A 70684-nucleotide genomic window follows, 5' to 3' on the forward strand; every position below is an offset into this window, starting at 1 on the left:
TTCATGATGTGTGGGCAGATGCAGCTGGCTAGAGCAACTTGTCTAGCTTGAGCACGTTCATCCACACCCCCTGCCCCTTCCCTGCTCTCCCTCTCCCTAGAGTACCTTGGACATGGGTATGGAGTTTAGTGATGGCATGGAGGTGCTTGTAGAAGCTGGTAAAGCAGGTGATTAATTCAGTTCAGATCTTATGATGACGTGAGCCATGCATGCATGACCGTGCCTACTGGTCCTGCTGTGAGCTCATGCTAGACTGGTAGTTCAGAGGCCGTGACTGGGCAAGAGAGAGAGATCAGTGCCGCCAAAAAGGTGATTCATCCCATTTATCTTACACATCGGCTTTGCGATAGGTTAATTTCTTCTCTGAGTGAGCTGCTGCCTCTTCACTGAGTGTGTGTGGGGTGGGGCCTGGAGAGTTAGACTTGGAACAAAAAAGGCTCTGTTGGCTGCTAACTCCAGGGCAGTGAGTTTGCTGAAGGAGCTTCTACACAGGGATGTCTTTGGAGTCTGAGTCTGAACCCCATAGGAATGGAATGAAATTTACCCTGAAGGGGTAAATAACCCATTTCATTTTCAAATTCTTCATTTCTTAGCCTACTAAGACCAAAATGCAAAGCATGACACAGAAGAGAAAATAAAATCCCGCTTCCTCAAGGTCTCATTCGAATCCTCCTGCTTAGCAGCTCCCTGGCTAAGAAAACAAGCTTTCTGATTAGCTGTCTGTGAACGACTGACCCAAACTGTGCTCTGGGAGGCTGTCCAGCCCAGGAGCATCTCAGGGGTACACTGAGTTAAGGAGAGTTGGGCATCACTGGGACATCTGGCAGAGTGCTCAAGGAAGCGGTGCGGAGACACAGAGGACAAGCTGATCATCATTTTAATGGCTCCCCAAAGGGGTTGTTAGCATGGTTTTATAGGCAGGGCACACTGGTTTCATGAATTGTCCCACTTCGCCTTGTAAGAGACAAAGAACAGAGAGGCAAGCTTAGAACAGCGAGCAGAAGATGGGAACTGATGGACTCAGGATGTATGGAGAGAAGAAGATCATATCATCCTGGAGGCACACGATCTTCTCTTCCATTAATTTCACCAGCTTTCTCCCCATCTCCCCAAGGCTGAGAGGAACTGAGAGAGCAGGAGAGGATGTGAAGCTGATCCACAAATGGAGAGGGTCCAACTGAAAGAGAAAAGGCAGAGACCTCGCTGGGTCAGAATCAAATGGTACCTTTATGCCTAGGCTTCACTGCTGGAAATCAGAGTTATCTCCATGGTCCTGTTCTCATCCTGAACCATCTTGGCAATCTGGAGCCACAGTGACTGCTGGCTTCATTCTCACTGTGTCACAGAAGTGAAGTCCACAAAGCTGAGTCCAGTCCCTCACTGCCTCACCAACATAGTACCACCCTCAGCAGTCTGCAGGGTGTCTGTACACCCACTCCTTCTCTCACCCACAAACCCAGACATGCACACATATACTCACATACACAATGATTGCCTCAACACGCTCCCACAGCCCACACATTCAGCAAGTAGGAGTGCTAGTGACCTGAGGCCAAACTGTGCTGAAACATTTCTAACATCTGAGTAGTCCAGATGATCATATCCATCACCCTGAATTAGTGCTGGCTAATTAGCTAAGAAAAAGGGTTGCACCAGTCTTCGTTTTGCCATTTAGAGGTGAAGTCACACCAGTATTTGTGCTGTCAGGCCAGAACATATGCTTGGACACCTTGCTCTCGTGCACAGAATGACCCAGGGATATTACAGTGACAGGACAGAGACAAGGATGGGGGCAGTGGACTGGGGTGGAAAGACCTCCAAGAGCTACTCAGGCTTCATCTAGTTGCAGAAGGACCGGAGGCCCCAGTAGCTCAAAGCAATACCTTCCACTCTCGGGACCAAGTCAAGGCAGCTCAGGAGTCAGGGAGAAATTCCAGCAGGGCAGGGCTGTCACAGCCTGTGTCAGGATGATGCACACACGTGCACTTGGGTGGAAGATGACCCCATGAGAAGAGCTCTGAGAGTGGAGGAGGAAGTTCCCTGGGGCCAGGACTCACTTGTCCCAAGTTTTTAGTGCCCTGCCTGTATGGGGACAGGTGTGGGTGCCAGGGGCAAGAGGGCTGAGAGAGTCACAGGCCCCTGGGCCTGGCAACGCTGGCCTTGTTCCAGGTAAGAGCGATTGAGGGAAGGAGCCCAGGGCTCAGCTCCAGGATACCCAAACTCTTCCTTGTGCCCGCAGCTCAAGGGACACCTTGGGGGAGCGACTGCACAGGGCAGCATGGCCACTGGGAGCTCTACACTGGCACTGCTGCAGCCTTGCCCCCGGCCTGGCACACAAACACACCAAGCTTGGGTGTGGGCTTGTGATCCCCAACTTCGAGGCGAGGGAGCACCGCTCTGTCCCAGCAGTTCTGTCCTGCCCAGCCCCACACCACCATTGCCTGCAGAGCTGTTATAAAATATTCCTGCACTGCCCTATGTGCAGCTGCTACCTTCTCCCTCCCCACTGTGTAAAAATACATTCCATGCTGTGCGATCAGGTAAAGAACAGGCTCCTCTGGGAAACATTTCCAGACTTAGCTGATACTTCTTCTTCTTCTTCTTCTTCTTCTTCTTCTTCTTCTTCTTCTTCTTCTTTTAACTTACCTTAACTGGTCTTTTTTTTTTTTTTTTTTCGCTTCATGATCAGACAAAATATCTAGTTTTTCTTCTTTGTTAGTTTTTACAGCATTTTTGTAAATACTTGCTATCTGTTTCTCTAATTTACAGCCTTTTTCTTCTTTGTAACTGTACCTTAAGGGTCTCTCTCTTTCTCCCAATCTTGGCAGCCATAATCATGACTTTACCAACAGCTCTGATTTCTTCTAAAGCCAGTTATACTTCTTCCTTTTTATTGGTTCCCCCTCAATAAGCCCACCCACTGGCATTTCTTTTTCTTCCTGAATTTGTCAATGACAGTTGTCACTGCATTCCATCGACTGAAATGATGTCAAAGTTTTTACATTGAGTGGATGGATGTGCTAGCATCCAGCAGAATCCAGAGTTCTTTATTTCCAGTTCTACTTTTAAATGGAGTAAAATTACAAACAGGCATTTATTAAAAAAAAAAGCAATATTTTTAAATACATGAGTACTTAACTTTAAAAGATTCCTGCCTTTCCCTTTTGTCTGCCGTCCCCACCCCGATAGCACTACTTCCAGGGCAGCCAGGGGTCCCCGTGGCCAAGCAAGGGTTGCCGCAGGCAGATGTCGCTCCTGAGGCGACCTCACGCGTGTCTGCGTTCAGACCCCGCGGCTGAGAGGCGGCTCCTGCTCGCAGCCGCTGCTCTGGGGACGCTCCTGGGGTTTCACGGGAGACTCGGCCAGCGGCAGCAACTCCACGGGCAGCAGAAACCCGCGGGCACCTGGGGGGGAAAGTTGGTATTCTTCTGGGGTGTGCTGTCCCCGTGCAGCAACACATTAACCGTTCCTGCCGCCGGGATTCAGGACCTCTGGGTCGCTCCGCAACCGCGGCTCGCCCCGCTCCGCGGCAGCAGGGCTGGTCCCCGCCGCGATGCCCAGCCGCTGCCGCTCCCCTCCCGCCCGGCCCCTGTCGCGGACACCGGAGCGCTGTGCGCAGCGCGGAGCCGACGCCCGGCCCCGCCGCCTCCCTGTGCCGCACGGAGCCGAGCGCCCCGCTCCCGCCGCTCTCGCCTCCCCGCCACGGCCCGGGCCCGGGCGCGGACGCGGACGAAAAGCGGGGCCGGCGCCGGGCCGGGGCAGGGCGCAGCCCCGGGGCGGAGCTGACGCCGGCGGTGGCGGCCGAGAGCAGGCGCCGGCGCCGCAGCAGAGAGTCGGTGCTGGCGGGGGGCACCGAGGCGCGGGCGGCCGAGCGCAGCGGAGCAGAGCGCAGCGGCGCGGTGGGATGCGGCGGTGCCGGGGCGCAGGGCTGGCGGCGCTGGCCACGGTGCTCCTGGGTGCGCGCGGCTGGCAGCGGCGGTGGGGTTGGGGCTGTGCCCGGGTTCAGACCGCCCGCCTCTAGCTCTCCAGCTCCTTCACAAACTTCCTTCATCTGTCCGTCCTGCCGTACTTAACCCAACCCCCTATCTGCTGCTTTGCTCTTTATCGTCCGCAGATCCAACCCTGAATTCTCCTGCCTTGCCACTCTGCATCGCTTCATCCATACTTTAGCCCACGCTTCTTTCTAGCCACTAAAGCACCACCAGCAAACTGCCCCTCCAACCAAATCCTAGGCCACATCTTCCCTCCACACAGGCCGTTTCTATTTCCACTTCTGTACCCGTGTTTGAGCTCTTCTGCAGACTTTATGCAGGAAAATGGAAGTCGGAGAAGGAAACTGATTTTCGGCGTTTTCTCCTTCTTCCTCGGCAGTGGCTATGGACAGAGCCCAGGTGCAGCAGGAGCCGTCGGCAGAGGCCACCGAGGGCACTGGCATCAACATCGCCTGCTCACACCCCAACATGCAGGAGAACATGTATGTTTACTGGTAGCAGTACATCCCTGGCCGAGGCCTCGCATTCATCATATTCAGTCACAAAGGGAGCAGAACCATGCAGGTACCGCTGGGGACCCTGCTCGTGGCCGCAGACCGCCGCTCCAGCGCCCTGCAGCTCGCCCGGCCCCGGCGGCGGGACGCCGCGGTGTATTACTGCGCCGTGGGAGACCCGGCAGGAGAGGCCGGGGCTGTGGCCGGGCACGAGCCGCCGCGGGGGGTGCGGGGCAGGGCGCGATGTGCGGGGCTGGGGCTGGGGCTGGGGCCGGGAGCTCACCCCGGCCGGGCCCGCCGGGGGGCGCTGCCGCTCCGCCCGTAGGAGCCGCCTCGCCCCGCGCGGCTCCCACCCAGCCCGCGGCAGTTTCCCCCCGCCCGCCCGGGCTCAGGCCCGTCGAGGCCACCGCATCCCCCGGCACCTGGCAGCCCTGCGCCTCGGCAGCGAAAGGCTTCCCCGAAATGGCTCCCAAGCCACCGACCAGGCAAACCCTCAAACTGGGATGGCAGCAGTGGGGAAGGAAAGAGTGACCTGAGCAGTGGTGGTGCTTGTCAGCCAACAGCCCCGCTGGCCTCAGCCAGGATCTGGAGCTGGCTCCACGATGCCTTGGTCTCTCCCTTTGCTAGTACCTGGGTTTATGCGCCCCTGAGGTCCACAGCCTCAGAAGTGTTGATGGTACTCAGATCTATACACACACATACACACACACACACACACTGTGCGTACTATGAGTCCCTCTGGTAATTGGGACACTCAGGTCTATTCAATAGCTGGCCCCTGGATAGTCTGGGCTCCCAGTTGCCTCAGGCACAGACAAACACACAGACACACAGAGGAAAACACAGATGCAAACTGGTCTCTCTAGTAGCTGGTTGCAGACTTGTGGCCCTACTACTAGCCAATGCCAGAGCCCATGGTTTCTCCAAGAGCTGGCTTGGCCCTCCTGGTTCCTCCAGTGGTTGTCTCTCAGCGCCTTTGGTCTCTGCAGTATCTGACCCAGACTTACCACCTCTCCTTCCATACCTGGCTCACAAGCCTCTGTCCCACTCTCCAGCTGGTCCGGCTTGCTGTTTGCTAGTGATTATACACCAATACCCACTCCCACACAATCTGCACACACTACAGTCTCTCCAGGTGCTGGCACCACAGACACGGTGTTGCTGGCACTGACACCCCCACACAAACATGCACACAAACTAGACAGCCCCCTCACCCAGGAAGAGTGTTAGAAATGGAGTTTAATTAGAAGGCAGGACAGGCTGTGCTGCTCAGGTGCAGGATGTGGCCAGGAAAGCATACTGACTAGTCACCTGTTCACATGCAGCTGGCCCCTTTTATCCCTTTCTCTTTTTCCCACTCTTCCTTCTTGCCAAACTTCCTTGATCCCTCCCTTTCCCAGTCTTTGGACATTCCTCAAAGCATCCCATAAGAAGTCTTGTGCAATCCTGAAATGGTCCTCCACTGCATCCCATACTGACTCCCATACCTCTGTAGGCAGTAACACGCCTACGTTCACACGATGTTCGAGGGAGAGCCATTCCCATTGACTCATCTTGCTGGTGTTACCTCAGGAGAAGGGGACTGCAGGTGCCAATCGCAGAGATAGTTCCCTTGATGAGCCTTCTCTGTGGCTGTGGGGGAACGGACAGAAAACTCCCTTGGGATGGAAATCAGACACATGGGTGCAGGTGCCTTTGTCTGTGTCTGTGTCTGGCCCTACCTCTGTTCAAACAGTACCTAGGGAGAAGGGGGACACGAGCAGGTGCAGAGGGGCCCTTCCTGATCCTGTGCTGGGGTGGGCACAAGCCTCTGTCTCGGGCTGGGCTCTGGATGGCAGGGGAAGTTCACCATGGACACTTCTTCCTTGCTGGGGGATGGCTGGGCTGCTTCTGATCTCCAGGAGGGGCAAAAAGCAGGAAGACACCCAGCAGCCTCCTTGTGCCTGACAGCAGGCTGCACAGTCTTCGGCTCCTACGTGATATTTTAGGTGCCCAGGGCCCCTTTGCCAATGTGGCACAGAGTTCAAAGGCAGCAGTGCTACAGCTGGGTATGTCTGAGTGAGAGGCTATGCAAGCACCTTTGGAGCTATTGGGTTGTGAAAGAGCTCGGATGTGGCCTGAGTGCACATGGGAACCTCCCAGTGCTGAAGAAGCCTCCCCTTGGCCCTTGGGAACATGGAGCACAGAGACGGGCGCAACTTGATTGCTTCCTTAGGCTGAGCATTTTAACAACTGCAGCTCCTTTCTCCAGAGAGCCTCCCTGGGGCAGAGGTGTAAGGTCCCAAGGAGATCTGTGTGGAGCAGCAGTGAGAGAGTTTTGCTCCACCCTCTGGGCTGAGGTCTGGAGGGTGCTTTGAGCTTGCAGAGGGAGGGGAAGGCAGGACCTGGTATCTTCAGCACCCTCTTTCTCGGAGATAGCGGACACCTGGTGGAGTGGAGATCGTGACATGGCCCTGATTTTTCTGGCAGCCTTCGTGGGACTGGCAGACTTTGGTGAGACACGACTTTCAGGCTGGGGAGGATCAGAACAAGGGAGTGTCCCGTCAGTGCTGGAGGGGTGGCATGCGAATTCTGACTTTGCGGGGACCTGGCAGTCTTCCTGCAGGGAGAGCAGGGGGCTGCGTTTGGAGCACAGCAAGTACTCTGAGGGATGTCAGGAGTGATGGGCATAAAAGGGGGAATAAGGCTCTGCACATATTTTGCTCAGATAGCAAGAGCCTTTATGTGCACTGTTTATCCATATGTTGTTAGAGAGAGAGAGAAAGAGGGAGAGAGAGCGAGCTGCCAGGGGAGGCACCAGTGCTAGATATGGGAAATTCTCTCCTGGGTGCCTTTGAAAAAAGTGTTGCCAATCTGTGCTGGAATGACAAAATGCTTGAAAGGCATTCAGAGAAGGCTAAGTCCATGCTGGGAGAGGTGGAAAGCTTTAAAAAGCCATGGCATGGACAGACACGGTGGTATGAATGTTACAGTGAGAAGTAGGAACAGAGCTAGGAGAGGCAGAAGGAGAGAGGAGCAGTTAATACAGCTGCTTCTGATCTCCAGGAGGGGCAAAAAGCCAGTGACACATACAGAAACACCTGATGGCCTCACAGCCCAAAGAGCTACTGCTGAAAATCAGGATGAGCTCACAGCCTGGCCTATGAGGAGTACCAAGAACTTGCAGAAAGAAGAGTGGACAGACAAACCCCTTAGTCTTTCCTAGGCTGTGAAAAGTGAAAAATGGAGATGGGGGATAGTGAGAGAGCTGATGAAGTGATAGATAGGTGGATACAGAGACAAGCAGCGCTGAAATGCCTTTCTGGCTTTACAGGTCATGCACAAAAGGACTTTGTGCTCCAGTTCCCACCAGAAGCCACCATCCAGGTGCAACACAACACAACGCTGCACTGTAATTTCTCCACCACCAGTTATTCCAATCGCTACATCTTCTGGTACCAGCAGCTCTCAACGCAGCCCCCTAAGCTGTTGCTGCAAGTGGCAAAATGGAAACCTCGGGAGGAGTCAGGAAGGTTCTCCTCTGTGCTGTCTGTGGAGAACTCGCAGGTGCTTCTCCATGTGCAGAATGCTGAGCTCCAAGACAGTGCTGTCTATCTCTGTGCACTGAGCCCACACTGGTGCCCTCAGCGTGCAGCCTTGCACAGAAAGGCGTGTGTGGGTGCTCTGAGGAGTGTTTCTCTCCTTGCTTCTGTTTGCATGTAGCTTTGAGCTCCGCCTGCCCAGCAACGGCACCTGGGGGCTGCGGTGAGGCTGGACTGTTGCCTCCCCTGCCCGTGCAGGAGTAAGAAGTGTCCTTAAGCAGATGTCAGTGGGACTCGAATAGATGTGCCTAGATCCAGGGTCCTGGGAAATGATCAAAATGGTATAGCAAAACTGACACGGTTTCAAGGGGAGCCTGCCCTGGGAGGAGAGCTACTGCAGAGCTATTAGTACATAAGCCACACCAGACTCAGGAACACCCCGGAGCTGCAGAAACTAACTGGATCACAGGGGCGCATATGCAGGAGCAGTATCCTACTTGCTTGTCCAGCTCTTGTTCTTTCCTCAGCCACCACTGATGGCCGCTGTTGGAGAAGAGGGCCCTTCATGGGAGACACGACTGTCCTTATGGTTTTATACCACCTAGCGTAGGTAGCCCGAGGAGGGAAAAATCCCTTCCTAGCCCTGCATCTGGGGATGAGGCAAACTCTCAGCATTCGAGCAGGTCGCCTCTGCCAGACAATGGAGAAGATTCTCTGCTCCATCCCCTCAAGATGTCCCACTCCTTTTCATGTGTCTCCTGCAGCTGTGGGGAATCACCAGTGCTTGTCTGGAGGGAGTCCCTATGTCCCTGAGTGAGTGTGGGTTTCTCTGCCAAAGAGAAATCACCCGGTCCCCCTATTTCTGGGATCCAGTTTGTTGTTCTGTGTGCAGTGCTGTTGTGGTGCTAAGCTCTGTTTGGTGGAGCAAAGAGCTGGCCCTGGAGAGCAGCTGTGGTGGAAGGTGACAGAAACAGCCAGGGTGCCTGGAAGGAGACACTGTGTGGGTTTTCCTCCCTGGGGGAGTAAATGTGCAGATGTTTGCAGTGAGGCCTCCTGAGGTGACACACAGAGCTCAGTCTTTGTGCCAAGGAGGGGGTGGGGAATGCGTGCGAAGGACAGACAGCACAGAGAGAATGAGAAGGAGGGAAGGAGAATGAGGCACCTGGAGAAAAGAGGTGGCCTGTGCCTGTGGGGGACAGGAAGGTGGATGAGTAGCCGCGCTCCCACTTGGACGGGAAAGAAAGCAGTGGTTTGGATGCCAGCTGGAGGATGATTTCAGTTGTGTCCTCTTGCTCTTGAAGCACCCAAAGATGTGTGATGGAAGATTCAGGATTTTGTGAGAAAAGTGGGACGTGTGGGAGACCAAATAACAAACATGTTTGAATATGGGGGCACTACTAACTCATTCCAAAATGACAGTTGAAATGACCTGCGTGCTTTTTTCTCAGCATGTTACATTGATCCTGATTGCCCATGGCACTAATCTTTCCCTGTTCTTTTATGGTCACAGCTTCGCCAGATGTCCTGAAAAGTGAATGCCATGACTTAGCATTGCTGAGGATGCTGTTGGGGGACCCTTCACAGACTGAGTAGTCACTGCGAAGTGCAGGCAGAGGGCATGAGTTAGTCTGCTGAGTTAGTCCGCTCACATCTGCTGTGTTTTCCTGGCCATATTTGGAGATGGAGAGCTGGACGCACAGTGTGTCTGGCGAGAGCTCAGAGGACGATTCTTCCATGCAGCTGTCTGCAGTATTTCTAACACTAGGAAGGGAGGCACTGCTTCCCAGGGCATTTTCCCCCAAAGGCTTGACTCAAGAGACAACATTTCCCCTGGGGGAAGGCCCCTTTCAGCTTCTTGAGGCACTGACATGCAGGCGTGAGTTTGGCAGAGGCATGCATGAGTATATGTATGTAACTGCATATATACGTGTTTTCGTGCATGTTTGCCAATGTCTGTGCATCTGTGTATGCATTTCTGCATGATTTGGGCATCTGTCACTGTTCTGGGATTTCCCCATATGAATTAGATCTTGGGGATGGGGAGAGGGAGGGAGGGGGGGAGGGGTTATGGACCCTGGTGTGTGGCCTGGTGTGGTTGATTTCAGTATCAATGTGCCAGTCACTTGAGTCTAACACCTGTGTGCCACAGCTGGGCTGCACAAAATGCTTTATGGGGTGTGCAGCTCTCTCATTTAGGTTTTCATTTGTTGCCCTGACACTTGCACTCTCTTGCTACGCTCTGTCAGGCTATGAAGGTTCAATAGTAACAAGTGAGACAGTAAAGTAGTAAAAAATATGTTTATTGCTTCACGCAAGCTGTAGCCTGTGTTTAAAGCAATTACCTTAGTAAAGATTATGCGTAATATTAAAGCTTTCAAGCAGGCAAAAGCAATGCATATAATAACTATCATGACTGCAATTATTATGACAGTTTGTAAGCTCGAGGCGAGCCAGGCTGATAGGGACAGTCCGAAATTTTGGAACAATTCTTGCAACCAATTAAACCCATTATCATTATGCTGTTTAATGTCCAAGGCTAGGCGTTTAAAGTTTGTGATCTTCCCTTCGATCAGGGTTGAATGGTCGCTCAGGTTGAAGCAGCATATGCCTTCGAATTCTTCACATCTGTGGTTGTGTCGTAAAAGAAGATAGTCAACTACCGCTCTATTTTCTAACACACCGGCACGCATGGCTTGCACATCTCTAAGTATTGCTGATAGGGCAGCAGAAGTGGTATTGATAGTCTTAGCTAAAGAACATGCGATCTTGATAGTTTGTAGCAACTCCCACCCCAGGCGTAAGGAATGCTGCGGCTGAGATTTGTGATGTTGAGAATAAGATTACTTCTGAATTGCATTCATGGTCAAGGGATGAGGCCTCCCTCCTTTTCCGTGTTTGATTCCCAGCTATTTCCTCTCTCTCTTGTTTGCTTGGCATATAGATGCTCAAATGACAGAGGGTACAGGGGCCACCAGTAGCATTGGCTGGAATGTAGGAGTAAGCTTTTACTCCACATAGCCAAAACATTCCTGTGGGGAGCACAATATGTGCATAATTAAAGGTTACGTTGGTTGTTTTATTACATTTAAGAGGAGGCCCATCTTCCGTAAAGTTGTGGCATGTTTGGGTTTTGCCGGTACAATTTACCATCATAGCACGCTCGACCGCAGGAAACATTCCTTTCACCTTAATTTCTATCATTGTTTTGTTATACTGTGTTGTGATGGGACCCCATCGAGACACCTGACTAAACATGTTAGTTACATTGAAATTTGCTGGTACTGACTTGTTTTGCACCGTTTCCAGGGGTATAGGGAACCCAATAGTGCAAGTGGCGTAAATTTGGACCACCGAAGTTCCTCCTTCTAGACAAAAGTGAGCAGTATTTAGTATTTCCCTAGCTAACTTTTCCCAAATATTGACATTGCTGCCCCATGGGTTTGAGATCAATGTTGTCACCAGGGCCGTGTGGAGCAGGAACACGAGCCTCCACATGGTATCCTATAAGAGAACACATTTAGGTTTTCCTCGAGGCGGGGTGCCTCGGGATAAATTGTTAATAATCAGGAATTTTCCACCGAGAACTGATTCGATGTTTTTTTCCCCTGGCATCAAGCACTTCCTGTGCAAGGGGCCCTCGGGGTTTAGACAATGTCAGGGACTACTCCAGTTTGTGGTAATTTTTCCATCACAGTCTGTCCTGGTTTACCACGTGCAGGATCGATTGCCCTTAACGATGCCCGTATCGTTAGGGCAAAAGGCCTGGGTTCTGGGACTACCAACTGTTCCCCATCAATTATTAAGTAGATGCACAGCATGGTTAATGCGTAGATCCCAATTCGCTTTTTCTGCTTGAGCATGTCTTTTACGTAAGCCATTGGCCCTTTCCACCATCCTGTTTGCCTGGGGATAGTAGAGGGTGTGGAATGTCCAACTAATCCCTTCTTGTGTCGCCCAGTCCTGTACTACATGGTCTGTAAAGTGAGTTCGTTCTCACTTTGTATTTCCTTTGGTACCGCTAACACACTGAACCATTCTGGAAATACCTTAATGGTAGCTTCTCCATTCGCATTCAGACAGCTGTCGCTCAGAGGAGATGGGAGACCACCTCAGCTCCCACTAGTATGTATTTTCTCCCACTCGATGGCTTAAGAGTCCTATATAATCAATCTGCCAAGATTGCCACAATAGTTTTTTATTACTGACATGTAGTGGGGCTTGCTGTTCTGGATGATCCCTTTTTAATCTTAGTTGGCATTGAGGACAGGCTGTTATGATTCGTCGAACAGTTGTTATATCTATGCGCCATCCTCGAGCTATACTTTCTGTTACTAAATCCTTTTCCCCCGAATGTCCTCACTGTATATGTAGTCATTGTCCTATTCAGTTCCACTCTACTTCGTTTACTGTCACTGCTCTTACCCTCGACAACTTGTCAGCTGTCCTGTTCCATTTAGCTGTCAGACTTCCGTCTGAGTTGTGGGCTTTCACCCACCCTATCGCAATAGACCGTTTCCTTCCTTTTTCCAACAACTCTTCCCAGTCTGCTTGCTGCCATACTGGACACCTATTTATTTGCCATTTATTACATTCCCCAAATCCTGTCCAGTCTGTGGCCCCCTTGAATACTGCATGTGAATTGGTATACACTGTTGTTGCTCCGTTTTTTATTGCCGCCTCGTGGCTGTTCTATGTGAAGAGGCATCGGTGAACCACACCCCATTTAAGTCAGACTTTTCAGTGAGTGGTTCAGCTACTGCAATGGGAGATTTTGGGTAGCCCGGTATTGTTTCTGGTACGAGGTTAGTTAGGGGTAATTGGTATTTGGTTATCTTTAAGGGGTATTGTTTAACATTAGTTATCTTACTAGACAGCAGCACAGGGGAAGTTTGCAAAAGTTTGATATTAGCTGTTTCAAAGCTCCACCAGATCCCGTTTGGGAGTATGCAATTTCTTTAGCCAGGTGGGGTGGACAGCACATTCCCCTTTTTCACTTGTTGCAATTTGCTCACTATCTGTTCTATGTCCTCTGTTTTCTGATTATGTAGCACGGATCGTGGGACACCTAACACCAGGGCATGTCGCCACAATCTATTTTGTTTCTCCCTGTCTTCCTGTTTAGTCCCTGTTTCCATCCTGTGTCGCCTGGGAGGGGAATGTCCTCTCCTCGGGGCAGACAAGGCAGTAGCCTGTCTAATGCGCTTTTCCCATGGTTTGGTATCCATCCCCATCTCTTGCGCTGTTCGATGTACTTCCAACAAGGTATCTGCCCACATTGGTATTGGCGTGGGGGGGGGGAGGGGGCACTGAGGTTATAATGACTGTGTGCCTCTGCAGCTACAGTGCAATCTCATATTGCTTGTAGCTTCAGCTTTAATGCTGTAGGCAATCCCCATATTAACGGCGTTAGGCAGTTTGGGCTTACCAGGGCTTGCATGGGGACGTTACAGGCTCCCCTCTCATATACCTGCTGTATACAAGCCACCTTTTGTACGGCTTCTGTAAGCCCACTGTGGGTATTTATATCTCTTCTCAAAGGTTCTCCTCTGTTCCTTGAGTCTTGTCCCCCTGCCCAATAGCAGGGGGCAGCAGTGCTGCAGGCTGGGGACCTGTCCTGCTGTCTGCCAGTCAATTCCTCTATCCTACACACGACAGAGGCTTCATCTTCCCAATTATCATTTGCCCAGTCAGCTCCAGGGCTTGAGGGTCCGCATCCGTGTCTCCTCAATAACTCACGCAGCGACATAGTTCAAAACGTTTCTATCCGGTTACCCTAGCTTATGTATCTACTGAGTCTTTGTCCTATTCTACCGACTACACCAAAAGTTACTGTCACGCTATGAAGGTTCAATAGTAACGACTGAGACAGTAAGGTAATACAAATATATATTTATTTCCTCACACAAGCTCTCGGATTAGTAACACCCATTAAAATGATGTGATTGCTAATTTAGAAAGGATAACCCCAAACCGTCAGCTACTGCACTGTTAATCAGAAACACTGCTTATCCCAATGCGAAAGCTATCTTGTTCACTCTCTAAGCGAGAGGACTCTCAGCCTCAAGGAGTTACCTTAACCCAGCATCCCAGGAAAAGGGGAGGGGGGGAAAATACTCACAGTCCAGCTGGAGAGGATGATCAGGTCACGTTCCTGTCCCCTGCTCAAACTCTCTTAGCTTCCAAGTCTCTTTTTATAGGGCTGGGGCTCTGGGCAAACACTGCTTTTGCTGACCTCTGCGAGTCGCACAATCACAGGACTGTTTCTTCTTTTTCTGCTTGGAAAGTCTGTGCTAGCGAGGGAAGACCACAATACCTCCGCATTGCTTCCTCCCTGCCTGAAGTCCGTGCAGTTTCTATCCCACGGCCTTGCACATATCAGCTGGCAAACTTCTTTAGTCCTGTTAACTCTTTACTTGCTCGTCACACTCGCACTTAAAAAATTGCCCCAGTTGGCATGGCAAAGCACCTTGTGCCGGTCAACAGAATGCATCTGAGAGAGATCCCACCTCTGACACAAATAAAATGCCACGATTTGTTGTGATCTCTCGATTTTACAGGACAACGTTCTGTGTGAATCAACCTTTATTTCATAAACTCATTCCTTAAAAAGCAAACGAGGGCTCAATCCCTTTTCAACAGACTGGCCTAAATTGTTAATGTTCTGATTTGTTACTTCATCAATTCACTAATTCACATACTTATGAGCAAAATAGTTACCTAGCTGATGGTGAGAGTGCTCATCCTTCCTCCTCTGGTGCGATGCGGGCGTCCCCTGAATTACACCAGGAAGCACAAGAGCCTCAGCAGTCCAGCTGCTGGTGGATCCACTTCAAAGGCTGTCTGGGTAAGCTGATGTATTTAGACCTTCCAGCTAGGAAGTTTGGGCTATAGCATTCTCATTGGTTGTTTCAGTTACAGGGAAAGAGCTTGCTTAATTCGGAAAAGTATCCTTTCGCTCAGGTGTTAAGAAGTAGTTACTTATAAAACTGCAAGGATAGCAGACCTTGTTCTTTCTGCCCTTGAGTAAGTGGCACATGCGTAGCTCTCACTTTAGCCTAATGGTGCTGTTCCCAACACACACCAGGACTTAGCATGAGCTCTGTGTTAGTCCCAAAGCCTGAACAGGAATTGAGTGACCAGCCACAGGGGCATGAGTGGAGCATAGGGGCTCTACACTTGCTACCCCTGCCCTTGGGTGTAGACCATACCCCCTCATTCTGGCGACAGACAGAAGGATGAGGAGGAGAAGGTCCTGAGTTATCGCCAAGGCTACTTCTACCACCGTCTCCACTCCTACCATCCTCTGAGACCATCTTCTGTCTGAGCCTCTTTCCCAGCTGCATCCAGAGCAAGAGGAAATCCCTTCCCCAACAGCTTGTGGGACTGCTCACTTCACAGGGTCTCCTGTAAGCCTGGGCTCTTCACTAGAGGATGGCAGTGGTTGGGGTCCCACTCTGCAGGACGTACTCCAAGGCCAGGGGAATGTTTCTGGGCCGATGTTCAGCAAGGCAACGACTGATGGCCACTGCCTGCGGAGTAGCTGGGGGTATCTACCTCAGCTCCAAGGGACAGTGCCTGAAAGGGGCCCATTGCAGTGTGTCCATTCCTCCTGTTCCTCCGGGAATGGTGAAGGGCCTCCTTGTGCCCCAACCTTATTTCCCTGCAGAGCAACACGTTTCTCCCTGGGCAGCTAGGCAGAGCATCTGGAAAGGGAAAGAACACACAGAGGACCAGGCTGGAATGCACTTTAATGAATATCTGCTGGAAAGACAACACAGCTAGGCACAAACAGTCCTGGAGGTTCCTGCAGAGCATTGGTGACAACTTCTTGACACAGGTGGTGGAGGAGCCAACAAGGAGAGGTGTGCTGCTGGACCTCGTACTAACAAACAAAGAAGGACTGGTGGAAGATGTGAAGGTTGGGGGCTGCCTTGGCTGCAGTGACCATGAGATGGTGGAGTTCAGGATCCTGCGAGGAGGCAGCAGGGCACCAAGTAGGATCGCAACCCTGGACTTCAGGAGAGCAAACTTTGGCCTCTTCAGGGACCTACTTGGAGGAATCCCATGGGTGAGGGCCCTAGAAGGAAGGAGTGTTCAAGAGAGCTGGTTAATATTCAAACATCACTTCCTCCAGGCTCAAGAGCGGTGCATCCCTATGAGTAGGAAGTCAAGCAAAGGAGGCAGGAGACCTGCATGGATGAGCAAGGAGCTCCTGGCAAAACTCAACCAGAAGAAGGAAGTATACAGAAAGTGGAAAGGGGGACAGGCCACTTGGGAGGAATATAGGAATGTTGTCAGAGTATGCAGGGATGCAACGAGGAAGGCTAAGGCCCGTTTGGAATTAAATCTGGCTAGAGATGTCAAGGACAGCAAGAAGGGCTTCTTCAAATACATCATCAGTAAGAGGAAGACTAGGGAAAATGTGGGCCCTTTGCTGAATGGGGTGGGTTCCCTGGTGACGAAGGATGCAGAGAAGGCAGAGTTACTGAATGCCGCCTTTGCTTCAGTCTTTCCTGCTCAGGCCAGCCCTCAGGAACCCCAGACCCTGGAGGCAAGAGAGAAAGTCTGGAGAGAGGAAGACTTTCCCTTGGTGGAGGAGTGGGTTAGAGATCATTTAAGCAAACTTGACACCCACAAATCCATGGGCCCTGATGGGATGCACCCATGAGTGCTGAGGGAGCTGGCGGACATTATTGCTAAGCCACTCTCCATCATCTTTGAAAGGTCATGGAGAACAGGAGAGGTGCCCGAGGACTGGAAGAAAGCCAATGTCACCCCAGTCTTCCAAAAGGGCAAGAAGGAGGACCCAGGGAACTACAGGCCAGTCAGCCTCACCTCCATCCCTGGAAAGGTGATGGAGCAGCTCATCCTGGAAGCCATCTCCACGCATGTGGAGGAAAAGAAGGTGCTCAGGAGTAGTCAGCATGGCTTCACCAAGGGGAAATCATGCCTAACCAATCTGATAGCCTTCTCTGATGGAATGACTGCCTGGGTAGATGAGGGGAGAGCAGTGGATGTTGTCTACCTAGACTTCAGCAAGGCTTTTGACACTGTCTCCCATAGCATCCTCATAGACAAGCTCAGGAAGTGTAGGTTAGATGAGTGGACAGTGAGGTGGATTGAGAACTGGCTGAATGGCAGAGCTCAGAGAGTTGTGATCAGTGGCACAGAGTCTAGTTGGAGGCCTGTAGCTAGCGGTGTCCCCCAGGGGTCAGTACTGGGTCCAGTCTTGTTCAACTTCTTCATCAATGACCTGGATGAAGGGACAGAGTGCACCCTCAGCAAGTTTGCTGATGATACAAAACTGGGAGGAGTGGCGGATACACCAGAGGGCTGTGCTGCCATTCAAAGAGACTTGGACAGGCTGGAGAGGTGGGCAGAGAGGAACCTCATGAAGTTCAACAAAGGCAAGTGCAGGGTCCTGCACCTGGGGAGGCATAACCCCATGCACCAGTACAGGTTGGGGGTTGACCTGCTGGAAAGCAGCTCTGTGGAGAAGGACCTGGGAGTGCTGGTGGACACCAAGTTAAGCATGAGGCAGCAATGTGCCCTTGTGGCCAAGAAGGCCAATGGTATGCTGGGGTGCATCAGGAAGAGTGTTGCCAGCAGGTCGAGGGAGGTGATTCTCCCCCTCTACTCAGCCCTGCTGAGGCCACATCTGGAGTACTGCGTCCAGTTCTGGGCTCCCCAGTACAAGAGGGATGTGGCACTACTGGAGCAAGTCCAGCGAAGGGCCACAAAGATGATTAGGGGACTGGAGCATCTCTCTTATGAGGAAAGGCTGAGAGAGCTGGGCCTGTTTAGCTTGGAGAAGAGAAGGCTGAGAGGAGATCTTATCAACGTGTACAAGTATCTGAAGGGAGGGTGTCGAGAGGATGGGACCAGACTCTTTTCAGTGGTGCCGAGCGACAGGACGCGAGGCAACGGGCACAAACTGAAACACAGACACTTCCATCTTAACATGAGGAAAAACTTTTTCACTGTGAGGGTGACAGAGCACTGGAACAGGTTGCCCCGAGAGGTGGTGGAGTCTCCTTCTCTGGAGATATTCAAAACGCGCCTGGATGCAATCCTGTGCAATGTGCTCTAGGTGACCCTGCTTGAGCAGGGGGGGTTGGACTAGATGATCTCCAGAGGTCCCTTCCAACCTCAGCAATTCTGTGATTCTGCGATTCTGTGACTCTCAAGAGGGAAACAAGGTCACTCAGAGCGGAGGCCCTCGTGCAGGGAGCACCAGGAGCAGTCAAGAATCTGTGCCGCATAGCCATGGCAGAATTTCCACAGGGCATCTGTCTGCCTGCCCTGCAGAGGGAGAGGGGGCAACAGATCTTCCCTAGGCCAGCTTGTGTGTGTGTGTGTGTGGGGGGGGGGCTTTGCAGCCCAGAGGAGCAGAAAACAACAGAGAAAATTGGAAGGAAAGGGAAGAGTAGAAGACAGGAAGTGTTTCAGAGACCCCCCCCCCCTTTATGACCTCCATTGTATGGGGAGCCCTGAATGCTCAGTCTCCCTGAAACCCATGGCCAGGAGCTTTCTCCTCAGTTTAGCACCATCTTCTGGGTTCCTGAAGGTCCTTGTCTGGGCTGCCATCAGTGGCATTAGCAGGGGGGGCACCTTCTGCTGCGGTAGTGGCTGGAAATGCTGGAGAGGTCACAGCACTCAGAGGTGCTGGGGACTCCCTCACAGCTGAGGATGCTGCCAACAGCAGCGGAGGTGGAGGATCCCACAAGAGTGTTCTGTGGGAAGGAGCTGAGGATGGTGCCGGGCAGGGTCATCACCACAGGACAGGGCTGAATGACAACGATGGAGGCCTGGCACTGCCTGACACAGGGCTCGTTGCAGCTGTTGGCCAGCGGGGTGGGGCCGCAGGGCCGGCATGGCTGGCACTGGTCATAGCAGGACATGTCTGGGGGCTGGAGGTGCACCTGCGAGGGAGGGCAGGGAGCAAGCAGAGCACAGGGTCATATGAGGAGCAGCCTGTGACCCTGCCATGAGGGAGCCCAGGCACCTGCTGGGCCGGGAGATGGAGGCTGTGTGAGTAGGCCCAAGGGCTTCTTGCCCTGACTCTGCCAAGGTCCTGCAAAGAGCTGCCAGGCCCAGGATGGCTTCTGCCTAGCCTATAGCTGAAGAGCCACCTCAGCAAAGTCCCAGCCTCTCTCCTTGCCAGACCTTCTACTCCCTTCCCCCACCCATGACAAGGATCTCAAAGCACCAGCATAAGACAGAGGAGAAGATTTCAGCTGAGATAGTCACTGAAGCAAGACCTCATCCGGAAGGAGGAGGTGGAAGAGAAGAGCCTTCAGACTCACCTGGTTCCCAATGAGAAGGCAGCGAGGGAAGCGGATGAAAGAACGAGGAGTTGGGCTGCCTGTTATACTGGGCCTGCACTGCCCCAGACACAGTGTCATCCTTTGCACAAGTGACAAATTTCTAAGATGCTCACAATGAATGGAAAACATCCCAGCTAATGAGATAGGCTGTGTTGTTGTTTCCCTCTAGGCTTCCTTTTCGTTTCCTGCTTTATGCCATGCCCAATATCTCCCCGAGGCTCCTTTGAGTGCTCTGATGAGAGGTCCAAGGATTTCTGGGGCACAAATGTGTCAGTGCAGGCAGAAGACATGGTGCAGTGGCCAGAGGGGTTCTGTGCAGGCAGATGTCATCACACTGAGATGCTTTGGTAGGGTTCTTTGTGGCCCCATTCTCAGGAAGGGGCACAATCTCAGCCCTGAAATCCTTGTCTCAATGTCCGAGGGCTTGCAGGTATGAGGATGCGCAGCATCCTTCTCTTTCTCTCCCTCCCATCTTTCTGCCACAGTCACTGGTGTTCATCTCCCCCAGCCGGTCATCTGTGCTACCGGGATTCAACGCCTTCCACTTAACACTGCACCCAGGAGAGACTGGCTGACCTGTTTGTCCTCCTCCTCTCTCTGGACAGTCCTTGAGAGTCCTCAAAGAGCACTGTCAGCTTGTCTGGGGCTTTGTCCCGCACAGGGTGCTCCAGCCCTGCTCTGCAGGGGAGGCCCTCAGCATCTCACTGAGGTCGCCTTGGTATCCCCCCCCTACCCTGGTGTGTGTTTGTGGGCACTACTGGGTGTGCGAGTGTGTTTGTGTACCAGCCTGTGAGACTGAGCATGGGGGCACATGCATGAGCTCATGTTTCTGTGCATACGTGTGTTTGCATGTGCATGCGTAAGTGTATTTATGTTAACTTCATGTGCATGTGTGCTCATGAACTCATGCTTGTGCCTATGCATCTGCGTATGTATTTGAACACATTTGTGCATCCTGGGTTACTCTGTGTGCACAGAATTGTGCAGGATTCCATGGATGTGCCCAGCCAGTTCCAAGGTTCATAGTGACATCCCGCTGTGGAAGTGCCAGACTGAGGGACAGGGAGCAGGCCAGAGAGCTCAGGTCTTCCTGAGAAGGAGGCAGAGCATAGGCCAAATCTTTCCCTGCTGTCTCCAGGCACCCCTTAGGGGGCTGGACTGTTTTCTTGAGGCGTCCCCGGTTCCTGACCTAGGTAAGAGTGGCATTCCTCTGGGACTCATCTGCCTCCTCAGGGATGGCCACAGTGGACTCTTGGCCAGAGCCAGAAGCCACAGGGAGAGGAGCGAGTTCCCAGGGAGACCAGGAGAAGGCAGGTGGCGACACTGGGGCTAGGGCCAGAGGCACCAAAACCCAGCACCAACACTGGAAAGGGTCAGGGCCCTCCCTTGCTGGTAGCACCATCTGAATCTAGTCCTGGTATACTCACCCTCATACAAAACCTCACCTGAAGGACCACCTGGGAGCAGCCCATTCCCACAGTTCGGCACTGGCTGAGATGCAGGAGGACTGGCTTCAGGGCTCCCGTAGCCTGGGGGAATTCAGCTGGCATCACCCCACAGGGAAAACCACCCACTCAGTTTGCATTGAAAAACCTTTTCCTTAAAATATGTCCTGACCAAATGTTTTGGCATTTCCCAGATGAAATCTTTCATTCAGAGATCTTGCAGCCACATGCTCTGAGTTTTCCAGCATGAACCTCTGCCAAGTCTGGTTGGATATTGTGAGGGTTTCCTGTCTGCTCCAACTCCCTGCCCCCTCCCCCCCCCCCACACTCCCCTTTCCCAGGGGATTTCCTGCTCCTGAAACACAATTGCCCACCTTTGACTGTCTTCCCTCCCTGGGCCTGTGTCCCTGTGGGAGGAGATGCCTCCCTGCGGGGTTTGCCCATTGGTATCAGGGCCACCACGGGCTCACCCTCCCCAATAGACACACATCCCATTCCCGGGTCATATGGACGGTGCGCCTGCATTTGACTGGTGCCTCTGCCTCCCAACAGAAAAGCATGACTGGTCCTCGAGGATGCACAGATTAAAAGCTTCTTCCACACTTGTTTCTTTGGCATCTTCTCCCTCCCTCCAAGTGATCACATGCAGAACATGGAAGCTTCTATCTCTATGCCCAGGTAAGCACTGGGTGAGCTACGGAGAGCCACCAAACCTTTGTGCGAGTCCCAGGTTACCCTGTGCTGGGAGATGTCAATAAGATCCAAGCAGGGCAGGATCCCATCCTGAAAGTGTCCTGCAGATATGAGGAACCAGTAGAGAAATGCCCAAACCCTCTTTCCTCACTGCTGACCCTGGACGTTCTGTACAGCATTCTGCAGGGAGTGGTATCCAATGTTTGTGCCTCCAGCCTCCTGGAGCTGCTGCACATATCGCAGGTGTAGCACTGGCAAAGTGTGGGGTTCACAGGAGTTTGTCCTTCATCTTTGAAGAGAAGTGACCACTCGAATGGACATCCCCCTACCCGGCACTCACGTCCAGGAAGAACACTGCAGGGAGGAGATCTTTTGCAGGGGAACAGGGTGACCCTATCATGCTCTGCTGGGAGCGCAGTGTCTCCTGGCTGCAGTCAGAGTCCACCCCTCCACACTCCTCCAGTGCAATGGAACAGCTTTGCCCATGGTCCCTGCTGCGCAACTGCCTGCCAAAACAGCCCTGGTCTCAAAACAGGGGCTTTTAACAGGCCATATCCTAGTCAGGCCCCAGGCGTGTGCCTGCCTCAAAGTCCTCTCCTCCTGCATAGGGCGCACAGGGCCATTTTTGGAGGAGGGCAGGATTATTACTATTACTTCCTTTAATTTATGAGGGTTTTTTGGGGTTTTGTTTTTGTTTTGTTCTCTCTAACTCTGCCTTTATGGTCACTCTCCCTTCTCCCACTCTGGTGATTAACTCCTGCAGAGGACACACAGCATCAGCCATCACTACTTTCCTAGCAGTTCTCATCTTCTGTCACCTAACTTCTTCCCCTCCGTTTCTTCTGCAGTAAACATGCCTTCAAATATGATTCTTTCTGAATTTATTCATCAGTGTTGCAACTTGCATTGTAGCCACAACAGCTTGCAACTAATAGTTAAATTTCTGCATTATATTCATGGGAGTGTTAGAGAACAGGAGCATCAGTGGCATTTAAATTTACAAAATTCCTGCCATTTCCTTTTGCTTTGCCTATAATTCCAGGGGTGTTAGGGGTTCCTGAAAAAGGTGCCCACGTAGGAGGCAGCCCCTGCCTACACTCCCACACACCAAGGGTCACAGAATCACAGAATGGTTGAGGTTGGAAGGCACCTCTGCAGATCATCTGGTCCAACCTCCCTCCTCATGCAGGGTCACCGAGAGCACGTTGCCTGGGATTGCGTCCAGACAGCTTTTGAATATTGCCAGTTATGGAGATTCCACAGCCTCTCTGGGCAATCTGTTCCAGTGCTCTGTCACCCTCACAGTAAACAAGTTTTTCCTCATGTTCTGACAAAAATTCCTCTGTTTCAGTTTGTGCCTGTTGCCTCTTGTCCTATTGCAGGGCACCACTGAAGAGGGTCTGGCCCCATCCTCTTTACACCCTCCCTTCAGATATTTAAATGCACTGACAAGATCCCCCCTCAGCCTTCTCTTCTCCAAGCTGAACAGTCACAGCTCTCTCAGTCTTTCCTCATATGAGAGATGCTCCAGTCCCTTAGCATCTTAGTAGTCCTCTGCTGCACTTGCTCCAGGAGCTCCCTGTCTCTCTTGTACTGGACAGCCCAGAACTGGACACAGTACTCCAGGGGTGGCCTCACCAGGGCTGAGTAGAGGGGGAGGATTACCTCCCTTGAGCTGCTGGCAATGATCTTCCTGATGCCACCCAGGATACCAGTGGCCTTCTTGGCCACAAGGGCGCATTGCTGGCTCACGGTCAGCTTGCCCACCAGGACCCCCAGGTCGTCCTCTGCAGAGCTGCTTCCATCAGGTCAGCTCCCAGCCTGTACTTGTGCATGGGGTTATTCCTCCCTAGGTGGAGAGCTCTGCACTTGCCTTTATTGAACTTCATGAGGTTCCCCTCTGCCCATCTCTCCAGACTGTTGATGTCCCTCTGAATGGCAGCACAGTCTTCTGGTTTATCAGTCACTCTTTCCAGTTTTGTATCATCAGGTCCCTGTGGGCGGCTTTGGCTCCCTGGAGCCCTCACGCATGTCCGCATTCTAACCTTGGTCCTGAGCGGTGGCTCCTGGGCAAAAGCAGACTGCGGGGAGGGGACGGATGGAGCTTGGTGCGTTTTAGGGGTGCGCTGTCCCCGTGCAGCAGCACATGAGCCGCTATTGCTGACGGGATAAAGGAGTTCAGGGACCGTGGGGTCCCCACGCGATGCCGGCTCGTCCCGCTTCCATGTGCTCCGAGCAGCGCCGGGAAGATCAGCGCTCGTCTCTGCCGGGATGCCCGGCCCCTGTCGCTCCCGTCCCGGCTACCCCGGCCCCGCCTGCCGCCGACGTGCCCTCCTGACCTCGTCCTGCCCGGGCTGGCCCGTGTGTCCGGGCCATTGCCGCAGCCGTCGAGCTCCGTCTCGAGCCCAGGAGCGCCCTCCGTGTGCCGCAGCCTTGCCGAGCGCCCCGCTCCCGCCCCTCTCGCCTCCCCGCCACGGCCCCTCACGGGCGCGGACGCGGACGAGAAGCGGGGCCGGCGCCGGGGCAGGGCGCAGCCCCGGGGCGGAGCTGGCGCCGGCGGTGGCGGCCGAGAGGAGGCGCCGGCGCCGCAGCAAAGAGTCAGTGCTGGCGGGGGGCAGCGAGGCGCGGGCGGCCGAGCGGAGCGGAGCGCAGCGGAGCGGCGGGATGCGGCGGTGCCGGAGCGCAGGGCTGGCGGCGCTGGCCACGGTGCTCCTGGGTGCGCGGGGCTGGCGGCGGCGGCGGGGCTGGGGGCCCGGGGCTGTGCCCGGGGGCATTCTCCGCGGGGACAGCGCCATCACTTTTTTCTCCTTTTTTAAGTCGGTCTTTCTGCCTCCCTCCCTTATCTGCCATCTCCCTTTCTCCTCTTTCAGCTCTCCGGGTCCCCCCTCGCCTCTTTTGCTCATCCTTCTTCATCCTTCTTAGAAGTACAACTTGGCTTTCCTGTGCTGCTCCTGACGTCATTCCATCCATCCATTCATTCCCCTGTGCCGTCAGCATTTGTTCTTGCCCTGCAATCTGCCCTCCTTCATTCACCGTCACACCTCGTCTCTCCTGTCTACTTTTCCCGCCTTCATCCGTCCTTCCACCCGTCTGACTTTCAACCCATCCATTCATGCATCTGCGCCAAACTTCTACGCCTTCTCCAGGCTCTCCACACACCGATGCAGAGATCCTTCTCCACCCCAGCCACTGGCCGCATGTCCCCATCCGTCCCGACCGCCTCTGTCTTGCCGCTGCTTTCCCTCTGCCGGACCCTTTCTCCGGGATTCTCCCGCGGAACCGGCTGCCGGAGACGGCAAACCACCGACATAAAGTGATATTCGGCATTTTTGTCTTCTTTCTCGGCAGTGGCTGTGGGCAGGGCACAGGTGCAACAGGACCCGTCGGCAGAGGCCACCGAGGGCGCCAGCATCAACATCAGCTGTTCACATCCCAACATACAGAGCGGCGACGGGATCCACTGGTACCGGCAGCTCCCGGGACAAGGTCCCGCCTTCATCGCGAGTGCTTTCAGAGGGTCCAAAAAGGTGCAAGACCCGCCGGGGACCCTGTTCGTGGCCGCAGACCGCCATTCCAGCGTCTTGCAGCTCGCCCGGCCCCTGCTGCGGGACGCCGCGTTGTATTACTGCGCCGTGAGAGACCCGGCGGGACAGGTCGGGGCTGTGGCGGGGCAAGAACCGCCGCGGGCGGGGTTTGCGGGGCGGGGCGGGGTCTGGGTGTGGGGCGCTGCCGCTCCGCCCGCTGGGGCCGCCTGCTCCCGCGCCGCCCCGCACAGCGCCGGGCGCGGGTCCCGCTGCGCCAGTTGTTCCTAGCTTAGGTCCGCAGTGGAGGGAGCACCAGAAGCCGCCAAGAATGTGTGTCCCTTGAGCAGAGCAGTCTTCTCAGGGCGTGTGCCTGCTGGTCCCGCAGAAGGAGAGGGGCCAGCAGGTGGCCCCTTGGCTGGGTTGGGGGGTGGGGGTGGGGGGGGCGTGTCATGGCCAGCGAAGCAGAAGAGAACAAAGAAAGGGGCGAGAGTGGAAGACAGGCAAGTCAGACATTGTCGGCTGTGTTTTGAGGGAGCCCACGCTAGCCCCTTTGCTGCCCTCCTTTTGCAAGGGGAGCCCTGGATTCTCAGCCTCAGAAAATCAATGGCCTGCGTCAGCTTCTGAATTCCTTCTGTGGTGCCATCGCCAGCAGCTGTAGCAGGGGGGGCACCATCTTCCACAGGAGCGTCTGGAAATACTGGAGAGGTCACAGCACCAGGAGGTGATGGGGACTCCCTCACAGCTGAGGATGCTGCCAACAGCAGCAGAGGTGGAGGATCCCACGGTGGCGTTGTGCAGGAAGGAGCTGAGGATGGTGCCGGGCAGGGCAACCACCACGGGAGGGGGTTCAATGACAACGGTGGAGTCCTGGCACTGCCTGACACAGGGCTCCTTGCAGCTGTTGGCCAGCGGGGTGGGGCTGCAGGGGCAGCCTGGCAGGCACTGGTTGTAGCAGGACATGTCTGGGGGCTGGAGGTGCACCAGTGAGAGAGGGCAGGGAGCAAGCAGAGCAGGGAGGTGTGTGAGCAGCATCCTGTCACCCGCCACAGAGGAGCCAAAGCACCTGCTGGGCTGGTGTCACGCTATGAAGGTTCGATAGCAACGGCTGAGACAGTAACACAATAAAAAATATGTTTATTTCCTCACACAAGCTCTTGGATTAGTAACATCCATTAAAATAATGTGATTACTAATTTAGAAAGGATAACCCAAAACTGTAAAATACTAATTTTAGAAAGGATAACCCAGAAGCGTCAGTTACTGTGCTATTAATTGGAAGCACTGCTTATCCCTACTTGAAAGCTAGCTTGTTCACTCTCTTAATGAGAGGACTCTCAACCTCGAGGAGTTACCTTAACCCAGCATCCCAGGAAAAGAGGAGGGTGGGGGGGAATACTCCTGGTCCAGCCGGAGAGGATGATCAGGTCACGTTTCCATCCCTGCTCAAACTCTCTTAGCTCCCAAGTCTCTTTTTATAGGGCTGGGGCTCTGGGCAAACACTGCTTTTGCTGACTTGTGCGAGTTTCACAATGACAGGACTGTTTGTTTGTCTGCTTGGAAAGACCCTGGTAGCGAGGCAAGAGCACAATACCTCCGTATCGCTCCTTCCCTCCCTGGGGGTCCATGCAGATTCCCCAGGCTGTCCTTATCAGGCAGCAGAGTTCTTTAGTGCTGTTAACTCTTCTATTCCGCAGCCTTGAGCATATCAGTCCTTGTGCATCTCAGGCGGCAGACTTCTTCAGTCCTGTTAAGTCTTCACTCGCTCGTCAGCCGGGATTGGCAGGCTGTTGAGGAAGGCACACAGGCTTCTTGTCCTTCCCCTTGTCCTGCCAGGGCCCTACAGGGAGCGTCCATGCCCAGGAAGGCCCTTGCCTTGCTCCTAACGCAGGAGCCACCTCAGTGAAGCCCCAGCATCACTCTGAGGCAGACCTTCTTCCCCCTTCTCCCTCCCATGAGAAGCAGCCCCAAGACCCAGCCTAAGATGAGGGAGCGGGTATTGTCTGAGACAACCCAGAGGAGAAGGAGGAGGAGAAGGGGGCCTCAGACTCACCTGGTTCACACCGAGCAGGAGGTGAGGGAAGTGGAAGAGAGAGCAAGGGAGTCGGGCTGCCTGTTATGGTGGGCCTGCACTGCCCCAGGCACAGTGGCACCCTTTGCAGAAGTGACAATTGCTAAGATGCTCATAATGCATGGAAAACATCCCAGGTAATGACACGGGCTGTGTTGTTGCTTCCCTGCAGGCTGTCTTTTCATTTCCTGCTGTCTTCCTATCAATCCAGGCTATCCTATCTTCCTATCCAGGCTGCTGCTCCACCGGCCGGGGCTGCCTCACCCCGCGCTGTGCCGTGCCGGCCACGGGTCCCGCTGCGCCAGGGCCTTGGCGGTGGGAGGGGCACCGAAATGGCTCCCAAGGCGGCAAGTGGGCAAGCAGCTCCTCCCGCCCCTCGCCCCCCACTGCTGCCCCCGCTCCCCCAAACTGGGACGAGGACAGACATTCCCCCCGCGGCAGTGGGTCAGCGACCTGAGTGGTGGTGGTGCCAGCAGTGCCCCGAGCAGGGCCATTTCAGGATAGGCATGGTTTGTAAAAGAGAGGGTTATGCTGGGGTGTCCTCCCTTTACTGGATTCAAGGAGTGTGTCTGTCCCTGCATGGGTGATTTCTGCAGCAGGCGCTCTTTTCAAGAGGTTTCTCTTGAGGAGCGCCTCCCCCTCTGTGGCCGAGGGAGAAGGAGGAGAAAAATGCTGTGGGGACAGAGTGTCAGACACCAGGGTCCAGGCGCTTTTGCTTATGCATGGTCCTTTCTCCATCCAGACTGTCCCTGGGACAGGGTGCACATGGGTGCCTGCAGGGGTTCCTTTTCCATCTTTTCCAGGACTGGTTGGAGGTCCCTCTGCCTGCCTGGGTGCTGGGTGGCAGGAGAAGATCACTGGGGTGCTTGTCCCTTGCTGTGGGATGGTTGGGCAGGTTGCGATCTACAGGAGGGCCAAAAGAGAGGGAAGGCCTCAGTAGCCTCCTTTGTGTCCCCTGTGCCTGAGCACAGCCTGCATTAACCATCCACTAGGTCCCTACAGTCCCTTTGGCAATGAAGCCTGGACTTCAGAGGAAGCAAATGCCACCTGTGGCTTGACTGTACAAGTACAAAGGTGCAGTTTGATTCGTTTGCTGAGCGCTTTCAGCGCTAGCCCACCATGTGTCTAGAGAGCCTTCTTGTGGTAGAGGTGTGGGTCTCAAGGAGGTCTGTCTGCAGCAGCAGTGAGGGAGCTTTGCTCCACCCTCTGTGCTGAGGTTTGGAGGCTGCTTTGAGGTGACGGAGGGAGGAGAAGGCAGGCACCTGCAAGCTTCAGCTCGCTCATTCTGGGAGCTCCCTGGTCACCCTGTGAAGAGGAGAGCTTGACATGGCCATGATCTTCCTGGCAGCCGTGGCGGGACTGGCAGACTTTGGTGAGACACGACTTGCAGGCTGAGGAGGAAGAGGGCAAGAGTTTGTGCTGTCAGTGGTGGAGGGGAGAGATGTGAGTGCTGAGCCTCCAGGTAACTGGCAGTGTTTCTGTAGGGAGGCAGGGGCTGCAGGTGGGACATGACAAATAGCCGGAGGTATGTCAGGTGTGATGGGCGTCAAAGGAGGAATAAGGCTACACTTTAATTTTGTAGAAACTAACATTCTTGTATGCACTGTTAATACATCTGTGTCTGGAAAGCGAGAGATGCTAGATAAGAGCCCAATAGTGCATATCGGATCTTTTCTCCAAGACGAATTGGGTAAAATGCTACAAATCTGGGTAGGGTTGGATGCAATCCTTGAAGGACATGTAGAGAAGGCTAACTCAGTGCAGGAACTCAAATGCTGTACAAGGAGGGGTCGAGGACAGATTATGTGGTGTGTAGTTTGGCAGAAAGGTTACAGTAAGAAGTTAGGCTTGGAGGAACAGTGCATCTCTTGTCTTGCTGAAGGAGAGAGCAAAGTTAATATAGCTCAGGGATTGATAGGAAGACAGCTGATGGACTCAAAGCCCATGAGCTACTGCTGAAAAGCAGGATCACCTGGGGTGTGAGGAGTGACAAGAACCTGCAAGCTGAAGCATGCACGGACCAACAGTTCAGCGTTTTGCACGATATGAGAAGTTAGATGGAGAATGGGGATAGCAAGAGGGCTGATGAAGTGATCGATAGATGCATACACGGATAAGCAAAGTTAAAATGCCTTCCTGGCTTTACAGGTCACGCGCAAAAGGACTCTGTGCTCCAGCTCCCACCGAAAAGGACCGTCCAGGCAGGACACAGTGCAACACTGCACTGCAATTTCTCCACCAGCAACCGTTATCCCTACATCTTGTGGTACCAGCAGTTCCTGACCCAGCCCCCTCAGCTGCTGCTGCGTGTGGACAAATCCAGACCTCGTGTGGATTCAGGGAGGTTCTCCTCTGTGCTGTCTGCTGAGAGCTCCCTGGTGCTTCTGCATGTGCAGGATGCCAAGCTCCAGGACAGTGCTGTCTATCTCTGTGCGCTGAGCCCACGCCAGTGCGCACACCCTGCAGCATTGCACAGAAAGGCTTGTGGGCTGCTTTGGGGAGTGGATGCCTCCCTGCCACTGTCTGCATGAAGCCCTGAGCTGAAGCCTGTGGTAGCAGCCACACCTGGGGGGTTGTGGTGAGGTTCTCTCACCACATCATCTCTGCCTGCCAAGCCTGTGCAGCAGGGAAAAACGGTGAGAGGCACGTGCTGGTGTGACTTTTAGAGCTGTTTCTAGAAGCAGGAGCTTGGATGAGGAAAAGGTTCCAATAAATCAGACATGGGTTCCAGGGGAGACAGGGCTGGAGGCAGACCCATTGAAACCTGCAACATACACAAGGCAAGGCAAGCTCACAGATCCTGTGCTCAAAATAGCTGGAACACTGGAGCAAGTACTTAGGAGAGTATCCCACCTGTTTCTCTTCCTGCTCCTCTTCCCTCTGTCTCCACTCACGGCCCCTGTTGGGGAAGGGGCTCTTGGTAGGAGACACAACTGCTCTTGTGGTTTTGCCCCCTGGCCAAAGTGGCACACGGAAAGAATATGCCTTCGTAGCCCTGCATCTGGGAATCAGCTAAGCCCTCAGGATGTGAGCAAGACCCGTCAGCCGGACACTGGACAAGCTTCCCTGTTCAAGGCCCTGCCAGCCCCTGCCTCTGAGCACTCCCACTCCTTTTCATGTGTTTTCATGGTTGAGGTTAGAGGGGCCCTTTAGAGGTCATCTAGTGCAACCCTCCTGCTCACGCTGGCTCACCTAGGAGGCTGCCAAGGATGCTAAAGACCACGTCCAATTGGTTTTTGAATATGTCCAAGGGTGGTGACTCCACAACCTCTCTGGGCAACCTGTTCCAGTGCTCAGTCACTCTCACAGTAAAAAAAAGGTTTTCCTTAGATTCAGACGCAACTTCCTGTGTTTCAGTGTGTGCCCATTGCCTCTCGTCCTGTCACTGGGCACCACTGGAAAGCGTGTGGCCCCATCCTCCTTACGCCTTCCCTTCAGGTAGCTAAACACATTGATAAGATCCCTCCTGAGCCTTCTCTTTTCCAGGCTGAATAACCGCAGCTCCCCCAGATCAGGCCGTTAACCTTTCGGAGCAAGGCCTTGTTCTGCTTGGGCACATCTTTGTCACCCGGACGAGTGTGGGAGCAAGGAAGTGACTGGGCAAATCTTTAGTCTCTGTTGGTGTCAGAGGGTGGCGACACCCCCGCTGTTGTAAAATGTACTGCTAAATTCACCAGCAAGGAGGTCTGCGCCTGCCTTGGCTCAGGAGCAGGTGGTAGAAGAGGGTGAAAGTCAGGAGGGGAGAGCCCTATAGCCCCTTCCCACCCATCTTGGGAGGCTGTGGGAGGACAAAGTGGGGCCAGCTCGCTCTGGGGTGGGGTGTAAGGAGAGGACTCCTTGGCTGGGCAAGGCTGTGTCAGTCTCAGGAGCTTCCAGCCCTCCGGGAAGCCCCTTTACGCTGTGAAAGGTACATTTCTTGCAGGGGAGGAGCAAGGAAAAGATTCAGAGATCCTGCTGGCTTTAATGCCTGTGTTCTTGTGGGGAATGCAGGCAAACATTGTTATAATTATTACTGTCATTCCTTTCAAAACAGAGGCCAATTTAGACTTAATCAGAATGAGCAGCGCTTGTTATCTCTGCTGTGACTGGTGCATAGGGTTGATCTGAAAAGACGGGGCCTCCCCCACCTGCCCACTCCCCCACCCCTTCCCATCCCCTTCCTGCTCCAGGGTGCAGGGCTGCCCCATTCACTCCCTCACATTGCAGCACCCTGAGGAGTGCCCCATGTGCTCCCTGGTGGTGGTGGATGTGGTGGGGAGGACACACTGTTGATGCCCCGTCCAGTCCGCTGCTCACTGTTCACCCCTTCACCCATGCAATAAGACGATTTTGTCACGTCTGGGTTTATGGCAGTCCTACAGCCCCCTCTGGAGCCTGCTTCCTCTCTGGGGTTGCAGCTTATGCCCCCTGCACAGGACACAGCCATACTCCCAGGGGTAGGTCAGAGCAGGGCTCCCCACCCAGCCTGCTAGAGATTTTGCGGCGAGGTGTTGTTCCCAGGCCGCGGAGTAAGGGATGGGGAGAAGTGGTAGCAATAGCAGGGACACCTGTTCATAGAAGAAATACCACTGTCCAACGAGAAGCAGGGATCGTGGGGAAAGATGTGAAACGCCAGTGAGGCAACTGCCCTGCACTCCCAAAAGGCCAAGCAGTGGTGTGCAGAAGAGCAGGCATTTGTAGCTGAGGAGGCACAGACAGTGGTGGAGGAGAGAAAACCACAGCAGGGGCATTTCAGGCACAGTGAGAAAAAATGTGCTTCTCTCTTTGCTCCATTAGTGGTGTCATTTCCAGCAGCTCTGCTCCCTCGAGGTTGTGAGGTCTTTTTTTTTGACTCTCTCTCACACACGAACTGGGGGATTAGGTTCAGCATGCGTCTCAGGTATTTCATCCTCGCTGCCTTCCTGTGGCAACCACTGGCTAAGCTCTGACTTTTACCTGAGGCATAGCTCCTCTTTTCTATGGGAAACTATTGCACAGTTGCTGACTGCAATTCTACCAGCTGCAATGGTCCAGGCCACCATTACTCAGCCAGAGGTACTAGTCACAGTGGAGGAGATCAGCACCTTCCAGACTACCTGCCTGTGCCAAATCCTTAACTTTTGCGCCTTGTTCTGGTAGCAGCAGAGATGTCAAGCCCTCCAGCTGGTCTCTTATGAATTGGCAGCTGGCCTCAAGGACAGCAGACGCTCACCACATTGCTGAACATGACAGGGAAATATAGCCTCCTGCAGCTGGAGGAGATCAAGGGCTCTGACTGCCTTGCTCCTCTGTGCTGTGAGTGACAGTCTGGTGCAAGCAACTTCCCTGGCTGTGCAAAAACTGGGAGGGAAGAAGGTGGTGTCTCTGTGCAAGGCTGAGCTCTGGGGAAGGGGCTCTCAGCTCTCACTTGGCAACCTATTTGTCCTCCATACTCAGGGTTCAGCAGGCCTCAGCCCCCAAGAAGTGGGAATCTCTTGGGGCGGGGAGAATCAGTGACCACACACCAATGTTTCCCAGTGCATTTGCTGAACCCTGTGACAATCTGCATGCACTTCCGCCTTGACTTGGATGCATGCTGACCACTGTGAGGGGCATTGTTGTTTTGGATGAAAACAACTCTTGAAGATTTTATTTTTTAAAAAAACCCCTGACGTTTCTGGGGGCCAGAGCCAGGGGTGAGGATGTTTCATCCTCACCTGAGCAGTTTCTCAGGGGCAAGTCTGACTGCAACCCCTGCAGGCCTGAGGGGAGAGGAACTGGGAGCAGAAGAGAATACATCTCAAATTTGTGCACTGTCCAGGCAGTTCCCCAGCTGGAAAATATCAACCTTACTTTGTGAATTAAATTTATAATCCAAGCAAAACACAACAAAACAAAACCCTCAGCGCTGTATTTTATCAGGAGAAGATGGATTTTCTCATGAAAGCAAGAAACCTCATTCTCATTTGCCCTCTGAGAAGTTGTTAGTGGGAAACAGAGGGCAGGGCGGGGGGGGGGGGTGTCTATTCTCTTTGTGTGCATAAAATACAGCTTTGTGAAGGACTTGCTGACCTGGACTGCACAGACCTGAGCTGTTCCTCCATATCTGTGAGTGACTCTGGCTGAGCAGGAGAGCCTGTTGTCAGTGCCTGCAGTTGGGGCTGGAAAGCAGTGTCCTTTTGGCAGTCCTTGCAGGTCTGTGAGGGACAATTGCTGGGAAGAGATGGGTGTTTCCAGCCTGGTGGGTTTAAGAACGAATCTGTGTATATGTCAGGTTTCACTTAGCTTCATATGGAGCTCCTCTGCGCTCAGGGACAGGCCTCAGCCAGGCAGGGTGTGCACAGCTGGAGAGATTTTGCTGCCAGCTCAGGAGATTCATGGGGGAGAGTGCAGCAGGGTGAGGAACAGAGAAGGGCTGTGACGTTCCTGTCCTGTGCCAGACAAGCTTTGGAAAATGCAGTGCTTGTGAAATCCCATCTCAGCTGGCTGGGACTCAGGAGAGTCTGTTCTGAGACACTGTCATGATGTCCTGGTCCTTAGAGTATTCACCTCGTTTTCTCAGCCTTAACTCTAAAGGGACAACAGTCTAGGTACAGCCCTCTCCAGACTGTGTTTTCAGTTTTACACTCCCAGAAGGGATGTCAGTCCTGACTGAAGCACCTCATCCAGGCTCCTAACTGACTTTAGAATTAAAAGTAACCTGCAGATTTTTTCTGCCGAAGGGCATGAGGAGCTAGACATAGATATTCACCTTTCTGGGTCTGCTGCACAACTCAAAGAATGATTCCCATGTCAAGAGAAAATCTGTGTTCACAGTAACAAATTGCTCATAGATAACAGACTGTATTCAAATGCACACAGCATGGGGAAACTTAGAGGAGGAAGTAAAAGTCTGTGTGCAGCTACAGGGCTCCAATCTCATTGGGATCATGGGGACATGGGGGATAGTTCACACAAGTAGAGTGCTGCAAAGTGCTAGATGGATAGGTACAGGCTCTTTAGGAAGGACTGGCCAGGAGGGCAAGGAGGGGAAGTTGCCCTTTATGTGAGAGAGCAACGGGAATGCATGGAGCTCTGCCTAGGGATGTGCTAGGGGCGTGCCAAGAGCTTTTGGGTCGGGATTAGTGTGCAGACCAGCATGGGTGGTGTAGTGGGTGTCCGCTATAGATGGTCTGATCAGGAAGAAGAGATAGATGAGTTTGAAGAAGCCTCATGTTTGCAGGCGCTCATCCTCATGGGGAACTTTAGCCAACCCAACAGCTGCTGGAGGCACAACACAGCAGGGCACAAATAAGCCAGGAGGTTTCTGCAGTGCATTATGATAACTTCCTAACACAGGTGACTGAGGAGCTGAGAAGGAGAGGAAAACCTCATACTTACAAACAAGGAAGAACTGCTCAGAAATGTGAAAGCTGGGGACAGCCTTGGCTGCCGCAACTACGAGGCAGTGGAGTTCACAATCCTGAGAGGAGGGAGGGAGGAAGAAAGCTGGATCAGAGCCGTTGACTTCAGGAGAGCAGAATTCAGCCTGTTCAGGGAACTGCTTGGAAGAATCCCGTGGGATATGGCTTTGGAGAGAAGAGGGATCCAAGAGACCTGGTTGATATTCAAGCATCTCCTCCTTCAACCTCAAGAATGGTCCATCCCAACATGCAGGAAAGCAAACAAAGGTGGCAGGAGGTCTGCATGAATGAACAAGGAGCTGCTGCCAAAACTCGGACATGAAAAGGAAGTATACAGAAGGTGGAAGCAGGGACAGATGACCCAGGAGGAATATAGGGACACTGTCAGAGCATGCAGGGAATGTCAGAGCACCAGTGGGGAATTCTAGAGCAATTAAGACTCCAAACCCATTGAGGCAGGGGGAGGATCAGTTTAGGGATCACTTAAGCAAACTGGACATATACAAGCCCATGGGCCCTGATGGGATGCATTCATGAGTGCTGAGGAAGCTGGCTGATGTCACTGTGAGGCCACACAATTCTCTCTGAAAAGTCATGGCAATCAGGGAAGATGCCTGTGAATGGGAAGAGAGCAAATGTCACCCCTATCTTCCAGAAGGGAAAGGAGGAGGATCCAGGGAACCGCAAGCCAGTCAGCCTCACTTCAGTCCCTGGAAAGGTGATGGAACAACTAATTCTGGAAACCGTTTCCAGGCATGTGAAAAACAAGCAGATGATCAGGAGTAGTCATCACGGATTTATGAAGTGGAAATCCCGCTTAACCAACCTGATAGCCTTCTATGACCAGATGACTGGCTTGGCGGATGAGAGGAGAGCAGTGGGTGTTGTCTATACTAATTTTAGCAAGGATTTTGACACTCTCTCCCATAACTTCCTCATAGAGAAGCTGATGAAGTGCTGGCTAGTTAAGTGGACAGTGAAGGTGATTGAGAAGTGTCAGAAGTGCTGGGCTCAGAGGGTTGTGATTAGCAGTGGAAAGTCCAGCAGCAGTAGGAAGTCCAGCAGGAGAGCAATCACTAGTGTTGTACTCCCAAGGGTCAATACTGGGTCCAATCCTGCTCAACTTCTTCATTAATGATCTGGATGACGGGGCAGAGTGTACCTTCAGCAGGTTTGCTGAGGATGCAAAACAGGGAGGAGTGGCTGATACCGCAGAGGGTTGTTTTGCCATTGAGAGGGACCTCAGGAAATGGGCAGAGAGGAGCCTAATGAAGTTCCACAAAGAGAAATGCAGAGTCCTGCACCTGGGAAGGAATAACCCCATACATCAGTATAGGTTGGGGGCTAACGTGCTGGAAAGCAGCTTTGCAGAGAAGGACGTGCAGGCCCTGGTGGACCAGAGGTTGACCATGAGCCAGCAGTGTGCTCTTGTGGCAAAAAAGACCAATGGTATCCTGGGCTGCATTAGGAAGTGTCGTCAGCAGATTGAGGGAAGTGATGCTTCCCCTCTACTCAGCCCTGGTGAGGCCACTCCTGGAGTGCTGTGTCCAGTTCTGGGCTCCCCAGGGTAAGAGAGATACGGAGCTACTCGAGTGAGTCCAGTGAAAGGCTACTAAGATACTTAAGGGATTGGAGCATCTCTCATATCAGGAAAGGCTGAGAGAACCGGGATTGTTTAGCCTGGAGAAGAGCAGACCGAGGGAGGATCTTATCAATGTGTATAAATACCTGAAAGGAGGGTGTCAAGAGGATGGAGACGGTCCCTTTTCAGTGGTGCGCATTGACAGGACAAGAGGCAATGGGAACGAAGTGAACCACAGGAAATTCTGCCTGAATCTAAGAAAAAGCTTTTTTTACTGTGAGGGTGGTTGTACACTGAAACAGATTCCCCAGAGACGTGGAGTCTCCATCCTTGGAGAAATTCCAAAGCCATCTGGACGCAGTCATGGGCAGCCTGCTCTAGTGAGAACTGTGACTCTGCTTGAGCAGAGGGTTGGACTAGATGATCTCCAGAGGTCCCTTCCAACCTCAGCCGTTCTGGGGGTGATTCTGGGGGTCACACAGACTCCCTTTGTTGTTAGTGTGCAGAAAGAGGAACTTCAGGAGCATGATTCATCTTGTTCTGAAATAAAAGCCCTAGGAAGGGTAAAAGCAAGCGCCCTTTGGAAGTACTAATCTTTTTTCACTGAGGGTAAAGACAGACCTGCTACCCAGGAACCCTCTCAGTCCTCTGTCATTTCCAGTGAGAGGAATCTGTTCTCTGGTGACTTTGCAAAATAGCTGTAAGTGTTTCCACAACAAAGCCACAAATGCATGGAATCATGGTCTGCTTAGGACTGGCATGGCACTGTAGATGTGGACATGTCCCAACTCACCTAGCACGAATCATGGTATTTTGAGTATTTTTAATGAAAATTAATAAATACATTGAGAAACTAGGGGTGGTGAGGAAATGAGAATGTAAACTTTGTTGATCGTCTTATGCCAGGAATAAAGGCTACTGTTAAGGATATCAGCCATGGTCAAATACATCTTGCGTCTAAGGATGATCCAATGAAAGAGCCACAGGAAGGTGGCATAGATACATCCAGACAATAGCAGATTAAAAAGGAGACTATGTGTCCACTTCCACAAAGCAACGATGCAGGTATCTGAAGTTCTTTAGGGGATTCACATTAATTCCTGACAAAGTTAAGCCTTTAGCAAATTGAAGCATGAACCACCAGAGGACCACTCCTCCGGCTCTGTCAGGGAGTTGTGTTTGGGTGGGCTATCTTATCCTTTTCAGGGGCTAGTCTTTGGAGCGCTATGAGGCACTCTAGGTTTATCCTATAGTGACCAGAGGGAGGTGGGCACATGAGAATCAAGCTACACCCCATCCTTCACCCCAGGCTGCAAGGTGATTGAGATGAACTTGCACTGGAGCTGGTGGTTTGTTGCCACCTGTGATGCCCAGGTGCACTTACACCAAGGTGAGGAACTTCTGGGGGTCAGAAGTCAGGGGGGAATGAGTCTGTTGCTCACATCAAGGCCTTCTGATAAGCTCCTTCACTTCTTCTGGAACGCCTTCTCCAGAGCTTGTATCACTTCCTTGTTTCTGAGTGTGTAAATGAAGGGGTTCAACAAGGGAGTTACAACTGTGTTGTTAAAGATATTAACAAACTTGTGCAGATCCAAGGAGTTTTGGGCTGACGGCTTGACATACAAGAATATAATGGAGCCATACCATACTGTAACGACTGTGAGATGGGCAGAGCAGGTGGAAAAGGCCTTCTTCCGGCCCTGGGCTGATTGGATTCTCAGGATGGTAGAGATGATGTACATGTAGCAGACTAGCGTAACCACACAGGAGACCACCACAACAATTATGGAGATGAGGAAGGTCGCCAGCTCCACGGGCCGTGTATCTGTGCAGGAGAGGGCGAGGCAGGAATCTATATCACAGAAAAAATGATTGATGACTTTTGGTCCACAGAATGTCAGCCTGGATGTCAAAAAGGCCAGCAGCGAGATGGCCAGAAAGCCTCCCAGCCAGGAGCCGAGGGCCAGCTGAGCAGAGAAGACATTGTTCATGAGGGAGTTGTATCTCAAAGGGTAACATATGGCTAAATAGCGGTCATAGGCCATGACAGCCAGGAGAAAACATTCGGTGGAGCCTAGGGAGAGAAGAGAGAACAACTGAAGGATGCAGACTCTGAAGGAGATGGTCTGGCTAGTCCCCAGCATGACTCCCATAGCTTTGGGAACAATGCCCGTTATGTACCAGATCTCCAGAAAGGAGAGATTACAGAGGAAAAAATACATTGGGGTATGGAGGTTCCTGTTTGCCCATACAAGGGCTATGATGGATGCATAGCCTGTTACTGTCAGGGAATACATCAGTGCAAACAGCACCACAAGGGACACCTGGAAATGCCATGTGCCTGGGAAACCCAAAAGGATGAATTCTTGCACAGTTGTCATGTTTTCCATGTCCCTCCAAGTGCAGGGGTCCATCTGTCAAGACAGAAAAGATCGTGTGGTAGTTTGAATGCCTAGGCTGGGCCTACTGGCAGGTAAACATGCTACCAGTAATTAAACAAGATCACCATCCCTGAAAATACAGCTTCTCCAGAGCAGGAAAAAGCTGTACCTGCGCTCCATACTACATGAGGAAGAGACTGCACTGCAATACTTTAGGGAGGGTTTTGTCTACCTTGAATTAAAGATGTCAGCTAAATCATACCTATGTTTGGACAGTTGAATAGGACTCTGAAGACCAGGCAACACAGTCGAAGGAACCTGGAGAATTCTTTATCTGACCAAGTGCGTGGGTCTTCTTTAGAACATGGTGACTCTAATGGCTTCTGAGAGACGAAAATCCTGTTCAGGGAAGTGCAAAAAACAGGCTGAGAGTCTTCACCTACATGAAAGGCTGTAGCACAGAGGAAGGGAATAGCATAGCTGCACTCCGCAGGGCAAACAATACTGAGTTATGATTTCAGCAAATGAGACTGAGGTACCAGTAAACGATAAGGAGAACATGACACTGGAGAAGATTTTCTGACCTCTTATAGGCCAGCTGATCACAAGGGCTTCAGGCTGAAGTGGCAGTGTCACAGGACAACAGAGTAGAATGACAGGCGTTACTTAAGAACTCACGGTCTCCTAAATTTACCTTTTTCCAAGTCCTCAGGACTGGAAGCTTTCAGAATTACCTCTATTACCTCCATTTAGGTCTGCTTCTCAACATAGCTGCTCAGGAGGTGTAGGACTCACCTCCGTAATTTTGCCATCTGAAAGTCATGGGAAGAATCTATGCTGACCACATTTAAACAACAACAACAACAACAACAACAACAACAGTAACAATAATAATAATAAAAATAAATCATATCTGACCGCCTCAGCTGAAGTCCCTTCCTTCTCAATGGATACAAAAACAGGAGGCATGGCTTACCTCGTTTCATATAGATGGCTAAAAGCACTCTAGAAGTGCCAATTTCTCCCTGAGGACTAGGGTAGGAGTCTAGCAACCAGCTCAGGTGGACAAGTCAGACGTGTCAACTTGGGCAGAGGCATCCCTGTATCTATCACCTTTTGCAGGCCAAATTCACTAAGCTGAATCCCACCCAACATAACTCTGTTGAGAAGCCAGCTGATCTGAGGGGTTTAAGCTACTTCCTCCTTCCAGTTAATGGAGGGAGAACAGTACCTCCAGAGAAGAACTGATCTCTTCCTCAAGGGTGTGTCTAAGACAGATGGGGTTGAATCATCATCTGAAGAGTCTCTTTCTTTCCTTTCATCCTCCTTAGGAACATATATGCAAAATCTCACATGGCTAGAACAAAGAAATCCTCCTTAATGCATTTCTCTTTAAACGTGCCAGGCATTGAAAGTCTATACCAGATGTCCTGGGCAGGCGTCACTTACCAGCTCTGCCAATGGAAATGATCTAAACAAACTCTCTTCATGCAACATCATCTCTCCTCCAGATGAAGCCGTAATCCCCCTTGGCTGAAGGAAAACAGAGGAAAGAGGGTGATTTATTGGAGCTGTTCTAGACAAGTGCCTCAGAAAGCACTGCCTCTCGCTGTGGCAGTCTCCAGTCTCTCCACAAGAGAAGCGAAGATGAACACCTTCCTGACTCACTGCAAGATGTATCAAATTGCCTGATGGTGATTCCTCCCCTTCCACCCATTAGGGAGTGGCAGCTTGCACTCCTGCTTTTCTTTCCCCCTCACAGCCACCACTGTACCTCTACAAAGCGGGCTTAGCATGCACACACACACACACACACACACACACACACACACGCTAAATTATCTCCATTTTACCTCCATGTAGTGACAGCATACAGCAGAGAATTACAAGACAGGCAAAATCTTCACAGCCAAAAGACTGTGAACAAATGCCTTTTTCCTGCTGAGAACTCCCCCAGCATCCCTAGCATAAAAACATCCCCACACCCACCTTGTTAGCACACTGAAGCTCCAACTGGCTATGCAGAGGAGACTGTTTTGAATTTTTCCTCTGTGTGCCACAGGGAGTTTGATCTCTCAGGGATTTCACAGGCTTGTTGAAGATGGATAGTGTTCTCTCTTCACACAGGCTAATTAAAGAACAGTAATGCAATTCTCTAAAGTGGCTGTCAGATGTGTTGGTTTTTTTTTTTTGCCACCTACCTGCCACGGTATGCGAGCCTTGGCAGAAACTCAATGTTCTCTTGTGTGGCAATTTCCTGACATGCTGATGTCTGAAATAGCCACGCCCCAAAAGACTGGAAGTGTCAAATACCTGGATGCTGGGCATTAAGATCTTGAAATCTCCAGGCTGGGGATAATTAAAGACAAATATGGTCATACGAATACAGAGATAGAAAGGTGGGCTTCACCTACCTCATTTCAGCTGTCAGAATATCGAACAGCAGTTGCGGCCTAAGTTTTCAGTCTTAATCTAAGTGAAGAGCTAAGCTCTAAGTCAGACAAGACTTGAGTATAGGCATATTGACCTCCCCTGCCTTCAGGGCGGGTGCCTCCACACGATCTATTCATCTTTGCTCTGCTGATCAGCAGGGAAGAGAAACAGGCACTTTCAGGCCTCAGTTCACCTCCTCCAAAAGTTCCTGTCTAATACAGGTCAGGCAAGCCCTGCCTTAGAAGCATCCATTTTTCTTCCGGTGATGCTTAAGAGAGACTAGACAACTGACTCAGACAGAAAACAAACAACAACAACAACAACAACAACAACAAAACCCCGGCAGAGTAGACATCCAGAGTTAGTTGAGGAGCTTTGCACCCAAAGAGAAGATGTCTTCACTGCCCAAGGCCACCACAGAGAGATGTTGTAAATGACAGAGTCATCTTCTGCAGCTCCTGTGTCATGTCTAAGGGCTTGCTTAATTAACATTGGTTGATGTTAAGGAAAGAGTGCCTCCCATGGTGCATGGGGCAGGTCCAGCCGATTAGAGTAACCTGCCCAACTTGACTCCTGCACGCAAAATCCCTCTCCCTGCCATCTCTCTCTCTCTCTCTCTCTCTCTCTCTCTCTCTCTCGAATACTTTGGACATGGGTACGAGTTTCAGCAAGAGGCTGGAGGTGCTTGTACAGACCAGTATGGCAGGCGATGGGTTCACTTCTGATCATGTGATGAAGTGAGCCAGGCACTTGTGGCCATACAGCAGGTTCACAGCACTCAATCAGAGATCAGAGGACAGTTTATTCACATTGCCTTTACTAACACCTTCAACACTCTCTCCCAAATTATCCTTATAGCCAAACTGTGGAGATAAACTATGGAGAAGTGGAGCTTAAGGTGGGTGAAACATTCGCTGGATGTCTGGGCTCGGAAGGTTGTGATCAGAGGTATATACTCCATCTCCTATGAAGGCATTTTGATCCACTGAATTTGTGACCTCTGAATGTCTCGTCTTCACTTGGACCAGAAGGCAAAGCCTTAGGCAAAGAAAAAGACTGAAAAAATTATCATCTTCTTCAAAAAATTATCAGTCATCTTCCGCAACTCCTGTTATGGAGTCACAGTTCTGGTTAAGGCAATTTGTTTGAAGGAAGGCTGTTTCATGATGTGTGGGCAGATGCAGCTGGCTAGAGCAACTTGTCTAGCTTGAGCACGTTCATCCACACCCCCTGCCCCTTCCCTGCTCTCCCTCTCCCTAGAGTACCTTGGACATGGGTATGGAGTTTAGTGATGGCATGGAGGTGCTTGTAGAAGCTGGTAAAGCAGGTGATTAATTCAGTTCAGATCTTATGATGACGTGAGCCATGCATGCATGACCGTGCCTACTGGTCCTGCTGTGAGCTCATGCTAGACTGGTAGTTCAGAGGCCGTGACTGGGCAAGAGAGAGATCAGTGCCGCCAAAAAGGTGATTCATCCCGTTTATCTTACACATCGGCTTTGCAATAGGTTAATTTCTTCTCTGAGTGAGCTGCTGCCTCTTCACTGAGTGTGTGGGGTGGGGCCTGGAGAGTTAGACTTGGAACAAAAAAGGCTCTGTTGGCTGCTAACTCCAGGGCAGTGAGTTTGCTGAAGGAGCTTCTACACGAGGATGTCCTTGGAGTCTGAGTCTGAACCCCATAGGAATGGAATGAAATTTACCCTGAAGGGGTAAATAACCCATTCCATTTTCAAATTCTTCATTTCTTAGCCTACTAAGACCAAAATGCAAAGCATGACACAGAAGAGAAAATAAAATCCCGCTTCCTCAAGGTCTCATTCGAATCCTCCTGCTTAGCAGCTCCCTGGCTAAGAAAACAAGCTTTCTGATTAGCTGTCTGTGAACGACTGACCCAAACTGTGCTCTGGGAGGCTGTCCTGCCCAGGAGCATCTCAGGGGTACACTGAGTTAAGGAGAGTTGGGCATCACTGGGACATCTGACAGCATGCTCAAGGAAGCGGTGCGGAGACACAGAGGACAAGCTGATCATCATTTTAATGGCTCCCCAAAGGGGTTGTTAGCATGGTTTTATAGGCAGGGCACACTGGTTTCATGAGTTGTCCCACTTTGGCTTATAAGAGACAAAGAGCAGAGCGTCAAGCTTAGAACAGCGAGCAGAAGATGGGAACTGATGGACTCAGGATGTATGGAGAGAAGAAGATCATATCATCCTGGAGGCACACGATCTTCTCTTCCATTAATTTCACCAGCTTTCTCCCCATCTCCCCAAGGCTGAGAGGAACTGAGTGAGAAGGAGAGGATGTGAAGCTGATCCACAAATGGAGTGGGTCCAACTGAAAGAGAAAAGGCAGAGACCTCGCTGGGTCAGAATCAAATGGTACCTTTGTGCCTAGGCTTCACTGCTGGAAATCAAGGTTATCTCCATGGTCCTGTTCTCATCCCGAACCATCTTGGCAATCTGGAGCCACAGTGACTGCTGGCTTCATTCTCACTGTGTCACAGAAGTGAAGTCCACAAAGCTGGGTCCAGTCCCTCACTGCCTCACCAACATAGTACCACCCTCAGCAGTCTGCAGGGTGTCTGTACACCCACTCCTTCTCTCACCCACAAACCCAGACATGCACACATATATACACAATGATTGCCTCAACACGCTCCCACAGCCCACACATTCTCCAGTAGGAGTGCTAGTGACCTGAGGCCAAACTGTGCTGAAACATTTCTAACATCTGAGTAGTCCAGATGATCATATCCATCACCCTGAATTAGTGCTGGCTAATTAGCTAAGAAAAAGGGTTGCACCAGTCTTCGTTTTGCCATTTAGAGGTGAAGTCACACCAGTATTTGTGCTGTCAGGCCAGAACATATGCTTGGACACCTTGCTCTCGTGCACAGAATGACCCAGGGATATTACAGTGACAGGACAGAGACAAGGATGGGGGCAGTGGACTGGGGTGGAAAGACCTCCAAGAGCTACTCAGGCTTCATCTAGTTGCAGAAGGACCGGAGGCCCCAGTAGCTCGAAGCAATACCTTCCACTCTCGGGACCAGGTCAAGGCAGCTCAGGAGTCAGGGAGAAATTCCAGCAGGGCAGGGCTGTCACAGCCTGTGTCAGGATGATGCGCACACATGCACTTGGGTGGAAGATGACCCCATGAGAAGAGCTCTGAGAGTGGAGGAGGAAGTTCCCTGGGGCCAGGACTCACTTGTCCCAAGTTTTTAGTGCCCTGCCTGTATGGGGACAGGTGTGGGTGCCAGGGGCAAGAGGGCTGAGAGAGTCACAGGCCCCTGGGCCTGGCAACGCTGGCCTTGTTCCAGGTAAGAGCGACTGAGGGAAGGAGCCCAGGGCTCAGCTCCAGGATACCCAAACTCTTCCTTGTGCCCGCAGCTCAAGGGACACCTTGGGGGAGCGACTGCACAGGGCAGCATGGCCACTGGGAGCTCTACACTGGCACTGCTGCAGCCTTGCCCCCGGCCTGGCACACAGACACACCAAGCTTGGGTGTGGGCTTGTGATCCCCAACTTCGAGGCGAGGGAGCACCGCTCTGTCCCAGCAGTTCTGTCCTACCCAGCCCCACACCACCACTGCCTGCAGAGCTGTTATAAAATATTCCTGCACTGCCCTGTGTGCAGCTGCTACCTTCTCCCTCCCCACTGTGTAAAAATGCACTCCATGCTGTGCGATCAGGTAAAGAACAGGCTCCTCCGCGAAACATTTCCAGACTTAGCTGATTCTTCTTCTTCTTCTTCTTCTTCTTCTTTTAACTTACCTTAACTGGTCCTTTTTTTTTTTTTTTTTTTTTTCGCTTCATGATCAGACAAAATATCTAGTTTTGCTTGTTTGTTAGTTTTTACGGCATTTTTGTAAATACTTGCTATCTGTTTCTCTAATTTACAGCCTTTTTTTTCTTTGTAACTGTACCTTCAGGGTTTCTCTCTTTCTCCCAATCTTGGCAGCCATAATCATGACTTTACCAACAGCTCTGATTTCTTCTAAAGCCAGTTATACTTCTTCCTTTTTATTGTTTCCCCCTCAATAAGCCCACCCACTGGCATTTCTTTTTCTTCCTGAATTTGTCAATGACAGTTGTCACTGCATTCCATCGACTGAAATGATGTCAAAGTTTTTACATTGAGTGGATGGATGTGCTAGCATCCAGCAGAATCCAGAGTTCTTTATTTCCAGTTCTACTTTTAAATGGAGTAAAATTACAAACAGGCATTTATTAAAAAAAAAAAGCAATATTTTTAAATACATGAGTACTTAACTTTAAAAGATTCCTGCCTTTCCCTTTTGTCTGCCGTCCCCACCCCGATAGCACTACTTCCAGGGCAGCCAGGGGTCCCCGTGGCCAAGCAAGGGTTGCCGCAGGCAGATGTCGCTCCTGAGGCGACCTCACGCGTGTCTGCGTTCAGACCCCGCGGCTGAGAGGCGGCTCCTGCTCGCAGCCGCTGCTCTGGGGACGCTCCTGGGGTTTCACGGGAGACTCGGCCAGCGGCAGCAACTCCACGGGCAGCAGAAACCCGCGGGCACCTGGGGGGGAAAGTTGGTATTCTTCTGGGGTGTGCTGTCCCCGTGCAGCAACACATTAACCGTTCCTGCCGCCGGGATTCAGGACCTCTGGGTCGCTCCGCAACCGCGGCTCGCCCCGCTCCGCGGCAGCAGGGCTCGTCCCCGCCGCGACGCCCGCCCCTGCCGCGCTCGTCCCGCGCGGCCCCGGCTCCACCCGCCGCCGATGCGCCTTCTGCTCCCCACTCGGCCCGGCGCGGCCCGGCTCCTGTGTCCGTGCCATGGCCGCGGTCACCGGGCACCGTGCCGGGCCCCGCCGCCTCCCTGTGCCGCACGGAGCCGAGCGCTCCGCTCCCGCCCCTCTCGCCTCCCCGCCACGGCCCGGGCCCGGGCGCGGACGCGGACGAGAAGCGGGGCCGGCGCCGGGGCAGGGCGCAGCCCCGGGGCGGAGCTGGCGCCGGCGGTGGCGGCCGAGAGGAGGCGCCGGCGCCGCAGCAGAGAGTCGGTGCTGGCGGGGGGCAGCGAGGCGCGATGCGGCGGTGCCGGGGCGCAGGGCTGGCGGCGCTGGCCACGGTGCTCCTGGGTGCGCGGTGCCTGCGGCGGCGGTGGGGTTGGGGGTCCGGGGCTGTGCCCGGGTTCAGACCGCCCGCTTCTAGCTCTCCAGCTCCTTCACAAACCTCCTTCCTCTGTCCGTCCTGCCGTACTTAACCCAACCCCCTATCTGCTTCTTTGCTCTTTATCGTCCTCAGATCCAACCCTGAATTCTCCTGCCTTGCCACTCTGCATCGCTTCATCCATACTTTAGCCCACGCTTTTTTCTGTCCACTAAAGCACCACCAGCAAACTGCCCCTCCAACCAAACCCTAGGCCACATCTTCCCTCCACACAGGCCGTTTCTATTTCCACTTCTGTACCCGTGTTTGAGCTCTTCTGCAGACTTTATGCAGGAAAATGAAAGTCGGAGAGGGAAACTGATTTTCGGCGTTTTTTTCTTCTTCCTCGGCAGTGGCTATGGACAGAGCCCAGGTGCAGCAGGAGCCGTCGGCAGAGGCCAAGGAAGGCACTGGCATCAACATCGCCTGCTCACACCCCAACATACAGGAGAACATGTATGTTTACTGGTAGCAGTACATCCCTGGCCGAGGCCTCGCATTCATCATATTCAGTGACAAAGGGAGCAGAACCATGCAGGACCTGCCGGGGACCCTGCTCGTGGCCACAGACCGCCGCTCCAGCGCCCTGCAGCTCGCCCGGCCCCGGCGGCGGGACGCCGCGGTGTATTACTGCGCCGTGGGAGACCCGGCAGGAGAGGCCGGGGCTGTGGCCGGGCACGAGCCGCCGCGGGGGTGCGGAGCAGGGCGCGATGTGCGGGGCTGGGGCTGGGGCTGGGGCTGGGGGCTCACCCCGGCCGGGCCCGCCGGGGGGCGCTGCCGCTCCGCCCGTAGGAGCCGCCTCGCCCCGCGCGGCTCCCACCCAGCCCGCGGCAGTTTACCCCCGCCCGCCCGGGCTCAGGCCCGTCGAGGCCACCGCATCCCCCGGCACCTGGCAGCCCTGCGCCTCGGCCGTGAAAGGCTTCCCCGAAATGGCTCCCAAGCCACCGACCAGGCAAACCCTCAAACTGGGATGGCAGCAGTGGGGAAGGAAAGAGTGACCTGAGCAGTGGTGGTGCTTGTCAGCCAACAGCCCCGCTGGCCTCAGCCAGGATCTGGAGCTGGCTCCACGATGCCTTGGTCTCTCCCTTTGCTAGTACCTGGGTTTATGCGCCCCTGAGGTCCACAGCCTCAGAAGTGTTGATGGTACTCAGATCTATACACACACATACACACACACACACACACTGTGCGTACTATGAGTCCCTCTGGTAATTGGGACACTCAGGTCTATTCAATAGCTGGCCCCTGGATAGTCTGGGCTCCCAGTTGCCTCAGGCACAGACAAACACACAGACACACAGAGGAAAACACAGATGCAAACTGGTCTCTCTAGTAGCTGGTTGCAGACTTGTGGCCCTACTACTAGCCAATGCCAGAGCCCATGGTTTCTCCAAGAGCTGGCTTGGCCCTCCTGGTTCCTCCAGTGCTTGTCTCTCAGCCCCTTTGGTCTCTGCAGCATCTGACCCAGACTTACCACCTCTCCTTCCATACCTGGCTCACAAGCCTCTGTCCCACTCTCCAGCTGGTCCAGCTTGCTGTTTGCTAGTGATTATACACCAACACCCACTCCCACACAATCTGCACACACTACAGTCTCTCCAGGTGCTGGCACCACAGACACGGTGTTGCTGGCACTGACACCCCCACACAAACATGCACACAAACTAGACAGCCCCCTCACCCAGGAAAAGTGTTAGAAATGTGTAAGAGTGTAGAAGGCAGGACAGGCTGTGCTGCTCAGGTGCAGGATGTGGCCAGGAAAGCATACTGACTAGTCACCTGTTCACATGCAGCTGGCCCCTTTTATCCCTTTCTCTTTTTCCCACTCTTCCTTCTTGCCAAACTTCCTTGATCCCTCCCTTTCCCAGTCTTTGGACATTCCTCAAAGCATCCCATAAGAAGTCTTGTGCAATCCTGAAATGGTCCTCCACTGCATCCCATACTGAATCCCATACCTCTGTAGGCAGTAACACGCCTAAGTTCACATGATGTTCGAGGGAGAGCCATTCCCGTTGACTCATCTTGCTGGTGTTACCTGAGGAGAAGGGGACTGCAGGTGCCAGTCGCAGAGATAGTTCCCTTGATGAGCCTTCTCTGTGGCTGTGGGGGAACGGACAGAAAACTCCCTTGGGATGGAAATCAGACACATGGGTGCAGGTGCCTTTGTCTGTGTCTGTGTCTGGCCCTACCTCTGTTCAAACAGTACCTAGGGAGAAGGGGGACACGAGCAGGTGCAGAGGGGCCCTTCTCCATCCCCTCATGGATGGACGCAAGCCTCTGTCTCAGGTTGAGCTCTGGATGTCAGGGGAAGTTCACCATGGACACTTCTTCCTTGCTGGGGGATGGCTGGGCTGCTTCTGATCTCCAGGAGGGGCAAAAAGCAGGAAGACACCCAGCAGCCTCCTTGTGCCTGACAGCAGGCTGCACAGTCTTAGGCTCCTACGTGATATTTTAGGTGCCCAGGGCCCCTTTGCCAATGTGGCACAGAGTTCAAAGGCAGCAGTGCTACAGCTGGGTATGTCTGAGTGAGAGGATATGCAAGCACCTTTGGAGCTATTGGGTTGTGAAAGAGCTCGGATGTGGCCTGAGTGCACATGGGAACCTCCCAGTGCTGAAGAAGCCTCCCCTTGGCCCTTGGGAACATGGAGCACAGAGACGGGCACAACTTGATTGCTTCCTTAGGCTGAGCATTTTAACAACTGCAGCTCCTTTCTCCAGAGAGCCTCCCTGGGGCAGAGGTGTAAGGTCCCAAGGAGATCTGTGTGGAGCAGCAGTGAGAGAGTTTTGCTCCACCCTCTGGGCTGAGGTCTGGAGGGTGCTTTGAGCTTGCAGAGGGAGGGGAAGGCAGGACCTGGTATCTTCAGCACCCTCTTTCTCGGAGATAGCGGACACCTGGTGGAGTGGAGATCGTGACATGGCCCTGATTTTTCTGGCAGCCTTCGTGGGACTGGCAGACTTTGGTGAGACACGACTTTCAGGCTGGGGAGGATCAGAACAAGGGAGTGTCCCGTCAGTGCTGGAGGGGGGCATGCGAATTCTGACTTTGCGGGGACCTGGCAGTCTTCCTGCAGGGAAAGCAGGGGGCTGCGTTTGGAGCACAGCAAGTACTCTGAGGGATGTCAGGAGTAATGGGCATAAAAGGGGGAATAAGGCTCTGCACATCTTTTGCTCAGATAACAAGAGCCTTTATGTGCACTGTTTATCCATATGTTGTTAGAGAGAGAGAGAAAGAGGGAGAGAGAGCGAGCTGCCAGGGGAGGCACCAGTGCTAGATATGGGAAATTCTCTCCTGGGTGTCTTTGAAAAAAGTGTTGCCAATCTGTGCTGGAATGACAAAATGCTTGAAGGGCATTCAGGGAAGGCTGAGTCCATGCTGGGAGAGGTGGAAAGCTTTAAAAAGCCAGGGCATGGACAGACACAGTGGTATGAATGTTAGAGTGAGAAGTAGGAACAGAGCTAGGAGAGGCAGAAGGAGAGAGGAGCAGTTAATACAGCTGCTTCTGATCTCCAGGAGGGGCAAAAAGCCAGTGACACATACAGAAACACCTGATGGCCTCACAGCCCAATGAGCTACTGCTGAAAATCAGGATGAGCTCACAGCCTGGCCTATGAGGAGTACCAAGAACTTGCAGAAAGAAGAGTGGACAGACAAACCCCTTAGTCTTTCCTAGGCTGTGAAGAGTGAAAAATGGAGATGGGGGATAGTGAGAGAGCTGATGAAGTGATAGATAGATGGATACAGAGACAAGCAGCGCTGAAATGCCTTTCTGGCTTTACAGGTCATGCACAAAAGGACTTTGTGCTCCAGGTCCCGCCAGAAGCCACCATCCAGGTGCAACACAACACAACGCTGCACTGTAATTTCTCCACCACCAGCTATTCTGATCCCTACATCTTCTGGTACCAGCAGCTCCCAACGCAGCCCCCTAAGCTGTTGCTGCAAGTGGCAAAATGGAAACCTCAGGATGAGTCAGGAAGGTTCTCCTCTGTGCTGTCTGTGGAGAACTCGCAGGTGCTTCTCCATGTGCAGAACGCTGAGCTCCAAGACAGTGCCATCTATCTCTGTGCACTGAGCCCACACTGGTGCCCTCAGCGTGCAGCCTTGCAAAGAAAGGCGTGTGTGGGTGCTCTGAGGAGTGTTTCTCTCCTTGCCTCTGTTTGCATGTAGCTTTGAGCTCCGCCTGCCCAGCAACGGCACCTGGGGGCTGTGGTGAGGCTGGATTGTTGCCTCCCCTGCCCGTGCAGGAGTAAGAAGTGTCCTTAAGCAGATATCAGTGGGACTTGAATAGATGTGCCTAGATCCAGGGTCCTGGGAAATGATCAAAATGGTATAGCAAAACTGACACGGTTTCAAGGGGAGCCTGCCCTGGGAAGAGAGCTACTGCAGAGCTATTAGCACATAAGCCACGCCAGACTCAGGAACACCCCTGAGCTGTAGAAACTAACTGGGTCCCAGGGGCGCATATGCAGGAGCAGTATCCTACTTGCTTGTCCAGCTCTTGTTCTTTCCTCAGCTGCCACTGATGGCCACTGTTGGAGAAGAGGGCCCTTTGTGGGAGACACGACTGTCCTTATGGTTTTATACCACCTAGCGTAGGTAGCCCGAGGAGGGAAAATCCCTTCCTAGCCCTGCATCAGGGGATGAGGCAAACTCTCAGCATTCGAGCAGGTCGCCTCTGCCAGACAATGGAGAAGATTCTCTGCTCCATCCCCTCAAGATGTGCCACTCCTTTTCATGTGTCTCCTGCAGCTGTGGGGAATCACCAGTGCTTGTCTGGGGGGAGTCCCTATGTCCCTGAGTGAGTGTGGGTTTCTCAGCCAAAGAGAAATCACCCGGTCCCCCTATTTCTGGGATCTAGTTTGTTGTTCTGTGTGCAGTGCTGTTGTGGTGCTAAGCTCTGTTTGGTGGAGCAAAGAGCTGGCCCTGGAGAGCAGCTGTGGTGGAAGGCGACAGAAACAGCCAGGGTGCCTGGAAGGAGACACTGTGTGGGTTTTCCTCCCTGGGGGAGTAAATGTGCAGGTGTTTGCAGTGAGGCCTCCTGAGGTGCCACACAGAGCTCAGTCTTTGTGCCAAGGAGGGGGTGGGGAATGCATGCGAAGGAGAGACAGCACAGAGAGAATGAGAAGGAGGGAAGGAGAATGAGGCACCTGGAGAAAAGAGGTGGCCTGTGCCTGTGGGGGACAGGAAGGTGGATGAGTAGCCGCGCTCCCACTTGGATGGGAAAGAAAGCAATGGTTTGGATGCCAGCTGGAGGATGATTTCAGTTGTGTCCTCTTGCTCTCGAAGCACCCAAAGATGTGTGATGGAAGATTCAGGATTCTGTGAGAAAAGTGGGGCGTGTGGGAGACCAAATAACAAACATGTTTGAATTTGGGGGCACTACTAACTCATTCCAAAATGACAGTTGAAATGACCTGCGTGCTTTTTTCTCAGCATGTTACATTGATCCTGATTGCCCATGGCACTAATCTTTCCCCGTTCTTTTATGGTCACAGCTTCGCCAGATGTCCTGAAAAGTGAATGCCATGACTTAGCATTGCTGAGGATGCTGTTGGGGGACCCTTCACAGACTGAGCAGTCCCTGCGAAGTGCAGGCAGAGGGCATGAGTTAGTCCACTGAGTTAGTCCGCTCACATCTGTTGTGTTTTCCTGGCCACATTTGGAGACAGAGAGCTGGACGCACAGTGTGTCTGGCGAGAGCTCAGAGGATGATTCTTCCATGCGGCTGTCTGCAGTACTTCTAACACTCCCGCCTGCCAATGACTGACCCCAAAACAGCAAACTAAACTGCGGGTTCCCTGTGCCCAGGTGTCAGACAGGAAGGGAGGCATTGCTTCCCAGGGCATTTTCCCCCAAAGGCTTGACTCAAGAGACAACATTTCCCCTGGGCAAAGGCCCCTTTCAGCTTCTTGAGGCACTGACATGCAGGCGTGAGTTTGGCAGAGGCATGCATGAGTATATGTATGTAACTGCATATATACGTGTTTTCGTGCATGTTTGCCAATGTCTGTGCATCTGTGTATGCATTTCTGCATGATTTGGGCATCTGTCACTGTTCTGGGATTTCCCCATATGAATTAGATCTTGGGGATGGGGAGAGGGAGGGAGGGGGGGAGGGGTTATGGACCCTGGTGTGTGGCCTGGTGTGGTTGATTTCAGTATCAATGTGCCAGTCACTTGAGTCTAACACCTGTGTGCCACAGCTGGGCTGCACAAAATGCTTTATGGGGTGTGCAGCTCTCTCATTTAGGTTTTCATTTGTTGCCCTGACACTTGCACTCTCTTGCTACGCTCTGTCAGGCTATGAAGGTTCAATAGTAACAAGTGAGACAGTAAAGTAGTAAAAAATATGTTTATTGCTTCACGCAAGCTGTAGCCTGTGTTTAAACCAATTACCTTAGTAAAGATTATGCGTAATATTAAAGCTTTCAAGCAGGCAAAAGCAATGCATATAATAACTATCATGACTGCAATTATTATGACAGTTTGTAAGCTCGAGGCGAGCCAGGCTGATAGGGACAGTCCGAAATTTTGGAACAATTCTTGCAACCAATTAAACCCATTATCATTATGCTGTTTAATGTCCAAGGCTAGGCGTTTAAGGTTTGTGATCTTCCCTTCGATCAGGGTTGAGTGGTTGCTCAGGCTGAAGCAGCACATGCCTTCGAATTCTTCACATCTGTGGTTGTGTCGTAAAAGAAGATAGTCAACTACCGCTCTATTTTCTAACACACCGGCACGCATGGCTTGCACATCTCTAAGTATTGCTGGTAGGGCAGCAGAAGTGGTATTGATAGTCTTAGCTAAAGAACATGCGATCTTGATAGTTCGTAGCAAATCCCACCCCAGGTGTAAGGAATGCTGCGGCTGAGATTTGTGATGTTGAGAATAAGATCACTTCTGAATTACATTCAGGGTCGAGGGATGAGGCCTCCCTCCTTTTTTGTGTTTGATTCCCAGCTATTTCCTCTATCTTCCTTCCTTTTTCCAACAACTCTTCCCAGTCTGCCTGCTGCCATACTGGACACCTATTTATTTGCCATTTATTGCATTCCCCAAATCCTGTCCAGTCTGTGGCCCCCTTGAATACTGCATGTGAATTGGTATACACTGTTGTTGCTCCGTTTTTTATGGCAAGTCGGACAACCTGGAGTTCTCCTACTTGGGCACTGCCATTGCCGCCTTCTATTATCGTATGGCCTGTGCTTATTTCTAAGGCAACTGCTTTGTATTGCCGCCCCATGGTTGTTCTATGTGAAGAGGCATCGGTGAACCACACCCCATTTAAGTCAGACTTTTCAGTGAGTGGTTCAGCTACTGCAATGGGAGATTTTGGGTAGCCCGGTATTGTTTCTGGTACGAGGTTGGTTAGGGGTAATTGGTATTTGGTTATCTTTAAGGGGTACTGTTAAACTTTAGTTATCTTACTAGACAGCAGTGCGGGGGAGGTTTGCAGAAGTTTGATATTAGCTGTTTCAAAGCTCAACCAGATCCCGTTTGGGAGTATGCAATTTCTTTAGCCGGGTGGGGTGGACAGCACATTCCCCTTTTTCACTTGTTGCAATTTGCTCACTATCTGTTCTATGTCCTCTGTTTTCTGATTATGTAGCACGGATCGTGGGACACCTAACACCAGGGCATGTCGCCACAATCTATTTTGTTTCTCCCTGTCTTCCTGTTTAGTCCCTGTTTCCATACTGTGTCGCCTGGGAGGGGAATGTCCTCTCCTCGGGGCAGACAAGGCAGTAGCCTGTCTAATGCGCTTTTCCCATGGTTTGGTATCCATCCCCATCTCTTGCGCTGTTCGATGTACTTCCAACAAGGTATCTGCCCACATTGGTATTGGCGTGGGGGGGGGGGGGAGGGGGCACTGAGGTTATAATGACTGTGTGCCTCTGCAGCTACAGTGCAATCTCATATTGCTTGTAGCTTCAGCTTTAATGCTGTAGGCAATCCCCATATTAACGGCGTTAGGCAGTTTGGGCTTACCAGGGCTTGCATGGGGACGTTACAGGCTCCCCTCTCATATACCTGCTGTATACAAGCCACCTTTTGTACGGCTTCTGTAAGCCCACTGTGGGTATTTATATCTCTTCTCAAAGGTTCTCCTCTGTTCCTTGGGTCTTGTCCCCCTGCCCAATAGCAGGGGGCAGCAGTGCTGCAGGCTGGGGACCTGTCCTGCTGTCTGCCAGTCAATTCCTCTATCCTACACACGACAGAGGCTTCATCTTCCCAATTATCATTTGCCCAGTCAGCTCCAGGGCTTGAGGGTCCACATCCGTGTCTCCTCAATAACTCACGCAGCGACATAGTTCAAAACGTTTCTATCCGGTTACCCTAGCTTATGTATCTACTGAGTCTTTGTCCTATTCTACCGACTACGCCAAAAGTTACTGTCACGCTATGAAGGTTCAGTAGTAACGACTGAGACAGTAAGGTAATACAAATATATATTTATTTCCTCACACAAGCTCTCGGATTAGTAACACCCATTAAAATGATGTGATTGCTAATTTAGAAAGGATAACCCCAAACCGTCAGCTACTGCACTGTTAATCAGAAACACTGCTTATCCCAATGCGAAAGCTATCTTGTTCACTCTCTAAGCGAGAGGACTCTCAGCCTCAAGGAGTTACCTTAACCCAGCATCCCAGGAAAAGGGGAGGGGGGGAAAATACTCACGGTCCAGCTGGAGAGGATGATCAGGTCACGTTCCTGTCCCCTGCTCAAACTCTCTTAGCTTCCAAGTCTCTTTTTATAGGGCTGGGGCTCTGGGCAAACACTGCTTTTGCTGACCTCTGCGAGTCGCACAATCACAGGACTGTTTCTTCTTTTTCTGCTTGGAAAGTCTGTGCTAGCGAGGGAAGACCACAACACCTCTGTATTGCTTCCTCCCTCCCTGAAGTCCGTGCAGTTTCTACCCTACGGCCTTGCACGTATCAGTTGGCAAACTTCTTTAGTCCTGTTAACTCTTTACTTGCTTGTCACACTCGCACTTAAAAAATTGCCCCAGTCGGCATGGCAAAGCACCTTGTGCCGGTCAACAGAATGCATCTGAGAGAGATCCCACCTCTGACACAAATAAAATGCCACGATTTGTTGTGATCTCTCGATTTTACAGGACAACGTTCTGTGTGAATCAACCTTTATTTCATAAACTCATTCCTTAAAAAGCAAACGAGGGCTCAATCCCTTTTCAACAGACTGGCCTAAATTGTTAATGTTCTGATTTGTTACTTCATCAATTCACTAATTCACATACTTATGAGCAAAATAGTTACCTAGCTGATGGTGAGAGTGCTCATCCTTCCTCCTCTGGTGCGATGCGGGCGTCCCCTGAATTACACCAGGAAGCACAAGAGCCTCAGCAGTCCAGCTGCTGGTGGATCCACTTCAAAGGCTGTTTGGGTAAGCTGATGTATTTATACCTTCCAGCTAGGAAGTTTGGGCTATAGCATTCTCATTGGTTGTTTCAGTTACAGGGAAAGAGCTTGCTTAATTCGGAAAAGTATCCTTTCGCTCAGGTGTTAAGAAGTAGTTACTTATAAAACTGCAAGGATAGCAGACCTTGTTCTTTCTGCCCTTGAGTAAGTGGCACATGCGTAGCTCTCACTTTAGCCTAATGGTGCTGTTCCCAACACACACCAGGACTTAGCATGAGCTCTGTGTTAGGCCCAAAGCCTGAACAGGAATTGAGTGACCAGCCACAGGGGCATGAGTGGAGCATAGGGGCTCTACACTTGCTACCCCTGCCCTTGGGTGTAGACCATACCCCCTCATTCTGGCGACAGACAGAAGGATGAGGAGGAGAAGGTCCTGAGTTATCGCCAAGGCTACTTCTACCACCGTCTCCACTTCTACCATCCTCTGAGACCATCTTCTGTCTGAGCCTCTTTCCCAGCTGCATCCAGAGCAAGAGAAAATCCCTTCCCCAACAGCTTGTGGGACTGCTCACTTCACAGGTCTCCTGTAAGCCTGGGCTCTTCACTAGAGGATGGCAGTGGTTGGGGTCCCACTCTGCAGGACGTACTCCAAGGCCAGGGGAATGTTTCTGGGCCGATGTTCAGCAAGGTAACGACTGATGGCCACTGCCTGGGGAATAGCTGGGGGTATCTACCTCAGCTCCAAGGGACAGTGCCTGAAAGGGGCCCATTGCAGTGTGTCCATTCCTCCTGTTCCTCCGGGAATGGTGAAGGGCCTCCTTGTGCCCCAACCTTATTTCCCTGCAGAGCAACACGTTTCTCCCTGGGCAGCTTGGCAGAGCATCTGGAAAGGGAAAGAACACACAGAGGACCAGGCTTGAATGCACTTTAATGACTCTCAAGAGGGAAACAAGGTCACTCAGAGCGGAGGCCCTCGTGCAGGGAGCACCAGGAGCAGTCAAGAATCTGTGCCGCATAGCCATGGCAGAATTTCCACAGGGCATCTGTCTGCCTGCCCTGCAGAGGGACAGGGGGCAACAGATCTTCCCTAGGCCAGCTTGTGTGTGTGTGTGTGGGGGGGGGGGGGCTTTGCAGCCCAGAGGAGCAGAAAACAACAGAGAAAATTGGAAGGAAAGGGAAGAGTAGAAGACAGGAAGTGTTTCAGAGACCCCCCCCCCCCCCTTTATGACCTCCATTGTATGGGGAGCCCTGAATGCTCAGTCTCCCTGAAACCCATGGCCAGGAGCTTTCTCCTCAGTTTAGCACCATCTTCTGGGTTCCTGAAGGTCCTTGTCTGGGCTGTCATCAGTGGCATTAGCAGGGGGGGCACTTTCTGCTGCGGTAGTGGCTGGAAGTGCTGGAGAGGTCACAGCACTCAGAGGTGCTGGGGACTCCCCCACAGCTGAGGATGCTGCCAACAGCAGCAGAGGTGGAGGATCCCACAACGGTGTTCTGCAGAAAGGAACTGAGGGTGGTGCCAGGAAGAATCACCACCATGGGAGAGGGCTGGATGACAACGATGGAGGCCTGGTGCTGCCTGACACAGGGCTCATTGCAGCTGTTGGCCAGCGGGGTGGGGCCGCAGGGCCGGCATGGCAGGCACTGGTCGTAGCAGGACATGTCTGGGGGCTGCAGGTGCACCTGCGAGGGAGGGCAGGGAGCAAGCAGAGCACAGGAGCATATGAGGAGCAGCCTGTGACCCCGCCACAAGGGAGCCCAGGCACCTGCTGGACCGGGAGATGGAGGCTGTGTGAGTAGCCTGAGTGCCCTGACTCTGTCAAGGTCCTGCAAAGAGCTGCCAGGCCCAGGATGGCTTCTGCCTAGCCTGTAGCTGAAGAGCCACCTCAGCAAAGTCCCAGCCTCTCTCCTTGCCAGACCTTCTACTCCCTTCCCCCACCCATGACAAGGATCTCAAAGCACCAGCATAAGACAGAAGAGCAGGTTTCAGCTGAGATATTCATTGAAGCAAGACCTCATCCGGAAGGAGGAGGTGGAAGAGAAGAGCCTTCAGACTCACCTGGTTCCAAATGAGAAGGCAGCGAGGGAAGCGGATGAAAGAACGAGGAGTTGGGCTGCCTGTTATACTGGGCCTGCACTGCCCCAGACACAGTGTCATCCTTTGCACAAGTGACAAATTTCTAAGATGCTCACAATGAATGGAAAACATCCCAGCTAATGAGATAGGCTGTGTTGTTGTTTCCCTCTAGGCTTCCTTTTCGTTTCCTGCTTTATGCCATGCCCAATATCTCCCCGAGGCTCCTTTGAGTGCTCTGATGAGAGGTCCAAGGATTTCTGGGGCACAAATGTGTCAGTGCAGGCAGAAGACATGGTGCAGTGGCCAGAGGGGTTCTGTGCAGGCAGATGTCATCACACTGAGATGCTTTGGTAGGGTTCTTTGTGGCCCCATTCTCAGGAAGGGGCACAATCCCAGCCTTGCAATCCTTGTCTCAATGTCCGAGGGCTTGCAGGTATGAGGATGCGCAGCATCCTTCTCTTTCTCTCCCTCCCATCTTTCTGCCACAGTCACTGGTGTTCATCTCCCCCAGCCGGTCATCTGCGCTACCGGGATTCAACGCCTTCCACTTAACACCACACGCAGGAGAGACTGGCTGACCTGTCTGTCCTCCTCCTCTCTCTGGACAGTCCTTGAGAGTCCTCAAAGAGCACTGTCAGCTTGTCTGGGGCCTTGTCCCGCACAGGGTGCTCCAGCCCTGCTCTGCAGGGGAGGCCCTCAGCATCTCACTGAGGTCGCCTTGGTATCCCCCCCCCACCCTGGTGTGTGTTTGTGGGCACTACTGGGTGTGCGAGTGTGTTTGTGTACCAGCCTGTGAGACTGAGCATGGGGGCACATGCATGAGCTCATGTTTCTGTGCATATGTGTGTTTGCATGTGCATGCATAAGTGTATTTACGTAACTTCATGTGCATGTGTGCTCATGAACTCATGCTTGTGCCTATGCATCTGCGTATGTATTTGAACACATTTGTGCATTCTGGGTATAGCCTGGGTTACTCTGTGTGCACAGAATTGTGCAGGATTCCATGGATGTGCCCAGCCAGTTCCAAGGTTCATAGTGACATCCCGCTGTGGAAGTGCCAGACTGAGGGACAGGGAGCAGGCCAGAGAGCTCAGGTCTTCCTGAGAAGGACGCAGAGCATAGGCCAAATCTTTCCCTGCTGTCTCCAGGCACCCCTTAGGGGGCTGGACTGTTTTCTTGAGGTGTCCCCAGTTCCTGACCTAGGTAAGAGTGGCATTCCTCTGGGACTCATCTGCCTCCTCAGGGATGGCCACAGTGGACCCTTGGCCAGAGCCAGAAGCCCCAGGGAGAGCAGTGAGTTCCCAGGGAGACCAGGAGAAGGCAGGTGGTGACACTGGGGCTAGGGCCAGAGGCACCAAAACCCAGCACCAACACTGGAAAGGGTCAGGGCCCTCCCTTGCCAGTAGCACCATCTGAATCTAGTCCTGGTATACTCACCCTCATACAAAACCTCACCTGAAGGACCACCTGGGAGCAGCCCATTCCCACAGTTTGGCACTGGCTGAGATGCAGGAGGACTGGCTTCAGGGCTCCCGTAGCCTGGGGGAATTCAGCTGGCATCACCCCACAGGGAAAACCACCCACTCAGTTTGCATTGAAAAACCTTTTCCTTAAAATATGTCCTGACCAAATGTTTTGGCATTTCCCAGATGAAATCTTTCATTCAGAGATCTTGCAGCCACATGCTCTGAGTTTTCCAGCATGAACCTCTGCCAAGTCTGGTTGGATATTGTGAGGGTTTCCTGTCTGCTCCAACTCCCTCCCCCCCACACACACACACTCCCCTTTCCCAGGGGATTTCCTGCTTCTGAAACACGATTGCCCACCTTTGTTACCCCATGTTCCCATGTGGGTTTCCTCAGCCTTGCTGCCTTTCCACTCTGGCACTGTTAAGATGGGGCCAGGCCTGGCCAGAGGATCCCTCTGTGCCCACCCTGCAGCACCTTTCCTCTTCCCATCAACATGTTGGGGAGACCTCCGAGCATCCCAGGGTGACCTGGGAGGAGGCCATCGCCCTGGCAGGGGCAGCTCTCAGCAGCAGCCAGAAGAGGTGGGTGAGCCCCGTCTGTGGAGGACGAGTGAGTGGGCACCACTAGGCTGGCAGGGCTGGGGACTGTGAGTGCCTTCTGCTCTGCACCAGGCCCTTGTCTCCCCAGCAAGCTGGAGCTGGGGCTCCTCAGGGGCCTGGTCACACAGCAAGGCCTGAACACCGGGACTGGCTCTGAGTTTGGCAGCAAGCCCCAGCACAGCATCACCAAGGAGGGAACAGAGGGGGCTCCAGCTCCTGTTCATGAGGATGGGCAGGGAGACGTTGCTCAACCAGCAAGGAGCAGCAGTGCTGCAGGCTGGGGACCTGGCCTGCTGTCTGCCAGTCACTTCCTCATCCCAGCATGCCTGGGACTTTCCCCTCTATCATTAGGCTCCAGCATCACACCCCTCATGCTGGGCACCTCCCAACCCTCATTAGAATGGGGCAGATGGGGCACCCGGGCCCTGTGCCAGCCGGCAACCAGGAGCTTACTGTGTCCTTGGGAACAGACACAAGGCTAGGCGCAGGGCACAGCTCTTCCCTCTGATCTGTCTGATCTCCTGCCAGCCCCAACACCTCCCTTTGTCATACCCAGCTTCTTCTGCCTACTGTTGCCTGAATCTGCAGCAAGAGAAGCAGAAAGCCCTAGAGCACATCCAGGCCTTCCTCACAATCACAGAAAAGGAGCCTACAGACATTGCCACCTGCGCTGTGCCAGCATCTCCTGGCTGGGTCACCCCCTTGCTGCTCCATTCTCCTGGAGAGCTGCTGGCTGTGCGACGCTTCTCCCCTCCCACCTATCCACCTCATGGACTCGCTTGCATTGTTTGGTCCTGCTGGTTATACCTCTCCCCCCTTTCATGCTCCCCATTTGTCTCTCTCCCCCCACACTTTCAGGAAGAGGAGGAGAAGCTGCAGTTTCTGGCCTCCACCTGTGCACTCAGCAGAGCTGCCAGCACCCTGGCCTTGTGAGGGGACCTATCAACTTCTGCAGCAAAGCTGCCCTCTCAGGAGAGATAAAGGTGAGGGTAAACCCAGAGGGTCTGTAAGAGAGTGAAGGGACAGCAGGCACTGGAAGCCCTGTGAGAACAGGACTGAGGTGCCTTGGCATGGTGGGGTAGGAAAGGGCATGTCTGGGGCACTCATGGACACAGATCTTTTCCCCTTGTGGGATTTGGGGGACCACTGAGATACCCTGTGATCTGGGAGCTCTGCAGTGAGTGGACACTTTAGGTGACGGTGCTGCAATAGGGACCTCGGACCCTGCCCCCCCCCCCCCCCCCCCCCGTAGCCCCCTACTTGTACTTGACGCTGGCAGCAACTGTGTCCCATTCTGGTTGTATTCCCTGAGTGTTTCTGGAAGGTGAGCTCCACGACTACCTGGGCACTGTGGTGTGGCAGCAAGCCCTGCTCACCATCACTGTGATGAATTACTTTCCCCATCCCCTGTCTTGGCAAGGGCCTCCCCATAGCCCAGTCCCAAATGCCTTCGTTCTGGCTCAGGAATAGCCCCCATCCTGAGAGGCGCATGTCAGAGCTGTCTGCTGGGCCTCTCTTCTGCCCTGCTCTGCGCCTCACCATGGGAAAAGGGTACCCTGGGTTTCTCCAAGGTCTCTCAGTTTCTCTGCCAAGTGGCAAGCAGGAGGATGAGAGGGCATCAGGGCGCCACTGGCCAGGACTGTCTTCTGTCCCTGGGCCTGTGTCCCTGTGGGAGGAGATGCCTCCCTGCAGGGTTTGCCCATTGGTATCAGGGCCACCACGGGCTCACCCTCCCCAATAGACACGCATTCTCCATTCCCAGGTCATCTGGACGGTGTGCCTGCATTTGACTGGTGCCTCTGTCTCCCAACAGAAAAGCATGACTGGTCCTCGAGGATGCACAGATTAAAAGCTTCTTCCACACTTGTTTCTTTGGCATCTTCTCCCTCCCTCCAAGTGATCACAGGCAGAACATGGAAGCTTCTCTCTCTATGCCCAGGTAAGCACTGGGTGAGCTACGGAGAGCCACCAAACCTTTGTGCGAGTCCCAGGTTACCCTGTGCTGGGAGATGTCAATAAGATCCAAGCAGGGCAGGATCCCATCCTGAAAGTGTCCTGCAGATGTGAGGAACCAGTAGAAATGCCCAAACCCTCTTTCCTCACTGCTGACCCTGGACGTTTTGTACAGCATTCTGCAGGGAGTGGTATCCAATGTTCGTGCCTCCAGCCTCCTGGAGCTGCTGCACATATTGCAGGTGTAGCATTGGCAAAGTGTGGGGTTCACAGGAGTTTGTCCTTCATCTTTGAAGAGAAGTGACCACTCGAATGGACATCCCCCTACCCGGCACTCACGTCCAGGAAGAACACTGCAGGGAGGAGATCTTTTGCAGGGGAACAGGGTGACCCTATCATGCTCTGCTGGGAGCGCAGTGTCTCCTGGCTGCAGCCAGAGTCCACCCCTCCACACTCCTCCAGTGCAATGGAACAGCTTTGCCCATGGTCCCTGCTGCGCAACTGCCTGCCAAAACAGCCCTGGTCTCAAAACAGGGGCTTTTAACAGGCCATATCCTAGTCAGGCCCCAGGCATGTGCCTGCCTCAAAGTCCTCTCCTCCTGCATAGGGCACACAGGGCCATTTTTGGAGGAGGGCAGGCAGAGGAGCAGAGTCTGCCACAGGGATGGGATACTCCTACCTCCTTAGATGCAGTAGGGGAGGGACCCTTGGGGCAGGAACCCTGCTGGGGCCTTTGCTCCACTTTACAGGAAGCCTTAATGGCCACCGCAAACCTTGCCAGGAGCGAGGCAGAGCCAGCACTTTGGGAGGAGCCATGGCATCCCAGGGCCAACCAGCAGCTTTTCTTCTCCCAGCTCTTTCTGTCCCTGACTGGGTCCCAGTGGGCAGCTAAGTGAGAGAAGGCTATGGGCAGGATTGCTCAGTGGCCAGGAGAGCAACAAGAGGAGTGTAGAAGGGTGCTGGGGCCTGCGACAGAAGAGCTCAGGCCGTGAGCTGCAGAGCAAGGAAAGGGAGCAGAGGCAGCAGAGGAGAAGGGGGAAGGACCACGAGGCTGCACGTGAAGCTGTCCCTCCTGGTGACAGTAGTCATTTACCCATCTGTCATCGTAAGCCTAAGGTTAAGCCTTTCAATGGCTGAGCAGGGAAGCTGCTTGGTCCTGGCCTTGCTGTGCCTGCTGGGTGCTGGATTGGGGCTGCTCAGCAGGAAGGGAGGTTGTCCCTGGGCTGGACAGAAGAGATTGCAGGGTGCAGCGAAGGGCAGACTTGGACATGCAGCACTGCACAGCCTTTAGGCCACTGTCAAAGCAGGACTAGGCAGATCTCTTATGCCTTCTGGCTTGCTTGGGTTCCCATTCTCAGTCCACGCTTTCATTCTGGGATTTGGCCCCAGTTGCACCCCCTCATCCCTGCCACCAGTCCTTATCCCTCCCCAGCACTGCATCCCCAGCAGAGGAGTCAGGGACAGTTTTGTCCTCCCCAGGATGGGCCATTTCCACCAGCTAAGGCAGCTCGTGTCACATCTCAGCCCGTGCTCAGCGATGAGGACAAGGGCACAAGCTGTGGGTCTGTGGATGCTCTTCGCCATCCCAACAGTTTCTTTCTGCAGCGAGAAAGAGAAGCTGCAGTGGCCTGGACCCTGCCAGACACAGACACTCCAGCAAGGGCAGGCAAGACCCCATGACACCTCAGCTGCTCTCAGCTAGAGGAAGGAGCAGGAGCTCCTCAGACATGGGCACAGGGAAGCGGCCATGCTGCATCACCCCATGGACATAGGCCTATGGGAGCCTCTTTGTCTGCCCGCTGAATTTCTTCTTCAGTCTGCTACTGAAAGCTCTCCTTCACTCCTACTCACTGTGCTGTGTTTCCGCTCCTAAAGGCAGAAAGCCTTCAAAGGACAGTGCAGAGCATCCCCAGCTCCAGGGGGACCAGGAAGCTGAGATCTTCGGCCATTCCTGGTCCAACAGCACCAGGAACACTACCATGGTAATGAGCTCCTCCCTTGCTGGGGTGCATGGATGTGGGTCAGCAGAAGACTTAGGTGAACACAAAGAGCAATGATCAGTGAGGCCGCTGTGGCATCCTGGTTCCCCAGGAGAGGTGTCCTGTAGTGCCTGTGCAGGCAAGAGCCAAAGGCTCACCCCAGGGCACAGAAGGGCTCTGAGTTACTGAAGGAGGCTTCACTCCCCCCACAGCTGTGCTCCCCTCTCTGGAGAGAGAAGGCAGGCCCTCTTTCCCCATCCTTTCTGCAAGCCACTGCAAGCCAAGATCACGGCCAGCAGGGCCCTAGCTAGTGTTTGGCCTCTGCTGTGCGAGCCAGACAGGGCTGCCAAGCACTTCTTGGGCTCCCCTGAACACAGACACTCAACCTGCCCCCACCTGGGGGCCGCCTGTTCTCCCTGTTCCTGCATCCCCCTGCCTCTCTGAGCAGGCTGTAAAGCTCGAGCAGGGCAGTGGGAGGGCCAAGGCAGGGAGAGGGGCAGAGGCAGGAGCAGGCTCTGTTGCCTGGAGTGGAGGGCAGGATATTTCAGAGGCATTTCGAGAATCCCTGACCAGCAATTTCCAGCTGATCCATTTGATCTGTGGGTTTGATTTCTGTCCTTCTCCGGAAAGCATGGGGAGGTGGTGGCTTCCTACACGACATGGCTCTATTTTAGCAGAGCTAAAACAATGCTCCCAAATGCTCTGTTTTCTACACACCGAGGGCACCTGAGTGTGCTGGACAGCCTGGGGCACTCCTGGAATTTTCCCCTACCTGAACATTAGCTGCACCCCACCCAGCACATGCCCTCCCTGGCCTTGTGCTACAAGTTCACCTCACTGTTACACTATCCCCAGAGAAGCAGCTTTGTTTCTTCACCACATGTGGGCATCTTTTATTTATGGGGACAAAGGCAAGCAAGAGAAATGGGCCATGTGAAAAACCAGGATCACCCAAGGATGCCATAGCACCCAGTGTCTCCGGCATCACAAGGCAGCCCAGGACATACAAATGCACTTTGCCTTTGCTGCAAAGCACCAGTTGCTCTGCTGGGCCACAAAAACCGGAGGCCAAGAAAAGAGCTTTAGCCAATCCAGCCCTCTCCAGAGGCATTGCAGGGCAGGAAAAGGAACCTGCTTTCTGCAAAGCTTGCATCCCACATGCTCCTTTGTCCTGGAGCTCAGGTGTCCTTTCGCTCCCAGCTCTGCAGGTTCCCTGGCTGCTCTGGCCTGCTCCCACCAGGAAAGCAGCCTGCTGTGCCCTGCTCCTGCCAGTCTGTGGCCAAGGATAGACCCCAAATCCTACCTGAAGCCAGGGAACTCCCAGGGCTGACCAGAGCATTCCTTGGGCCTGGTCTCTACCAGCAGGATGAACAGCAGAAGTGGAGGGCCTACCAAGGCTCCGAGTCCTGCAGGCAGCAGGTAAGCTCAGCGTGCAGCAGGGAGGTGGCTCCATGCCATGGCCACCACTGGGTGTGCAGGGTAGTGCCACAGCCAGGGCTCTGAGTGAGGCACATAAACGTCTGGATGGGGGTGGCAGGCAGTGTTGGGAACAGCAGGCACCAGGCCTGAGCTAGCTGCCAGTCTGTGGGCCTGGCACCCCCAACCCTGCCCTGGGGAAGACTGCCCAAAAGAGGAAGCCTGGCGCTTAGCTCCAGGACTCTCAAACCCTTCCCAGAGCCCTAAGCTCCAGGGTGCTGCTCATCTGTGCTCTGTGCGGGCACTGCAGCAGTCATACCCACTGGCCTAGCACACAAGTACATAGCCAGCTCGAGCGCAGATTTGCGATCACCAATCTTGAGGAAGCACTGCTCTGCCCCAGTGGCTCTGTTTTATCCAGCCCTGCACAAACAGTCCATAAAGAGCTGCTATAAAATATCCCCGCACTGTCCTGTGTGCAAGTGTCACCTTCTCCCTCCCCACAGGGTAAAGGTGCATCTCATGCTGTGTGATCAGGTACAGGACAGGCTCCTCTGTGAAAAAAAAAAAAAATTAGCCAGTCTGTTTTTGTTTGTTTGTTTGTGTGCGTGTGTGTGTGTGTGTGTGTGTGTGTGTTGTTTTTTCTTTCTCTGTCATCTGAACTGGTTCTTCCTTATTGCTTGCTTCATAATCTGCTGAACCATGCATTTTGTTCATTTTGGTTGGACAACTTTTTGGATTAAAAGTGCTATTACTTCCTTTAATTTATGAGGGTTTTTTGGGGGTTTTGTTTTTGTTTTGTTCTCTCTAACTCTGCCTTTATGGTCACTCTCCCTTCTCCCACTCTGGTGATTAACTCCTGCAGAGGACAGAGGACACAGGGCATCGGCCATCACTACTTTCCTAGCAGTTCTCATCTTCTGTCACCTAACTTCTTCCCCTCCGTTTCTTCTGCAGTAAACATGCCTTCAAATATGATTCTTTCTGAATTTATTCATCAGTGTTGCAACTTGCATTGTAGCCACAACAGCTTGCAACTGATAGTTAAATTTCTGCATTACATTCATGGGAGTGTTAGAGAACAGGAGCATCAGTGGACTCTCTATCTCCTGGTTAACACCTGCATTTACTATATTTCCAGTCAGACATTGGAAAAAATACATTAAAAATGTAAAAATAAAAAAGCATTTAAATTTACAAAATTCCTGCCATTTCCTTTTGCTTTGCCTATAATTCCAGGGGTGTTAGGGGTTCCTGGGCCAAGGTGCCCACGTAGGAGGCAGCCCCTGCCTACGCTCCCACACACCAAGGGTCACAGAATCACAGAATGGTTGAGGTTGGAAGGCACCTCTGCAGATCATCTGGTCCAACCTCCCTCCTCATGCAGGGTCACCTAGAGCACGTAGCCTGGGATTGCGTCCAGATGGCTTTTGAATATTGCCAGTTATGGAGATTCCACAGCCTCTCTGGGCAATCTGTTTCAGTGGTCTGTCACCCTCACAGTAAACAAGTTTTTCCTCATGTTCTGACAAAAATTCCTCTGTTTCAGTTTGTGCCTGTTGCCTCTTGTCCTATTGCAGGGCACCACTGAAGAGGGTCTGGCCCCATCCTCTTTACACCCTCCCTTCAGATATCTAAATGCACTGACAAGATCCCCCCTCAGCCTTCTCTTCTCCAAGCTGAACAGTTACAGCTCTCTCAGTCTTTCCTCATATGAGACATGCTCCAGTCCCTTAGTATCTTAGTAGTCCTCTGCTGCACTTGCTCCAGGAGCTCCCTGTCTCTCTTGTACTGGGCAGCCCAGAACTGGACACAGTACTCCAGGGGTGGCCTCACCAGGGCTGAGTAGAGGGGGAGGATTACCTCCCTTGAGCTGCTGGCAATGATCTTCCTGATGCCACCCAGGATACCAGTGGCCTTCTTGGCCACAAGGGCGCATTGCTGGCTCACGGTCAGCTTGCCCACCAGGACCCCCAGGTCGTCCTCTGCAGAGCTGCTTTCCATCAGGTCAACTCCCAGCCTGTACTCGTGCATGGGATTATTCCTCCCTAGGTGGAGGGCTCTGCACTTGCCTTTATTGAACTTCATGAGGTTCCCCTCTGCCCATCTCTCCAGACTGTTGATGTCCCTCTGAATGGCAGCACAGTCTTCTGGTTTATCAGTCACTCCTCCCAGTTTTGTATCATCAGGTCCCTGTGGGCGGCTTTGGCTCCCTGGAGCCCTCACGCATGTCCGCATTCTAACTTTGGTCCTGAGCGGTGGCTCCTGGGCAAAAGCAGACTGCGGGGAGGGGACGGATGGAGCTTGGTGCGTTTTAGGGGTGCGCTGTCCCCGTGCAGCAGCACATGAGCCGCTATTGCTGACGGGATAAAGGAGTTCAGGGACCGTGGGGTCCCCACGCGATGCCGGCTCGTCCCGCTTCCATGTGCTCCGAGCAGCGCCGGGAAGATCAGCGCTCGTCTCTGCCGGGATGCCCGGCCCCTGTCGCTCCCGTCCCGGCTACCCCGACCCCGCCTGCCGCCGACGTGCCCTCCTGACCTCGTCCTGCCCGGGCTGGCCCGTGTGTCCGGGCCATTGCCGCAGCCGTCGAGCTCCGTCTCGAGCCCAGGAGCGCCCTCCGTGTGCCGCAGCCTTGCCGAGCGCCCCGCTCCCGCCCCTCTCGCCTCCCCGCCACGGCCCGTCACGGGCGCGGACGACGCCGAGAAGCGGGGCCGGCGCCGGGGCAGGGCGCAGCCCCGGGGCGGAGCTGGCGCCGGCGGCGGCGGCCGAGAGGAGGCGCCGGCGCCGCAGCAGAGAGTCGGTGCTGGCGGGGGGCAGCGAGGCGCGATGCGGCGGTGCCGGAGCGCAGGGCTGGCGGCGCTGGCCACGGTGCTCCTGGGTGCGCGGGGCTGGCGGCGGCGGCGGTGGGGCTGGGGGCCCGGGGCTGTGCCCGGGGGCATTCTCCGCGGGGACAGCGCCATCACTTTTTTCTCCTTTTTTAAGTCGGTCTTTCTGCCTCCCTCCCTTATCTGCCATCTCCCTTTCTCCTCTTTCAGCTCTCCGGGTCCCCCCTCGCCTCTTTTGCTCATCCTTCTTCATCCTTCTTAGAAGTACAACTTGGCTTTCCTGTGCTGCTCCGACATTCCATCCATCCATTCATTCCCCTGTGCCGTCAGCATTTGTTCTTGCCCTGCAATCTGCCGTCCTTCATTCACCGTCACACCTCGTCTCTCCTGTCTACTTTTCCCGCCTTCATCCGTCCTTCCACCCGTCTGACTTCCAACCCATCCATTCATGCATCCACGCCAAACTTCTAAGCCTTCTCCAGGCTCTCCACACACCGATGCAGAGATCCTTCTCCACCCCAGCCACTGGCCGCATGTCCCCATCCGTGCCGACTGCCTCTGTCTCGCTGCTGCTTTCCCTCTGCCCGACCCTTTCTCCGGGATTCTCCCGCGGAACCGGCTGCCGGAGACGGCAAATCACCGACATAAAGTGATTTTCGGCATTTTTGCCTTTTCCTCGGCAGTGGCTGCGGGCAGGGCACAGGTGCAGCAGGAGCCGTCGGAAGAGACCACCGAGGGCACCGCCATCAACATCAACTGCTCACACCCCAAAATACAGACCTATGAGGACATCCACTGGTACCGGCAGCTCCCCGGACAAGGTCCCGCCTTCATCGTGAGTGCTGTCAGAGGGTCCAAAGAGGTGCAGGACCCGCCGGGGACCCTGTTCGTGGCCGCAGACCGCCAGTTCAGCGTCCTGCAGCTCGCCCGGCCCCGGCGGCGGGACGCCGCGGTGTATTACTGCTTGCTGAGAGACCCGGCGGGACAGGTCGGGGCTGTGGCCGGGCACGAACCGCCGCGGGCGGGGTTTGCGGGGCGGGGCGGGGTCTGGGTCTTGGTTTGGGTCGGGGGAGGGGACGGGGGCGGGGTCTGGGTGTTGGTGTGGGTGTGGGGCGCTGCCGCTCCGCCCGCCGGGGCCGCCTCGCCCCGCGCCGCCCCTCCCCGCACAGCGCCGGGCGCGGGTCCCGCTGCGCCAGTTGTTCCTAGCTTAGGTCCGCAGTGCAGGGAGCACCAGAAGCAGGCAAGAATGTGTGTCCCTTGAGCAGAGCAGTCTTCTCAGGGCGTGTGCCTGCTGGCCCCGCAGAAGGAGAGGGCATGGCAGGCACCGGTTGTAGCAGGATATGTCTGGGGGCTGGAGGTGCACCCGCGAAAGAGGGCAGGGAGCAAGCAGAGCAGGGAGGTGTGTGAGCAGCATCCTGTCACCCGCCACAGAGGAGCCAAAGCACCTGCTTGGCTGGTGTCATGCTGGGAAGGTTCGATAGCAACGGCTGAGACAGTAACACAATAAAAAATATGTTTATTTCCTCACACAAGCTCTTGGATTAGTAACATCCATTAAAATAATGATTACTAATTTAGAAAGGATAGCCCAGAACCGTCAGTTACTGCGCTATTAATTGGAAGCACTGCTTATCCCTACTTGAAAGCTAGCTTGTTCACTCTCTTAGTGAGAGGACTCTCAACCTCGAGGAGTTACCTTAACCCAGCATCCCAGGAAAAGGGGTGGGCGGGCGGGAATACTCACGGTCCAGCCGGAGAGGATGATCAGGTCACGTTTCCATCCCTGCTCAAACTCTCTTAGCTCCCAAGTCTCTTTTTATAGGGCTGGGGCTCTGGGCAAACACTGCTTTTGCTGACTTGTGCGAGTTTCACAATGACAGGACTGTTTGTTTGTCTGCTTGGAAAGACGCTGCTAGCGAGGCAAGAGCACAATACCTCCGTATCGCTCCTTCCCTCCCTGGGGGTCCATGCAGATTCCAATAGGTTCCAATAAGGTTCCAATAAATCAGACATGGGTTCCAGGGGAGACAGGGCTGGAGGCAGACCCATTGAAGCCTGCAACATACACAAGGCAAGGCAAGCTCACAGATCCTGTGCTCAAAATAGCTGGAACATTGGAGCAAGTACTTAGGAGAGTATGCTACCTGCTTCTCTTCTTGTTCCTCTTCCCTCTGTCTCCACCCACGGCCCCTGTTGGGGAAGGTGCTCTTGGTAGGAGACACAACTGCTCTTGTGGTTTTGCCCCCTGGCCAAAGTGGCACATGGAAAGAATATGCCTTCGTAGCCCTGCATCTGGGAATCAGCTAAGCCCTCAGGATGTGAGCAAGACCCGTCAGCCAGACACTGGACAAGCTTCCCTGTTCAAGGCCCTGCCAGCCCCTGCCTCTGAGCACTGCCACTCCTTTTCATGTCTCTTGTCCAGGTCAGGGGAAAGAGCAGGGCTTGGCTGGGTGAAGGTGCGGTGTCCCTGAGCTGGTGTGGATTTCTCTGTCCACCAGGAAACAGCTGGTCAGCCCATTTCTGGGAACTAGTTTGTCCCTCTGCACAGAGTGCTTTTTCCATGCTAAGTGTGATTGGTGGAGCAAAGAGCTGGCCCTGGAGAGCAGGTGTGACTGATGCTGGCAAATGAGCCATGGTGGCTGCAGGGAAGCATTAGCTGGTGTTTGCTCCGTGAGGGAGTAAATGTGCTGGTGTTTGCTCCTACTGCAGGGCACTGCTCCTTGTCCGCGACATGGGGGAGAGAGCTGGGGAGCCACCTTCACTTTCAAGCTCTGCTTCTGCAGCTATTGGATCAAATAGCCAAGGAGAGAGGAGAGGAATGGGGGTGCAGGGACTGTGAGCATTAGACCTCCCTCTTCCTTTTCAGCCTTGGCATTTCACCTGAGGCACCCTGACTCCCAGCACCGCTTGCTCGAACCACTAGGCCGGGTGTCTCCTCCAGACGCTGGGCACAGGGAAGTCCACCCCCTTTGACTGGAGCTTGATAAACCCCTTTCC

General features: G+C 53.2%; 1 pseudogene and 1 gene segment (V, D, J or C); one reads left to right on the forward strand and one right to left on the reverse strand.

Moving 5' to 3' along the window:
- The first annotated feature begins 14734 nt into the window (after positions 1–14734).
- Positions 14735–30486, forward strand: LOC136994420 (T cell receptor alpha variable 4-like). The segment is given in 3 exon segments: positions 14735–14851; positions 24821–25125; positions 29213–30486. Coding segments are annotated over 3 exon segments (525 nt in total).
- Positions 30487–37473: 6987 nt separating this feature from the next.
- LOC136994349 (olfactory receptor 6F1-like) lies at positions 37474–40105 on the reverse strand (annotated as a pseudogene).
- Between the last annotated feature and the right edge of the window lie 30579 nt (positions 40106–70684).

This window comes from Apteryx mantelli, chromosome 28 (genome assembly GCF_036417845.1).
Source record: "Apteryx mantelli isolate bAptMan1 chromosome 28, bAptMan1.hap1, whole genome shotgun sequence".
Classification (NCBI taxonomy): Eukaryota; Metazoa; Chordata; class Aves; order Apterygiformes; family Apterygidae; genus Apteryx; species Apteryx mantelli.